The sequence below is a fragment of the Pagrus pagrus genome, assembly GCF_965226575.1.
Source record: "Pagrus pagrus genome assembly, chromosome: 8".
NCBI classification, from domain to species: Eukaryota; Metazoa; Chordata; class Actinopteri; order Spariformes; family Sparidae; genus Pagrus; species Pagrus pagrus.
This window is the reverse complement of record NC_140192.1, coordinates 7,655,822-7,726,960: the sequence shown is the minus strand read 5'-3', so window position 1 is coordinate 7,726,960 and position 71,139 is coordinate 7,655,822. Positions and strand designations below refer to the sequence as shown.

General features: G+C 40.7%; 4 protein-coding genes across 6 annotated transcripts; 1 reads left to right on the top strand and 3 right to left on the bottom strand.

Moving 5' to 3' along the window:
- The first annotated feature begins 20,327 nt into the window (after window positions 1–20,327).
- Window positions 20,328–29,161, top strand: mier3b (mesoderm induction early response 1, family member 3 b). Its single transcript, XM_084359843.1, is given in 14 exon segments — window positions 20,328–20,375; window positions 21,221–21,245; window positions 21,530–21,675; window positions 22,239–22,361; window positions 22,450–22,573; window positions 23,526–23,599; window positions 23,725–23,797; window positions 23,916–24,064; window positions 24,279–24,360; window positions 25,233–25,327; window positions 25,448–25,575; window positions 25,661–25,815; window positions 25,964–26,376; window positions 26,378–29,161. Coding segments are annotated over 14 exon segments (1,719 nt in total). The 5' UTR covers window positions 20,328–20,366; the 3' UTR covers window positions 26,501–29,161.
- Window positions 29,162–31,140: 1,979 nt separating this feature from the next.
- Window positions 31,141–35,977, bottom strand: elac1 (elaC ribonuclease Z 1). The gene is made up of 5 exons (XM_084359733.1): window positions 35,709–35,977; window positions 33,074–33,280; window positions 32,911–32,969; window positions 32,471–32,681; window positions 31,141–32,366 (listed from the first exon to the last, which is right to left on the bottom strand). The coding sequence occupies exons 1-5, from the start codon at window positions 35,962–35,964 to the stop codon at window positions 31,894–31,896; spliced, it is 1,206 nt and encodes a 401-aa protein (XP_084215859.1). The 5' UTR covers window positions 35,965–35,977; the 3' UTR covers window positions 31,141–31,893.
- Window positions 35,978–36,408: 431 nt separating this feature from the next.
- Window positions 36,409–51,359, bottom strand: me2 (malic enzyme 2, NAD(+)-dependent, mitochondrial). 2 transcript variants are annotated; one of them, XM_084360777.1, is made up of 15 exons: window positions 51,176–51,359; window positions 47,326–47,482; window positions 43,805–43,938; window positions 43,517–43,666; window positions 43,250–43,325; window positions 42,775–42,936; window positions 42,459–42,672; window positions 41,880–41,977; window positions 41,442–41,555; window positions 41,185–41,296; window positions 40,852–40,994; window positions 40,641–40,743; window positions 40,478–40,548; window positions 39,814–39,912; window positions 36,409–39,607 (listed from the first exon to the last, which is right to left on the bottom strand). In XM_084360777.1, the coding sequence occupies exons 2-15, from the start codon at window positions 47,437–47,439 to the stop codon at window positions 39,446–39,448; spliced, it is 1,752 nt and encodes a 583-aa protein (XP_084216903.1). In that variant the 5' UTR covers window positions 47,440–47,482; window positions 51,176–51,359; the 3' UTR covers window positions 36,409–39,445. The 2 variants fall into 2 exon arrangements, with proteins under 2 accessions (XP_084216903.1, XP_084216904.1); XM_084360778.1 differs by having other exon boundaries at window positions 47,326–47,479.
- Window positions 51,360–52,112: 753 nt separating this feature from the next.
- mapk4 (mitogen-activated protein kinase 4) lies at window positions 52,113–70,469 on the bottom strand. 2 transcript variants are annotated; one of them, XM_084360047.1, is made up of 9 exons: window positions 70,154–70,469; window positions 66,019–67,579; window positions 64,863–65,038; window positions 59,961–60,105; window positions 58,120–58,202; window positions 57,766–57,844; window positions 57,259–57,478; window positions 56,857–57,022; window positions 52,113–56,055 (listed from the first exon to the last, which is right to left on the bottom strand). In XM_084360047.1, exons 2-9 carry the CDS (start codon window positions 66,383–66,385, stop codon window positions 55,111–55,113), a joined length of 2,181 nt encoding a protein of 726 aa, XP_084216173.1. In that variant the 5' UTR covers window positions 66,386–67,579; window positions 70,154–70,469; the 3' UTR covers window positions 52,113–55,110. The 2 variants fall into 2 exon arrangements, with proteins under 2 accessions (XP_084216173.1, XP_084216172.1); XM_084360046.1 differs by having other exon boundaries at window positions 66,019–67,576.
- Between the last annotated feature and the right edge of the window lie 670 nt (window positions 70,470–71,139).

The following is a 71,139-nucleotide window of genomic DNA, read 5'->3' as shown; positions in this document are numbered from 1 at the left end:
AAACACTGCACTGAATCACAGTATACCCTCAACCTATAAATTATGATCGCTTAGGCTATGGGTGCTTCTGTGTGTTGAGCAGAAATCCAGTTTATTTATCAGAATAAATTGTGAATCTAGAAGTAAATGCATGGAGATGATCCAGAGCAACACGTCCAATTAAACTGGTCATGTGTAGGTCAACATCAGGATTCGCTCCGGTCGGTTTTGTTTTTCAAAATATATCTTTCATGAGGAAAAACATTTCCCAGTCCATTCAACAGATCCTCATCCTGTTTTGTTTCAGGACTTTTTGACCTCGGTTGTTGTGGAGATTCCTGAATCAGACCTCAGACAGCCTGAGGGAAGTGGGCGTCACAGAAGGACGTGTAATTCAGCAACTGTCCTGACATGCCTCCAGTCGTAAATTTTGTGGTAAGAGTGAGCAGGATTGATTAACAGTTTGTAGAATTATCCTTGTGTGGAACTTGCAAGCTCTCGTGGTGCAGACTTAAAGACGCCAAGGTGCACATTTTAATCCGACTGAGATTTGTACGAAATGATGGACCGGCTACCTCTTCCAATGCAGGCTTACATAGACCTCAGCCTGTCAACCCCGGATAACAATCAGCTAATACGTTTTGCTTTTTTATGTGTGTATTACGGGCCTATGTGTGGAAAAAATAACAACACAGTAAAAACATCACATTTCCCCAAGGGGATTAATAAAGTATGTCCTCCTCTACTTCTTCTTGAGGTTCACAGAGGGGTTGCACAAAGCTGGGATGCTCATGTTGAGGACAGGAACTTTAAGATTTGTTCTCAGTCAGAATATGTATTGCAGTGCATAGTCTAAATGCTCCTTGAACCAGAATGTCTCATTTTTACATCTTAAATGCACAAGAGACAGCTTTGGAATATTTTCAGTCGGAAGGAATATTTTTCTTGTGAATCGCTTATGAATCAGAGGAGGGAGCACGCTTCCTGTTGGAAATGGCAGTTCGACTTTCAGCAGCCTGAAGAATGTGACAGCCCTGATGCCAACAGTGTGACACAATCATCACTCTATTCAAAGGTGACTCTCTCTCCTGCCGTTCGATGAAAAGCAATTCTGGTTAACCTGTAACGCCTGGGGCTTATTCAGAAAGCAGACCAGTGTTCTCCGGTAGGAATCTTACCCGCCACACTGGTGACTTTACTCTATTTCCGTCTGAATCATCGATACATGTATTGCATTTACTGCTGTGCTGGTGTCATGCTGTATGTTCACGGTGAATCGCAAGTATGTCCTTGATGTTCTCAGATGTCTCCTCTCGCCCACCGATGTCCTCTGCTGTCACAATTTAGCTAAATGTGGTAATGACATAAAAGGGTTTTTACAAATTCTGGCTCGCTAGACATACGCATTCTCACGTACGTTGCTTGTGCAAGCCGAGGCACATTCTCAGGGACATTCCCACACAAGTGTGAAAAATCAGCATGAACCTCGCTAAGGATATGGAGTAGTGTTTAAAATATGCCATAAATGTAGTCATGTAGCATGAGAAATGGTATCACTGTGCGTGTATGTGTTGGTTTTCTTTGCAGAGAGCAGCACAAGCTTGAAGGTAGGACCTCAGCGCAGTGTTTTTCCATTAAAATTCAAATGCTTTCACCGGCGAGCCTTTGGTAGTCTGAGCAGAAGCTCCTTGCATTATTTTTTAATGACCGAGCTGGCAGTGGGCCACAGCCTTCAGGTGATTTACAACAATTAGGGAAGCTGCTGCTGCTTGACACGAGTGACCCCCAACTTTGCCCACGCCTTTTTCAAATCCTGATGTCCTGATTTCCTGCCGCAGAGGTGAGCGTTCCCCCTGCAGGAGGAAGTTCCCTGGCTTTCCTCACCTATTCGCCCTGTGGGAGAGGCTTCCTGTGAAGGGGGAGGCTCCGCCACCGTGTGTTTTCACGGGATCCCAACGATGATTCACCGAGTTCGCTTGCTTGCTCTCGAGCTAGTTATTCTCTCCTCTCTCTGCCAGAGCCGACCAATATTTCACACTCATCCTCCTCTTCGCCCCTTAGTCAGAGAGCCGGCGCTTTTTTTTTTTTTTTTTTTTTAGTGAGTCACAAACGAATCCACAGATATAGATGTCCTGTGTGGGTGGATGGTGCCCCCCGTGCTCAGCTGCTGTTATTGCAACTATGAAGCTCATCCAGCCTCCTTGAAAAGAGACCGTGAAAAAAGACAGCTTCCTCACATTGTCCTCATTTTAACTGGAATATGTTGGCTGTGAATCGTCTGCAATATGAAATTCTGATGTTTTCCACGAGTCAATAAACAAGAGATTGTTTCACAGTTGGAATCATCACACACCAATGCACAGATTCAATCTCTTAGACAACATGTACCGGTCCCTGGATCATTTCAGCTTAGTGATAACGGCACAAAACTCAGGCTATGTTGCAAAAGATAAGCTAACAGGAGAATATGATGCAGCTCGTAGCAATATTGAGTCCGCACTTTGTCTCAGAGGGGATTCGCTTTTAATAATTCTGAGGTACTCTTTCCACTTGCTCGCACACAAAGCACACACAGTATTTATTTATTTATTTATTTATTTATTTATTTCAGCATGTTATTAGACAGTCATCATCACACATCATCTTAGTTAAAATCAGGTAGTACACATGGCCGAAAGGGAAAGCGGGAGAAGCAGATGCTTATCTAGTCCCACCCCCGTTACCCACAGAATACATTATTTCCACAAATTATATTTCAAATATCCATGTGCACAAAGAATGCATAGGTGCAGGACTTAATGTACCAAACAGTGCACTATTACTTCACACCCAGTCCAGGCTTCACTGAACTTGACTGGGCCAAGGGTTTAAAGTGAGGAAAGGGTGGAACCTTCAGGGTGGAGGAGGAGGTGTGATGGCATCCTTCCTTAAAGGAAGCATATGGATGGTTGGAGAGAGGAAACCGGCTCCTCCAGAGGCTAAAGCAAAGGAAGTCTAATTAATTGCAGGAATGTGAGAGATTCGGTTTCATTCTTTGGGTATTAGTATCATAAATACACACAGCATTTGTGTGTGTTTTCAGGAATATGAAATACCTCGAGGCAGAAGTTTCACTTCAGATATGAAAAAGAAAAGTGAAGAATACTTGAAAAGTAATTTTATTATATTAGTCACTGGCGTTGCTCATCATATAATAACGCCAGGGAGGGCTGGTTAATTTGCAAAATGTACTAAACGGTTATTTTCTTTGCTTAAGAAGAGAACATCTTTGCTGCAGTTCGAATATTTAATCTGGAGAGGGTTTTCTGAATCGTGACGGTTTCTGTTTAATTAGGATGGCTGTATTGTGTCAGAAACTGGAAAGACTAATGCAGGCAAAGGCATACAGGAAGTGAGTGAGTTATATTTTGTGATCAATCCCACGCCAGCGTTCAGTTACTGTTCTACATATAGTTACATGTAGGCTAAATGTTCTTTAAATAAGCATTACATCATACCAACATCCAAGTGACCAACCTGTAAAAATGCATTTTCTACAGCTTCTTAGTCGATGAGTAATCAAAAATGTGCTTCAGGGACAGAATAATGCCAGTTTAATTAGAATCAAAACTCCTACGGAGATTTCCAACAGGGATCATTAAAATTATGTAAAATAAAATCGAATGTTCAATGTCTCATGCTTCTCCTTGCGTTTCCATGGGTTCCCTCCAAATCCTTCACTCTCCTCCCACACTCAGATAACATGGACTGCAGTTTTAAATTGCCCACAGGTAAATGAGAGGGTGTATGTTCGGCCTGACGGACCTGCAGTAAGTCCAGGGTGTTTTCCTGCCTCCTACAAAGCGCGTTCGAGATAAACTTCAGTCGCCTACGACCTTGGGCCAAAGTGAGAACCAATTACAGTGAAATCATCAATAAAACATTCAATCGTGGGAAATCAGTTCCACTGGGTGCCAGCAAACTGTGAGCATTTGCTGGAGAATTTGAGTGATAATATGCAGCAGATTAGATTGGCAACGGGGTGGCGTATCAAGCATTCAGACTGCTCAAGTGTCCGGAAACCCTTTCAATTCCAGATGTTCTGGCTTTTGCCTAGACCTTCTCTAATGTAGAAAAACATCCATTAGTCCTTTCTGGTGACTCATTATATAAATGCTTGTTGTTCTTCCTTTTAAGAGAAGAACGTCTTGTTTTTTAATAAGAGTAACTCTCACAATCAAAGGCCTTTGCACGCCAAGTCAATTTCTTTCATCTGAAATTGGCACAATTTTGCTTTTGTTGGCTTTATAATGTGTGGTTCAGCAGGTGAAACTCTCTGAAACCCGCTATTTTCTTGTTCTTTGTTGAAGAAGTGAGAGGCAACAAAATCATCGTCACTGCTTGACAACTCCATTTAGTCTCGTATCGTGAATTTTCTGTAAGGAATAGAATAATAAATCTGAAAAAATGCAAGTGTAGGCCCTGATGCAAGCAGGTCCTGTACTGTTTACCAGTATGCCATCACTTGGTGTAATTATGGGTCATTAATTGACAGCAAAACCATTTTAATACAATCTTCTTTGCGTGTTACAAGGGTTGAATCAGTAATGGATGGTAAGGGACCACATTTAGCAGGCTGGTGGTGCTGATGTTTTATGATAGGACTGTTTAAAGCAATGGTCACCACCGATTGTGGTTAAACAACTTTGTAGGGGGGAACTACAAACAGAACAGAGGAGAGAGACGTGCACAGGAGGTGGAGAGAGATGATTTACAGATGATGGTGGTGTTTTCACGTAATCCATCAGGTCAAAACTTTTCTATTTCTCAACATTCATTGGCATCAAATAAAGTACATGATGTATGTACTGTACTGTGCTGTGATGTCTCCACAACCCTGTGAGTGCATGCAGACTGCGTGGCTATTGAGCTGACTTCAAATCTGCTAAAAGGTCCAGGGATTATCAGGATCACTGCACAGGAACAATAACCGGCGCAGATAAGTTGTCGCGCCAACTGTATTATCTGTGATGCAATTGTTGATGCCCATACAATATCAATACTCATTATCAGGAACCTTTCAACACGCAGACATGAGGGCATCAGTCCCTCAGTGGGAATGGGGTCATTAGGTATTTTCTCACGGTTGCATGATCGCCTCCGTAGAAAGATCTGCCCTCCATGCTATGAACGAGAATCGCAGGTTCATCTAATGTTCCCACACGGTGAGTATGGTAACAGACAACGCTATAATCCTGCAAACCCTGAAAATACATCTGATTACTCAGTTCAAGAATGTATTTTGATGTCACATGTATTCTGTTATACACTCGAACCCCCAAATTACCTGAATGTTGCAACGTCCTTCCAGTAATGCTGTTGGACACGTGAATCTCGTGTTCAGGCAGGGTGTTTTATCTTGAAAAAGGAAAGCAGACGTGCAACTGGCTTCATCCCATCATCCCTGGGGTCATCTTCACATCAGAGAGGGCCATCCTGAGCTCAGGCCGAGGGGAAGCAGAAAGGAAGAGGATGTGTGTATAGTCTTGTGTGTGTGTTTGTGTTTGTGCCTGCAAAAGCTCTTTAGTTCACAGTGCTGGGAACAGCTGCAAGCAGGACTTCCTGTCTTTCCACAGGAAACAAAATGGCGGAGTATGGGAGGCCTGGAACAATGCTGTGAAAGTCAGCACCACCCAGGTTAGGGAGTGGAGCGCTTGTGAATCAGAGGGCAGAGAGGTGAGCCGAGCACGTCCCATCGCTGCTGGAGGAACCGCGTGTTGGAACACCTTCCCTCCTATGGCCTTTGTGTAGGATTCACAGCAGGTTTCCATGGCAGGTATACTGTACACCAATGACAACATGCTTGAACATGATTTAAATGATGAATACTTTTCATTTTAGCTTAAAAATGGATTGATTGATTATTTTTTATTGGGTTATTTAGACATTATTCAGCCTTATCTGCCTTTGCTGATGCAACAGATGCTCCTCCTGAGCTGCAATAAATATATAGTGATAGTTTAGTTAGATAACCCGCATATATCCTAGTATACCGTCTAAAGCGTAGTGTACGTGTCTGCATATTCAAGCGCAACAATGGAAAAAAAGCAATAAATCTAATTACAACAACAGAAAACAATGACCTACAATGGTGATCATTCCTCCCACGGCAACTTTTATGTCACAGAGAATTCAGGCTCGCTGCCAACAAGACTTGTGTCCTGAGCATTCACACGTTTCAAAAATGTATCAGAATAGCAACAAGGATGGAAGTTTACGGTTACGTCTTTGTTTTCAGGATGTTACACAGCGCTCTATATTTAGTTTCTCAGAGATATAATAATCTGCTCTGTGCCTGTTTTGTGTCCTTTGACGATGGATAAGGAGCTGTTTTTCCTATCTGCCACTCTTCTGTGCCTGGCGACTCAAATAACAGACATTAATAGTAACTGGAGAAGAGTTATCGCATCTGAGTGCCTAATTTTAAGTGTATTATACATTTTTATTTCCAGGGGGTGCATTAGTGATGGAGCAGAGGAGGAGACGGAGGCCGAGAGGAATTTTTGCACAATGGAAATAAGTAGGCCAAGTTACTGCACAGCTTAAAAACTGAGCACTTACATAATGCCCACTAAATGCTACTCCACCAGAGATTTCCGTACACTTTTTTTTTTCCCTTTTCCATCCCAACCACCTACGGACTCCTGATAAAGCAGTAGTGTGATAAAGGCAGGATTAGAAAACACAGTGGGAGGGCTCATTGTGTCTAACTTCAAACTCATTCTTCAAAATTATCAATGAGTTGCCACTTACAAAAGCAGACTTTTTAATGCTGGATATATTTTTATGATAGGCTCTTTGTTTTCCCTGCAGTCAATAGCAGGGCTATCTAAAGGTTCAAATCGGGCCACCAGATGTTTCTATAGAAAAAAAAATAGAAAGAATTTTTGTCGGAAACATTCGAAAATCAACCAAAATAATCAACAAAATGTAAAGTATCATGTTGAAGAGATATCAACTGAAGTTAGCATGCTAAGCAGCTAGGCTTGGCCTGTCCTGGTCCATAGCTCCCCTGTCAGTGGTGTATGCACCCACACTTCCCCGGTGCACAAAGCTCACAGCCGGACCACTAGCTTCTGCGCTAACTGAGCTAACTAGCTAATGGTAGCTAGTGTCAGCAGCATTTAGCGCTAACACTGGTGAAAGGCTGCCCCCTATTTGTTCTAATTATACATTGCACTTTTAAAATAATTATGATATAAAATGCAGTTTCACTTTTGAGAAAAAAATGCTCTTTATAAATGTAGGATTCCTAATTAATTTTTCATTTTCACAATCCAACAATGGCAGAGTGACACTTTGAAGTTGGTTGGGATCCTTGTACCATTTTCTGTCTTTTTGTTCCTCCAAGGGACGTTCACAGCTATTGTCCTGGGAGTGCTTGCAAAGAACTTTCCTTTTACATTTCTCTGTCTTCCTTTTTGCAGTATTACCAAACCACAATTTCAAATTCTTTCAAGATTGACAGGGAAGCTGAGAGATTCTGCCACATAACAATTTGATATGTTCACAGCAGAATCGTCCCGCGATCAGACATCTTTGTGAGCGATATAATGAAACAGCTGCGCCGTCTCAGCCGAGGGAATACAATTTTCCAGGTGAGGAAATAGTCATAGAGACTTTTTTTGTCCCCTTATCGCAGTTCACAGACGGTTTTACTTCCAGACACACACCTGTGAATACATCTGAACTTTCTCTTTACATAACTGGCCTCCTATTCAAACCCAGAAGAGATAATGATGAAAGGCAGCCTCCCTCGGTATAGATAAGTGTGATTTGACTGTTCAATGTAGTGGAATGAGTCATGAGAGCAAAGGAGAAATTATTTCTGGGTCCTTTAAAGTCAAAGACAATTCATTCAACCTCCAGGACCATGAGACATTATTAGTTTTAGTGAACTATAATGACGATCATCTAAGTTTATTTTTAAGTAAAAGGTCCTCTCACAGTTCGGCTTTTATGCTTTAATCTTAATCTTAAACTTACATAAAGACACAGAGCCAGATGGCCAGAACATCAAAAGTAACACTCAGCCAGAACTAATTGTCGGGCTAAAATTAGATCCTAATGTTCTCTTCCATGTCGCCATCCTAAATCAGTTTTATGCTGTTTTTAAGCAGAATTATAGAACATCGCATTCGTTTTATATCATTATCTAATTCTTCAGGGTGCTGATATTCTGACTTTGAAATGTAATGTTAAGCGTGCACATGTAAGTACAGCTTTTATATGTTAAGATTTTTTACTTCATGCACAGTTATGGCAGCAAGCTTATTCGTTTATTCATTCGCCTATTGTTACGTGACAGTTTATCACAAACAGAAATTAGGGTCAGACTGTGTAATGAGAGCAGATGATGCGTGAACACACTGTTAATTGAATAGAACAGCAAATTGATGAAAACATTTGATTACTCCGGATTCCAATATTTGTGTTTGCTGTAAGTAGCACGTACATCTTTTCTGTACTTAACAAGATCACCCTCTTTGGAAAGTGTAATTATGCTCCTCCGTTATCTGCTCTTCACTTGCATCAGCTGTATCATTTCAGCTTCATGATACATTCCCTGGAAGAGTAATGGTTCTTTGACCGCAACAACCTCTCTCTTCGAAGGGAAGCGCTGCAGTTAGCATGAAATGACGCACTTAAAGAATTAAAATGTGCAAATTGTGTGTTCCGGTTCCTGTTGTTACTTGTTTCTGACCATGTGTCATGATTCAGTCTGCATGAAACAGAGTTCTGGAACAAAGCTGTAAACACAACAATGACAAATTATTACCTTGAAGAGTTGTTTTTTTTGGAAAATGTGGAAACTTATTTAGAAATCAAGCCGACATGGAGCAACATTAACACTCATCTTGAGTGTTTGTGTGCAAATGGAAGTCCAATATTCACTTTTTGCTCTTCACCAACTACTGAGGGAAAATATCTGGCTCTTAGCTTCCCACACACCTCACAGTTTTCACCATTTGTGTCTGCCAATTGGTCCTGGGCTGGAAGAGGAAAGTAGGTTTACCAGAGCTTTTTTTTGCTGAAAACAGCAAGATAATAATACCAGTGAGTAACTTGCCCAACACTAATATTTGATAGACAGCAGAGAGCCTCCTTATTTTTATGTGAATAATGACACCAAGCTAGCTCTATGCTACAGACAGAAGTTCTGCTGTCACAGAACTTCTGTCTGTAGCTAAAGCTAGCTAGCCTTCTGGTGGACCACCACGGGACCTTATGTCAGAAAAAACGGGTATGCTAGTGAATGGAAAGAGACACATAATTGTTTGATCCCATTTGATTTGTGCCTTGTATTACACATATATTGTCAATTGAAAAGATACTTTTTCAAGTTGAGAAAGTTGCAGTTTGTCATGAAACTAATTAAACAGGCCTACACAACAGCTGTATAAGTGTTGGCCCCTTATATTGGCAAGTTCACAGAACTGACTAACTCCTTTCACATAACTGCAGCTGTCTATAATGTCAGACTTGTTGTGATTTTCACCTTTTTTCAGACTTTTTCTGTGCTGAGGTCACGGCCATGTTGGTGTTGGTGACGTATATTGAATAAGAAGTTCCCTGAGCGTTTTGACACAACACTAAATGGTATTTTACTCTTTTTAACTGTGACTTTCTTGACTTGCAAGATTATCTTTTAAAATGACAAACATCATGCGTCAACGTGATCAAAGTTTATTTGTCTCTCCCCAATAGTACTGTACAAATTTTTTCCGAAATAACTTCCCGTGGGGCACATCAAAAGGGGCGGGACTTTGCCTCTCTATAGGCCTAAGTCAGGCCGGCAAATATTTTGGCATGTAGATAAATCTTAGGATCTTATGAATTATGGGGAGTTGTACCTGTCCTCGCTAATAAATTACATTGTTGAGAGCGAGTTAATTTTGTGTTCACCTTTTAAAGACCTTTGCTGTCAGTAGGGTTTTATGGTTATTTACATGCAAAGGAGCAAAAATAATAACAAGAACTGAAGTCTCCTCCATTTACGCTGTGTAAAGAATGGTCCCTTAGTGATAATTAAAATAAAAGTACTCATTAGAGTTGTGAGACTGAGCCTAAACAGTAAAGCTGTAAAAAAAAAAAAAAAAAAAAAAAAGCTTGTTAAAGCTGTGAAGACTGCAGAGCAGGTTTTTACATTACATAATCATTTTCTCCTTTGTTAATATAGAGTGTTACAAAAAAGTGCACTGTTGTTTGAATAAAGTTATTTTCATATCCACAAGTTTGGCTTTTGCATTTTGATGTCTCCAAATGTCAGCAAAGATGAACTGAAAGAGGTCAGCGAAGACAAAGGTCTTATTCATACAATGGTCTACCATGACAGTAAATCATTTAAATCACTTAACTTGTTAGACAGCTGACAGTGTCCTCAAACAAGAGACGATTGTCTCATTTTTGATGGCTTTACTATTGAATGATCTCATTATAAAAAAACCATAGTCTCTTTTTCTTTATCATATTGGGAGCCAGTGCGTAGGTGGCTCAGAGTGACAGCACCCCTTTGTAATTTGGCAACCGTAAGAACGTCTCTGCAGGAATGGGAGTTGGATGTGTGACATCTGAATTCATGTGTACTCAAAGAAGTGAGAATCTCCCAAGTTTTCAGCCTCTACATCTTCTGTTCTCTCCCCCGGTTACCATGGAGACAGCATCACCCACATGTCTCGTCATGAGGAGCCTCTTATCCATAACAACACAGCTGTTTCCTCTATCCTTCACATTTGGTATGTTGCTCATCGCTTTTGCATATTCTGCTCAATACTTGAATCAAAGAGGCTTCAGAGAAGAACATCCTGTCTAAGCTGATAAAGACCTTCATCGCTGCTGCCAAGATAAGTGGCTCTGACAACTGGCACAGGTGTCAAGTACTTTCTGAGTGATATGACTACATGCTCACAGGCACTTCCTGGTAATGTGTTAAGCTTAGGAAGTGATGCATCTTCTCGAAAGAAGCATGATACATAGGGAGAGCGACATCATATAGGCCTATCGTTAGTGCAATGAGCTGGATTTTTCTTTTTTTTTTTTTCTTTTTTTTTTACAATTTAGAGGATAAATAGGATCTTTAAGCACATACCAGCAGTACAACACTAGTTTGTGAGAGACAGGTTGATGCAAAGATTATTTTTTTGGGGCTGGAACTTCTTCACAAACACAGTTCAAGCGTTTACTCTGTCATCAGCACAAATATGGGCATTTCCACTGCTGCTGCTGCCAACGAATCACTCACAGAGGTAATCTCAGATAAAACATGTGAGCATGCGGCATGACGCAAGTTACTGATATATACAAACACCTACACAAGTAGATACTGCGTCTGACTACAGAAAGAGAGGAAATTGCAGTGCCCACTCACTGTTACTCCGCCTTGAAGTGAGCTCTCGCTGCACAGTGTTCCAGCATTTAGAGAAATGAGCACAGTACAGGCTGAACTGCCAAGTTTTTACTACAGGATTCATACAACATTTCCGTCACCGGCTGTGCTCTGATAAACAGTGTAGTGGGATGGATTTAAAGACATTTATCAAGCGTTTAGTTTGTTTTTTAGATCAGACGAGTACATGCTATGATTGTTTCTTTCCATCTGTTTGTCTGTGTCACTTTAAGTCAGACAGTGAGAGGGTTGACTCTGCTGTGCTGTGATATAGAGCTCAGCATGGGGCCGGGGATACAAGGAGCACAGTTAATACCCAGACTGTTGGTAATTGCATGCTCTCGAACTCACAGACCCCAGCATCACCTGCGGAGACATGACAGATCCCCAACACACCGGAGAAGTCCGTGTACCAGCTCATAATGGCTGCATTACAGTAATGATGTACTTTATGGACTGATTTAAACAAATAAGCTCTTAACCATGTTACAGTTTGTCAGTTTATTAATGTTTATCTACTACTTTGTGCGCACTTGTTGAACTCGCCCATCTTTGAACCTAGCCATCATTTTGATCTTACACCTGTAAAGTTTAGTGACTGCATCTTGCACAGTTGCAACACTATCCCTCTGACAAAAATCTGTCCACAGACAGGCAAAAATACTCAAAACCGCTTTTCCAGTATTTCTTGCCACAAACTGTCTCCAGGACCACATTTTGCAAATGATGACACACTCACAGACTAACAAGGCGAATACATTACCAGCTGTCACGGTTGGTCATAAAAGGAATATAGCTGCAAGGTGCCATTAACAAGATCCATAATCATATTCACACTATTCCTGAACTCTTAAGGTTTTTTTTGTGAGTTCAGTACAGACGCACGCTGGACCTGCAGTCTGAATGTGTAAAATGGAGGCAACACAGATCCCTTTAGAATATGCACTATAAGCTCCCTATACGATCCTTTAATGTGCATATGCTCTCACGCAGCTCAGACAATGGAAATATGGACCCACTTATCTTGAAAACTGAAAATATCTGGTGGTAATGTCTTCCATCATCATGTCCTTCAAAGTACATCCCGCCCACATAAAATCATAAAAAGAAAATGCACATAAAAGAACGAATGAAAAAGAGCAGCATTTCAAAAGCGTGCACTTGAAGGTATGTGTAATAATCTGCATTAAAATGTCTTAAGTGACCTGGTTATACATCTTGTTGAGTTGTGTACTTATATTATCCCACATGTTTCAAACAATGTTCAAGACCATCAGAGCAATCTGGTATTTTAATCTTTTTGCATTTTTAGTCTAATAAATTCATGAATAAAAAATAACTCTGTTAAATGCCGTGATCATATATAAACACAAGCAAAATAGCCGCCATGAACATACTGTACTTCAGTCCAAAGAGGCCACCCAGCCCAGCAATTACTGCTCCAGTGTGTGTGTGTGTGTGTGGTTGTGTGTGTGTGTGCTAACATTACTAGGTTGGTCTCTGACTGAGTCTTTTGCTGCCACAGTGGCTAATTGTCGTGGTGGGTGGACGCTGAACGACATTCATGTTTGTCAGCTCAGTGGCGGTGTACAGTGAGTGCAGCACATTGTTGTCATTGCTAAACATATCCAGCTACCTCATGTCTTATTCACATGTGAGGAAACACCTAGCATTGTCATAACGAACATAAGCAGTGAACATTGACTATTAGTGCTCACTGCTTTCATGTTAGTGGACATTTTTCCTGCATTTTATCTTTTCTACAAATGAAAGCAAAAAATGCTTCTAACATGACTGACCAACTTTTAAACTGTGAAGAAAACATCTCCCATGATCCCACGCTTTTTCACAAAGTCATCAAACTGCATCTTTTGTTATAATTTTGTTTGAGGGACCAGTGGTGACAGAAATTACTGTGCGTTTCCTGTAACAACCCCGCTGGTGTGCAAGGATGGCAGTAGCTAAGGGAAACAGTCATTCAATTTGAAAATAACTTTTTGAATCATTCAGTGAGCCTGTGGAAGAATTCATAACACTTTTTTCTTCTGTGTCTTCTGTGTGTTCAAACATGCTGCTGCCTCCCAACTATGCACCGATGCCCACCATGTGGAACCAGATTAGTTCCCCAAACAATTAAATTCCTCGCAGATGTTCATGCAGTGTAAAACAACAGCACAGAGGCATAAGGGTCCAATCTAAGTCAATCGAGTTACAGTGTTTAGCAAGGTTACAGGCAGAATTAAAGGAAGGATGCATTTTACTGCGTCTGAGAACACCACGGTCCCTGAATCCCTCTAAAGGCTTCCTGAAGTCCTTCGCAGAATCAGCGCCACACAGGGAACAGATATTTTGGACAGAGCCAGCACACAGTTGTAGTGATTGGCTATTTAAAGTACTTCAAAATCCTTTTCAGGGAGAATTACACTTCCTCTGCAGCTGTTACAGTAATAGCCTACTGCAAAACACAAAAACAAGCAAGAAAAAGCCTCTTTGCTCTTTGTTTTCGTTTAAAAGGTAAAATGGCATGAACTTGGTACTGGTACAAAGATGAAGTAATATTTTCAAAGTGTAAAAGTGTGGGGGAGATCAGTACAAACCTTCATCGGGGTTGGCAATGTTTTCATTTTTGTAAAAGTAAACAGCGAGGACTTATCTCAAAATGCAGGCAATTAAAGATGCACAGTAAGTTTCCATCGCATGTGTTTTCTTCAAACTATGAAGAAGGAAGGGTCTCAGGAGAGATTTTACTTTTAAACAATTCATGCTGGGAAGTCTGCTAATCTGCTGATCATGTTTCTTTAATAAGTTGATTTAAGTCACCATTTCAAGTCAGAGGGCTTCAAGTTAGACCAACTCATGTTTATAAGTAAATAAATAACTAGAAATTGTATGTTTAATTAACTTGAAATGAAGAAAATGTGAATATCTAGGTCACGTTAATGAAAAAAGATCCATACAGTAGATTCAATTAAATTCCTGTATGATTTCTTTACAGTGTGCCTGCTGTTACAACAGAAAAACCTGTACTGGGAGTGGGTGTATTCAAAGTTAGACAATTAACCTTTAAAGGTTTAACTAAGCAATTCTATTTTTCTTTTCTTTTTTTACACAAAACCATCTTACATTTATGCATACTTTAGAGACAAATGTGGGATGTTAGAGGGTTGAGGTTGCAGCCTGAGCTATTGAAAGCTGGAGGAGCTGTGGCAGCAGTGCAATGGCTGCTGAAGATCATTCTGCAATAAACATCCTGAAATCTGAGCGAGACAGATACATGTTGTTATATTACAGTACAGCAGCACTGACTCACTTGAGTGCCTCGGAAAAAAAAACTCCAAACACTCAAGGACACAAAAGAGGACTGGACTCCACGGTCAATACCAGCACATTTGTGAAAGGATCACAGTGTGTCAATGTTATGAAACTCAGCATAATACACCGCTGACCATGGTCTGATTCTAGGATATTTATCAGTAAATACGTTAGTGTTGGATGTGATTGACGTGTTACGTATTTAATTAATGACCTTCCTCTCAGACTGTTGCTTTAATGTGCCCTTGGTTAAAGTATGTGCTGTAACAGGCATTACCAGAGACCTGCTAACAATTTGATGATTGCACAGCCTGTCATGCATCCTTCATTCTTCCTTTTCACCATTGCAGCTTGTCTTATTTTCTTCTCTTCTACAATGTAAATATAAAACTGGATGTATTTGTTCTCACAGGAAAGGATGGGTGATGGAGCAGAATTTACTTTACAGCTGCCAGTTGTTTACATGTGTCAGAGGCCGCTGCATGAGTGTAATACAAATGTAGATACGTGCAAACAATTTTAAAGGATTTCATGGAAACTGCAGAAAGTGCAACAGCTCGTTTACATTACTCATCAGTATACGTCAAACTGACTAAGCCCTTCAGAAGGGTTTGTTGACACCACATGACTTGCTCCACAGCTGCCGACTGTTTGGTAAAACAGGCAGTAACTGTAACTTGTACACACACCAAAATCTGTCACTGCACATGTTGTGATTTACATAAGTCACTGTAGAATATAAACACAGCCAGCAGTGTGTGTGTGTTGTTGGTACGGTCACTGCTGCAGCCTGACTGAGGGTGGTGTTTGGAGCACAGAGGAAATGGAAAATGTAACGCTGAGTCATGAAGAACCCACAGCTGTCACACATTGCCACCTGGTGGCTTGTATACTTTAGAAAGGCGATGTCATGACAGTGTGTATGTAAAGTGTACGGTGAATTATTCCACGGTACAGTACAGAGTAGGAATCCAAACTAATATGATGCCTGTGGTTTAATCTTTATCGTTATTTAATTCCTTAACAGCTTGTTGACTAAAAACAGTTGCTTCATCAAAACATACATTAAATGTAAATATATACATAAATACAGTGTTGTTAAAGGTACCCAAAAAATCATACTTGAGTAAGAATAAAGATATCATGTTCAAATATTACTTTTGTCACACATACGAATAGCATTTGAGTAAAAGTCTTAAAGTATCTGACATGACATGTACTTAAGTATAAAAAGTACAAGTAAAAATACATTTAACATGCATTTACATGTATGGTTAAACTGTATACTTAGTGTTGACTTGGCAATGGCATTATCAACCCGGTCAATTATTGGTTCTGAAATTCAACATTTCTCTGATTATCAGAATCAGAACCAGTGTTGTTTTTGTTTTTTTTGTTTTTTTTATTCTGATTGCTGATAAAATAAATTCATTTTAAAATGTGCTGCTTTGGCTCTCATGGAGCATGCAATCTGCAGAGTAACTAGCAACAGTAAAGTTATCAAATAAATGTAGTAGATTGAAAAGTGCAATATTTCCCTCTAAAGTAGCATAAAATTGAAAGTTGCACTTAAGTCAATGTAATTAGTTACATTCGATCACTGTAAATATACAATATAAACAGTTTTCATGAAACACCTGTCCTACAAATGTGCATTGGATAAATAAAATGATAATGTGATTGTTTATAATTATAAACCTGTTAATTGAGCATTTGTGCCATCCACCAAGCTTTAATCATTATACGATACACAGCACCATTTCACATCACCTTCCAGTCTCTGTGTGTGCATAAAGACAGGCATACCTTGATATGGAAAAGTGTATTTTAAGTGTATTCCTGACGGTGTGACTCAAGTTTCCATCATCTTGGATGTGCAGGGATGCACAGTTAATTAATGGTTTATTCATGTTCTGACACCATCCACAACAATCATCAGTTGCAGTTGATTTGGTTCATAACCCTCCAGTGACGTATCAAACAAATTAAAATCAATAAATATGCAGCGTATGTGTCATCTGGCCTAAGGTATAATTGATAATTATGAGAACAATATTATTATTACAAAGGGGTTCCTGCCCCTCGGTCGCTCTAACTGCACATCAGCTGAGTGGGCTGATGCCGGCCAATCACAAAACCAGTGTAGGTGTGGGCCAGTGTTAATAAGCTACATCCTTTTCACACTGCAACAATGGATTGTGACCCTTTGTCACACGTCTCTCCATAAAGTACGTCACAGGATAACTTGTTGACCGTTTCACTCATGAGGTGAGGAACCCACGTCTTCCTGACTACATTGTTCTCGAAAAGCAGGCTTCAAATGGGCTTTCAAATGGTTGTAATAATCATAAATTATCCACAGAGAAAAGAAGGATGAGAGACAGTAAGGGCTCTTATTTTACTACTTTAATATGTGCACAAGGAAACACAAACAGTAAAAGTGCACCACAAATCCTGCTACATAATAAGAATAGTATAAGATGAATAAGAACCTAGATGTTTCTTGGGTCGGCCTTCATCTTGGATATTAAAGGGGCACTGTGCAATAAGAAAATCAAACTCAGAATTTTTATATTTACAATAATAATGAGGTAATAACTCTGAACTATTTATTTTTCACATGAATAAACAAGCTGTTATCGGAGGATAATAAGGTCCCCAGAACACTGTTTGAAGCTAGAAAGGTGGCAGGGTCCGCCAAATATAAACAGGATGAAATTGTGTTGTCCTTTAAGGTCAGTTTGTTTATTCAATCATGAAAGCAAAGAGAGTTTGTTTATTTAGTTTGTTTAGGCATTAAACAATAATCAACAAAGATCTTTCTCCTTTGATTAGAATTTCTTCCCTAAACTACATAATGCACCTTTAAGAGTTGAACTTTGTTATGGTCCAACTTTACTCAGGTCACAGATGTGGCCTGCAGAAGGATGTGCTTCTGAACTGTCTCAACACGATGACTCATTTGTTTGTAGACTCCTCCAATCGAAGCCCACGCCGCACCTCCTACGCATTACGGGGGATTCTGTTTACATGCGACGAGAAAAAAAAAATCCCAATAACAAATTAAATGTGACCGGGATATAAACAACAGCTTGTGACTCTTCGCTGTAGTTAAACTGAAGAGTTTGACACTCACAACTTGCAACCCGTGAGTCAGTGTGGCTGATAGTTATACATTCTGTCTTTATGTTTATGCAAGAGCGATTACAGATTCACCACTTGCAATGTTTATGCATGCGTGTTAATATATGCATTGGTGTGGGTGAACTTGGATGTGTATTAAAAGTGTGGGCATGAGGTTTTTAGTTAACAGTGACAGTGTGACAGTGTGCACAAACACAATCTAGCCAACGGACTACTCTCCTTTCTCTCATTCGATGTCTTCTAGCTGCAGGTCTCATCTCATTGTTTTCACATGTTCGCTGAGAGCCCAAACTGGATAAACAGCAAATGTAGCTGCACATGTATACTCCCCCTTTAAAGACAAGCCAGAATGATGCTCTTTACACAGAAACAGCCTTCACCTGCATGTCACACGTACGACTCTATCGCCTTGAGTGGACTCAAATCCCTGTTTTAATGACTTGCAACTTGACTCGACAGAAAATAAATGAGCTGAGATTCAACTTTGACTCGGAAATTAAAGACTTGTGACTTGATTTGAGACATGATGATTCATATAGCTTGTCTCTGTTCATGTTTTCAGTTTCTGTTTGATTATATTCATTTCACTGAATCTCGATAAACAGATTCAACAGGTTGGATATATTGGTCAATAATATAATTACTTGACAGGTACTAATACCTTGTCTGAGTTTCTTGGGTATAGGGAAACAGTGACTTGACTTTGGACTTGACTTGACACAACCTGTGCTTGGGACTTACCTGAGACATGGACTAATTGACTTGAGTCCGATGTCTGGCAAAAACAACAACTTTCTGTTATGCTGCGGGAAGGATGCCCTCCTCCCGTCCTGCTTCTGGATGAGCCAGGAAGCAGTTTATCATTTGCATCTTGTGCACAAACAACTGCAGATCCCCTGCCAGCAGCAGCTGGTGCAGGGGTCACCTTGAACTAGTAGAAATCTTTAAGTGTCCTTAGCTTCTTCTGTCCACAAAATAACTATTCCAAGAGCCCGATGTACAAAATTTACAAGATACAGTTGCAAAATTGTCTATTGCTGGTAATTTAGAGTGAAGTCCAACATGCCACCTCTACTTCTCCGTCCATACTGTTTTTGCATTTTACTGTATGATTTAATATGATGAAGTTTCATAGACATTCAAAACAGGAAGAGGAGGGAAGAGGAGGGAAATATAAAGTTGTGTGAGTGGAGCAGCGATACTTTTAAAGGGTACTTTTGCCCTCTGCTGGTCTGTACAACACATTTCAATTATATTTCTAAAAAAGCTTACTGCTCATAATTGTTTAAGTTGGTCTATTTAGTCCAAGCAATTATTTGGTATGTCAAACCCTTGCTTTAAAGGGATAGTTAGATGTTTTGGGTTTTTTGTTTTGCTCTTAATTAAGTGTTATGAATAGGCCTAGTTACCTGTAATATGATGAAATGGATGAAAATTAGCTTGGGCAACAGGCAGAGATAATTCAGTGAGTCAACAACTTTTCATGCAGAAAAAAAAAAATCTTAAGAAGCTTTCAACAGAATGAAACTTATTTGTGTTTCAGAACTAGTCATCAAACCAACAGTTCAGTGTTTGTAACCAGAACTGGTTTGAACTTTAGACCAACCACTGTCCAAAGAAAAGTGGTGACATTTTAGTAAAAACGGAATAATCGTGTCACAGCAATATGAAGTAATAATAATGATAATAATAAGAAAACTTTAAAAAACATGGGCACGTTTGCCATTTGAGATCTAAATTTGTGATTTGTGCCAGGTATGAATAATTCAATATGAAGTAGTCAGCAGGAAAATGTAAAACATTAATGAAACATCACAAAACAATGAAAAACAAACAGGGTCTATGGGTGACATGTTGAGCCTACCATGTAAAGATGATTTGACACTTTAATGAGACTTTATTAGTAGACGCTCACAGTTATCAGCTTATAGTGTTGGGCTATGTATGTATGTATTATGTATGTTTTAATATCTCATTATACCATGTTAAAGCAACAGCCAGTATAAATAACCAACACATTTCTTTGGGCTCATTTATCCAATGAAATTATGTCAATAAAAGTCTCATTCTTTTAATTTAAAGGCATCGCGACCACAATAAAAGTACTTAGGGGAATATATAGTGACACAAATGTTAAACAGAGCTTCATAAGTGACACAACTGTGTAAAAGGGTATTGAGGAGACCAGGAAATCAGCTGGGATGTTCGGAGACCGCTCCAGGAATGTTCTGGTAAAATGTCATTGTGTGAGCTACTAACGCGCTTAAACGCTGTGTTATTAATAAATATCGGATATGGGTGTTTGATTTGATTTCTTTACATATTTGTGTTTATCATATTTCCATACGGCAGCTTACATTCACCGTGTATAAATTATTCCCGTTAGTCTGGCCAGTGGTTGGTTTGAACGGCGTCACGACTACAACGGTCACCTGGATCTCTGATTGGCTGAGAGCGCTGATCCGGGTACTGCGCTAGATCGAGCCCATTAGCTAAAGGTACCAATATGGCGGAGGTAAGAGGGAAAACAGGGGAGAAGCAATCGATCTTAAATCGATATTTTTAAATTTTGTGTGCTTTATTTTTCATTTCTAAGCTATCGATTGAGGCGACGATGGTTTTTGCCTTCTATATAGCGTGTTTCGTGTCATAATTGTCATTGTTATTCCTCTAAAATATGCTTGAATGTCTGGACTGATCCTTCACTACAAGGCCGCTGCGCCTTCGCTCTCTCAGCTGCTTTGGTGTAGCGGCTGTGTAAATTGATACGTAAATTTAACGTTAGCTTGTTGGTTAAAGGAAATAACAGATTGTATCGCGTGTGTTATGAATGGAAATTAATTTTTTCTCTTCGGGATAAATTGGCGACAGCTATACCGTATGTACCATCTAACTCTATCGAGTGCAGTGCCGCGCAAACGAAATTAGTGTTTACATTTTTCGGTGCATAACGTTAACATCAGGCTCTGGGGTTAGCTTGCTGGCTAGCTAACTGTTACAGAAGCCGACACTGCGTAAATCGTCCTGTCGCCCTCCGTTTATTCTTCTGTTTTACTTCGATCATCTTTTACTGAAGGTATCATTTTATTCCCGTGGTTTTAAAGCTACAGTTTTGCTCACAACAGTCCCCAGTGTGTAGCGTCCAACTGCGGCTAACGTTGAATTAGCCACCTATTCCAGGTAACGTTAAGGATAGCGGCAAATGCAGTTTTCCTGTTTACGGTGGTCATAACACGAACTGTAAATGCATTTTCTTTAACTCGGCTTGATAGTATATGTATAGATGAAGCGCTGGTGTAATACTTGAATCCATGTTTCAACTGTTGTTTTTATTTATGCTCTGTTTTTATTCTTTTGCAGGCTTCCCTAGGGAGTTCAAGTCCAGGTAAGAAAACATCTGGCTGAAATTTAGCATTTCTCTCTCCGTTTTATCCTGTACTTAAAGTTTTTTGCACAACAGAAATGTGAAGATAACATGATATATTATATTATATACTTTATCAGAGAAAAAGGGCTTTGAAATGGCCAAAATGTAGTGCTTTTCTAATTGTAAAATAATAACTATGTACATGCATCTTTTTTTAAATGTAAATCTTTATTTTGCAGAGTTTAAGTTTGTTTGTGCGATTAAACGTAAATATTGATGATTCTTTTCTTCCTCTCATTCAGTTGGCTCTTTGTCGTCAGAGGATCATGACTTTGACCCAACAGCAGAGATGTTAGTTCACGAGTATGATGACGAGAGGACCCTGGAGGAGGAAGAGTCTTTGGAGGGAGGGAGGAATTTTCGCTCTGAGCTTGCAGATCTGGAAAAGGTAAACTAGTTAAAGCGCAGAATGCCCCGAAAAACAGTGTAAAATGCCAAAAAAAATAACCGACCTAAAAAATTGTGATCTTAAATGATCAAATCCGCATTTGTGCATATGCAAGATTTGTATTGTTTTTGTGAAAAGCCAGGGTGACCATCTTCTAAATGCAGTGGGGCTGCAAATACTGACACATTGCTGTCACCTGGGGAAAAAAGTTACTAGTGTGACCTATATAATGATATGGGGAAGCCATCTCTTTTTATAGCGGTGGATGCTAAAGTGAAGTACATCTACATGCTGTACACTACATCCATAAATTATCTCTTGGTGACAATGAATTAGTGTATCATTAGTCACTGATTGGCTTTAAACTCTTTTTGACTTTAGAATTGGCTCTTTTCTTAAAAAACAAAAAACAACCATATACATAAACATGTACAATAAGTTCAAAAGTATAAGGGCTTTCAGTCTGAAAGTTTTATTGTAATTTGGATGACGCAGAAAATATAACAATGGTTGTATTAAATTTATTGTTTGCTGAGTTTAACCTTCCTCTTTTTTTCTTCCAGGAGGGGAACATGCCTTTGGAGGAACTCTTGGCCATCTATCGCTACGAAGCCTCAGCAGGCTCCAGTATAGACAGCTCGTCTGGAGACCTGACTGATGAGCTGCCTGACATGACTTTGGACAAGGTAAATAATTACACTAATGTGGTGATGTTATTTAGCCAATTCAAAGATTTGGCTCCAGTATACAATTAATCTTATTCTTTCTCCCTAGGAGGAAATAGCTAAAGACCTGTTGTCTGGGGACTATGAGGAGGAAACCCAGTCGTCAGCTGATGATCTGACCCCTTCTGTAACCTCACACGAGGCAACGGATTTCTTCCCAAGAACACTTCGATGTAAGTGTGACGTAAAACATAACTGAACTTAATGTCTTGAGCGATGCATTGGATGAAATCCTATCATGTAATGCAATACAATATGTAATTAATACAAATAAACCACCAGATTCATGACATTAGGTCTGCAACTAACAACTATTTTTATAACTAACTAATCTGCTGTTTATTTTCTTGATTAACAATTAATGGTTTGGTATATCAAATGTCAGAATATAGTAAACTTTCCCAAAGCCAAATTTCTTAAAGCCCATGTTGACGTTTGGTGTCTTGTTTTGTCCAACAAACAGTCCAAAACTTTGAGACGTTCAGTTCACTTCACTATCCAAGACTAATCGCAGCAAATCGTCACAATTCAGAGGTGGACACAAGTGAATGTTTGGCATTTTCGTGTGAAAAATTACTTTTATGAAAGTAGTTGTCGATTATTTTCTGGTCCATTAACTAGCTCTTCAAGACATGTAGGAATAATAAAAACAAGAAATTGTGTTGTTAGACAAATGTTTTTAAAATTCAACTGAACACTTGCAGAAAGAGCAGTGCTTTTCCTTACAGTCGAGCACAGAGTACTACGTGAGGCTAAATGCGCAACTGATTGTTTTCATTATTAATGAGTCTGTTCATTATTATTTGATTATCATTTAGTCTTATAATAGAAAATAACAGAGAAAAATGTTCACAAGTTCCCAGAACCCAGTGTGATGTTTTAAATTAATTGTAATCTTCTATCTGTTTGATTTATAGACTAATTGTTTCAGCACTGTGACATTTGTCAACAATGGCCCAGTTTTGTAGGTGTCATAATGTATCAATTATGTTGCTGGCATTTACATTACCCATTACAGTACCAAGACAGGTTTGGTCGGTAAAGCACTGGGCCTCAGCACCAATGTGGTGGCATTGGCATTCAGTCCGTGTCAAGGTATTTATTTGTTGTTTGTTTTTCCATCAGCCAACGCCATCTCCGACGGTGACAAAGAGTCAGAGTGTGATGAAGATGGCCCAAGCCCAGAGGACTCCAGAAAGGTAAATGACACATTTAACTTTTGGACACCTTAAGAGATTAAGTTTACTTAATTTTTTAAGTTGATTATCCAACAGTGGTTTGTTAAACATTGTTTTTAATGACTTTTGTTTGATTTTCATCATAGGAAATAATGGTGGGAACAGAGTACCAAGCAGAGGTTCCTTCTTGCCTCTGTCACTACAAAGATGGGGAGAAAGGTGACTGTTTTTTGACATGTTTGTTAATGTGATGGCTGACAGTGATTCTAGCGCTCTAATAAAGACCAGATCATATACACCAGGTGACTAATTTTACTTGATGTACTTTCTTATACAGCTTATGAAGATGAAGATGAGTTATTATGGAGCCCAGGTACATTGCCAGAGAACAAGGTTAGAAGTTTCCTGTGTGACGTGTTGTCACGGACAACAGATGAAAAGACAGGATGTGACAAACCAGGGATGCACGTTCGAGACAATGAACAGGTCAGTCACGTCTTAATGTTCAATCCTCTCATGTTGTGACACAATGAACACAATGTATGTGAGCTTATGCAGTCGAGATGATTTTGAATTGACTTTCATTCTCTGTGTCGTATAGCAATTATGCTTTCAATAATTCAGATAATTTTGTTTCTATGTTGCATGGGAATCATGTGCTCAATGATCCTGTCCTGACCGCTTCACTCTTTCCACATAGGCTTTGAATGAGCTCGTCAAGTGTAACTACAACTACCGTGAAGCACTAGAGAGATATTGCAGCCGTGTAAGGTCCTCAAAAGGTAAGCAAAGGAAACACTGCAGGCTCCCAGCCAACCAAAAAAATTATTAAATGTTGCCGTTAAATTCAGGTGGCTCATTCTGTTGAAGGTAACTTTTAGAAAGGAGTATTAAAATTTAGAAAATACATTAAATGTCTTTTATGACACCAGTTTAATGCAGTGTAACATGTACTAATGTTTTTTAATTTTTACCTTTTTACCGCTGATTTATATTCTTATTTAGATTACATAAATATATATCCCTGAATATGATACATAATTTTTCACAGTGATATGAATATCCACAGTCAGTGATAGTCTGAGCGCATCCTCTCATTTTTCATTCTTTGTCATGTTTCACTTTTGATGTGGTGAGAGGTTTCTCTGTCCTGCCTCTGACGTAAACTGTATGTTTCTCGACATTTGACAAATTAACACCTAGCCATTGACGAATCACTGTTTTCGCCCACAAAGCGTTCCTTTTTTTTTGCTTACCTTTTCATATCATGCAAATGTGCACTTTTTTTAGTGTAACGTGGAAGAATGAGCTGTGCTGATGGCCATGGTGAATTCCATGGGGCAATTAAAATCCATTTTGTACAAGAACAGTATACTAACAGGATAGACCTGTGTTGTGGTATAGTGTATGTCTTTGTCATCCATTTTTGAGTGTGGGACCAACCTTTATACACAATCCTAAAAAAAAAACAACGAACTTCAAAAAATAGTGACCTCACAATTGATTTTAATCAGCACATTGCATACAGTCTATAGAAGTATAAAAGTATTACATGCATTCAGTCTTGATTTCTGATGGGTCTACCCTTTTGTTTACACATCGATGCTTTATCGTGCACCAACAATATATTGATGTATTTCTGGCTTTATTTCAGAAAAATCGCCTCCGTGGTCAGAAGAGGAATGCAAGAACTTTGAACACGCACTACAGATGTATGACAAGAATTTTCACCTCATACAGAAACACAAAGTAAGTCTTAAATCATGATTGGACGAGATTTCTTTTTCTATACAAGCATGAAGACCTACACATATGAAGCTGTGAAATGTTCTCATTCTTCGTACTTCCTCTCTTTTGTCCCCCCCTCAGGTGACAACACGAACAGTAGCAGAATGTGTGGCGTTTTACTACATGTGGAAAAAGTCGGAGCGCTTCGACTTTTTTGTGCAGCAGAATCGGTTTGGGAAGAAAAAGTACAGCAGTTATCCCGGTGTAACGTAAGTGTCAGGAGGAGATTATGTTTTATGTTTAATACAGTGAGCTCTGAAAAGAAAATCAAAAACGTTGTTTCTTTGTATCCAGTGACCTGATGGACAGGCTGGTGGATGAAGCAGAAGGACTGGCAGTGGACAGTTCCTCCTCTGTGTGTTCAGGAGCAGGCGGAGGAGGAAGGCTGGAAACCACCACAGACCAACAGCTCAGCCTGCTCAACTCTATCACTGCCAGCGACCTCACAGGTCAGTAACGGGGTGGTAGAAAAATGGCAGAATAAGAAACACACAATATTAAAGACAGTTATTGTAGTAAAGATTTGCAGCATTTGTTAATGTCGCGTCATTTTTAATCAATCATTCAATGTTAATTGTGTTTCCTGTCTCCCTGCAGCTTTGAGTAACAGTGTAGCCACAGTGTGCAGCCCTGCAGAGGTTAGTTGCCTGGACTCCTACAGCTTTCCTCCACTGGACAGTCTCCATCGTGGGTCCCTGAACCACGACGAAACCCTTGGGTTTCCTTCTAACGGCACGGACCCCGACTGCCTCAACATGCTTGACGCCGGCTTCTACCACTCCGACCTGGGCCAGCTAGGAGGAGTGTGCGTCAACAAGGACTGCGAGCGGCCCTCCAAGAGACTCAAGATGGCCCTGCCCGACTCCTTTATCAATGACGTGTCTGTGGGTAACCTTGGCGTGGACTTTGAAGCGCGACGGACAGCGGCGCATCACCACCGAATTACCGGCGCCAAAATGGCGGTGTCCGTCACAGACTTTGGGAGCTTGGCCGGCAGCAACGAGCCCAATGGGTTTCTGGGAGCACATGCACGGCACCACACACAGCACACTGCGGCACTTCAGTCAGAGTGATCCTCGTCGTCTTCTTCCCTTGTTTCTCCCTTTTGAAATCCCTTATCCAGCTTGTACATAAGACTGACCTCACTGGAGAATCTGATTTGTTTAAATTCTATTATATATATATATATATATATATATACACATCTATATATATGTATATGAATATACTTTTTTGTTTTCATTTTTTGTGTAATATGACATCAGTGATGTCTATCATATAGAACTAAAATCTTGATTTCTCTCAAGAGTTTATATAGCCATTTATTTTATTTTTGTTTTGCGGTCTTGAGATGTGTAACGTCCATGTACAGTGGGGCCCAGAGGCTGCAGTAGGAGAGTTGTGTATCTTCCTCCCTCACATCAACACACAACATCTTCAGAGCTACATTAAGTTATCCTGCCATTCTTTCCAGCTGCCAAAAATGGCTTAGTTTTCTGCCTCTAGTGTTAGTATTTAGTTGCTTGTCTTCGTTGCTTGAAGTGGTACTTTTTTTTATTTTATTGTTTTTAATTAGTGTTTGGTTTACAGGTACTTTTTTAGTAAACAGACAGGTGCAAACGGGTTTTATTTGCCCCCATATAAACCCGGCTAGACATTGTATGAAGAGCAACACTAGCACATAATTTAGCTTGGAGACCAGAAAGTGATGTGGCTTCAGTTGCTAAGGCCTTCCAGCTTGGTTTTATTTAATTTTTAATTATTTTTTTTTTACCTTTTCTCCTGTGGAAGCTCGTCTGTAGTTTGTCTGCTTGTTTACTTATCAACTGTTCAAAGTTGCCAAACTGGAACATGTGAATGTTTGCAACAGTTCATTCAAACCCAAATTATAGTCTTTGATTCATAGTTTTTCTATTGGATTTTTTAAACAGGTGACAAAGAACACTAGAGTAACATAATGGGAGTCACCATGTTTTACGAGTGGATTTTTGTAAGTTTTTTTTTTTTATTTTATTTTTTTTTATTAAATCCTGCTTCTATTGAAGAGGGTATCAGTGAGACAAGAGAACCATAACAGCAATATTGCAATGCAAAGATATTGGTCAAATGGTTGATGAACATAGACATCATCTGGCACCGTTAAGTTTGTATTTATTGCATATATGTTTACCTTTTGTGAGATTTTGTTTAATCCTTGGAACTAATGCTTTCATTCATGCTACTATTAGACAAGCTTAGCTGTATATGTCCTTTAGTTCTAGTAAAAAAAGAAAATTAATGTTCGAATATGCTCCTAAATTAAGTAACGCCATTTTCAGACCACTTCGCAAGCTTGGGTTTAACCTGCTAGCAGTATTATCTCTTTATTTAAAGCCACTCTGTGTTTGTATTTAACCTCTGCCTAACCTGTACTGACTAGAGAGAATGCCTTGTATAATCTGGTCGACAATTTCTTGGAGTCTAGTAGCAGAAATGGAGCTTTCTTCTCTTGACTGAAGTCCATTTAATTGTGAATTGTAAAATGTTAAGCAGGTCATCGTCAGTTGATTGGATGCAGTAGTAGTGTTTACTTAATTTATCTATGCATTGTGCTATGAATAATTAGTTTGTTTCAGGGGTACAACATGTTTGTTATGTCCATACATCTTGTAATTCACCATGTGTGTACAGACAGGATTCATGCCTATAGACCATCATTAAGTTTGAGTAATTGAGTTTCTAAGCCCAGCATCAGAAAGATATTCACTTTGCGTTTCATGTAAATAATTAGCAAATAGCCTTTAAAAAGTCTATTAACTGACCTCTTACACTTGTGAATCTGTGTTAATACAAAGGTTTTAATTTGATTCCTTGTCAAAAAGGCAATAATTTGTAGATATGTACAGATATTTTGGGTTTTTGCATTTTACCAGTTGACTTGGTGTTTGAATTTTGTTTTTTTTTTCTCTCTTTGCAAAGTCATGATACCCAGAACCCCCCAGGACCCAGCTGAAACCACGCATGCCAGCTGTGTTCGTTTTCTCAAGTGTACCACTGAAAACGGTTTTACCTAAAGACGTATTGATATGACTCAGTGTTGCAAATTTGCATTCAAAACTTGCAGCCATGTGTAAAAGACGCTCATCTTTCTTTCCTCGAAAAAAAATCTTTTTACATGTCGTCGTCTATATTTGTCTTGATGGTAAAGGGATGGCTGCTGCTCTAAGTATGTGGAGAGCTAGTTTCTCTTTTAATGCAATGTGCATAATGCAGTAGGTCCTCCGAGCTCTTCTAGCTTTAGCAGTGCAGTGATATTTATTTCACCTGTGGTTTGTACAAAGACTCAGAAAAACTGTCAGAATGTAAAGGCCATTAAGTAGTAGAAGTAGGTTTTTCACCACTCTGTGAACTCTCGAAAATGTGATATTTTACTGATATCTCATGGTATGAGACTTGTGTGTGCAAGCGAGCACTAAGCAAATTTATTTTATATTTTGTATTGTGTTTTGAAGTTTAAAAAGGAAAAAAAAAAATTATAGCAGTTGTGGTTTTGAAAAAGAAAACTCGAGTCCTTTGATGAAAACAAAAACACTTTGTGAATAAAAAACCTACAAAACTTAAAAATGTATATCCAGAAATATAGACAATCAAAAACTTCACTATGAGAAATGTTCAAGAAGCTATCTTTATTGTTTATAAGAATTGTACATAAACATTGAGTTGTTTTTTTTTCTTTTGTTAAAACATTATTTTGTATTTTCTGTTGTACTTTAATACCTTGTGTACAGATCCAGAAATAAAGCTCTGGAAAAGGTTCGGAGACGATCGCACGTTCTTTCTCATCACAGATTCTCACACATACATTTACTGATTCATAAGGAAAGATTGTGGTTAAACTGAAAGAAAATTTGAGTAAAACTGAAACCCATGATGTGATTATTCACACCGTTTCACTTAAAGAATTTCTACTAGATAAACTTGATTGAAATTTTGGCCTTTTTTTAAATTAAGAATTGCTAATTATTGCACAGTTATACTAATTCAAAGGCTGTTAATCACCCCTACTTCACTTGTCATCACAGTAAAACAGTTCTTGACTTTGGAAAGAGATCTGTAAATTTCAGATAAATCACAGAATGATAATCAAATTATGCTTACAATGACTAAGACGTTAACAGCCAAGAGTAAAGACTTATAAAAATATGTTTTTTATAATTCACGTTTTTTCATTCTGCTTTTCATGTTGAGCCGAGTGAAAAAAATCTTTTCATGTGTTGAGTGAAAAATGTATTTTTTCAGGGATGAAAAAAAAATTTTTATGTGTTTTTTCTCGTGTCGAGCTGATTGAAAAAAAATCTTTTCCATGGGTGAAAAAAATGTTTTTTCATGTGTCGAGCCGAGTGAAAAAAAAATCTTTCACAGGTGAAATTTTTCACTCAAATTTGTGTTGAGTGAAAAATTTATTTTTTCATGTGTTGAGTGAAAATTTTTTTTCCGTGTCGAGTCGAGTGAAAAAAAACATTTTCAAGTGTGAAAAGTATTTTTTTTCCATGTGTCGAGTCGAGTGAAACATTTCTTTTTCACGGGTGAAACTTTTTTTTTTCACATGTCGAGCCGAGTGAAAAGAAATCTTTTTAAAAAAATGTTTTTTCATGTATCGAGCCGAGTGAAAAAAGTGCAAGTACGCGAGTAACACTGCTGGTTTTATTCCATAAACACCTTTCAGTTGTAAAAATATCAGCTCAACTCAATATTTCCCCATTGAGCACTGTGCCATCATCACATTCCCTGTCCTGGAGCACAGCGGAGAGGGCCGGACTCTTTGGTAACTATCTGATCCAGTGATCATAATTGATGGTAGAAATCCAAGATTAAATCAAAAAGCATTAAAGAATGAATGGCCTGCTGTTCATGTTTCACAAATAATAGTTTGTGTGTGAAATTGCTGCAGTGGACACGACTGTACTGTCAGGCACACAGCACACTGGAGACAGTGCAGTCTCTGCACACACACTTTGCCTTCTCCAGTCAGCTCATCTGGATCATCCTCACAACCTGCGAATATCGATTGTATGATTTATGAAAGCCTGTAAATAAAGTCAGTAACAGCTCTCACAGAATCGTTACAATCCATATCGTCATTGTGAGTCCTAATCATCATGCAGGCCGAGTTCACCGTAACTACACTCAATGAATGGTGTTCACCTATCAAACTTCCATTTTCAAACGATATCCCAGGCTGAGGGATACCACTCATTGTCGCCTAAATTTGGCCGCGAGAAGAAAAAAAACTTAAACATTTCTTGTGAGGATGAGACTGTTTCTCATGTTCACGAGAAAATATCTTGTGTGCACGAAAGTATCTCAAAAATATGTTTTGTTTTTCATGTGTCGAGCCGACTGAAAAATGGTATTTTCATGGGTGGAATTTTTTTTATGTGTTTAGCTGAATGAACATGTTTATTTCCACGGGTGAATTTTTTTTTTTTCATGTGTCGAGCCAAATAAAAAAAAACATTTTCACGGGTGAACAAAAACATTTTTCATGAACTCTCGAAAATGTGATATTTTATTGATATCTCATGGTATGAGACTTGTGTGTGCAAGCGAGCACTAAGCAAATTTATTTTATATTTTGTATTGTGTTTTGAAGTTTAAAAAAGGAAAAAAAAAAAAAAATTATAGCAGTTGTGGTTTTGAAAAAGAAAACTCGAGTCCTTTGATGAAAACTAAAACACCTTTGTGAATAAAAAACCTACAAAACGTAAAAATACAATCAAAAACTTCACTATGAGAAATGTTCAAGAAGCTATCTTTATTGTTTACAAGAATTGTACATAAACATTAAGGTTTTTTTTTTCTTTTATTAAACATTATTTTGTATTTTCTGTTGTACTTTAATACCTTGTGTACAGATCCAGAAATAAATCTCTGGAAAAGGTTCGGAGACGATTGCACGTTCTTTCTCATTACACAGATTCTCACACATACACTTACTGATTCATAAGGAAAAATTGTGGTTAAAGTGAAAGAAAATTTGAGTAAAACTGAAACCTATGACGTGATTATTCACACAGTTTCACTGGGAGAATATCTGATTGAAATGTTGGCCTTTTTTAAAATGAAGAATTGCTAATTATTGCACAGTTTTAATGATTCAAAAGCTGTTAATCACCCCTACTTCACTTGTCATCACAGTAAAACAGTTCTTGACTTTGGAAAGAGATCTGTACATTTCAGATAAATCACAGAATGATAATCAAATTACACTTACAATGACTAAGACGTTAACAGCCAAGAGTAAAGACTTTAAGGGATGCATGATAATATGGGCACGTCATTGGTATCGTCTGATAAAAGGAATAAATGGGGATCAGCAACTGGCCAAAATGAGTTGGAAATATCAGCATATCCGATATTGGCAGAAATCCAATATCGTGCATCCAGAAATGTTTTTTTGATGTAACTGTTCGATTTCGACCACATGAGAGCAAACAGACAGCTGCTCTGCTTTTAATCAAACCTACTACATCAGTAGTTTATTAACTTCATCTCTTGAGAGGAATGTTCAGAGTCAGAAAGTCCTCAGCTAGAGTAACCTCAACACCACTGTCCCGCAGAGCGTCTTCAGCCTGTCTCTTAAGCTCCAAGACGTCGTCTTCGTCCCCTTCTTTCTGCAGGGAGCAGGGTTTGTATCTCTGACTGAAGTGGTACAGCACCAGCCTCCGCGCACAGCAAGCCCGAGCCACTGCCGCCGCCATTTCAGGCGTGCTGTGTCCGTGGTCCACTGCTTTCTCTCGGTGCTCGTCCCCGAGGGTGGCCTCGTGAACCAGAATGTCCGCTCCGTTGCACAACGTCAGCGGCCCGTCCCCGAGAACTGAGCTGCAGTCCCCTAAAATGCAGACTTTTCTCCCAGGAATGCTTTCTTCTAGCACCTCACTAGGCAGAACGACACGCCCGCTCTCCAGAGTTACTGGCTGTCCAGCTTTCAGACGGCCATAAAGCGGCCCTGGTTTCAGGCCTGGGGGACACAAAATTAGATCACTGAATGTGTGTTTGAATTCATACTATTATGGTCCCGCTTCACATTTCTGTAAAAATAAAGAAAAAAGAAAAAGCATTCACCTAGTTCCTTCAGGAGTTCAGTCTTCAGTCTTCCGGGTCGATCGTGTTCCTGAATGCAGAAACCAAACGAGGGGATACGGTGAAACAACCTGAAAGCCTTGACCACAAACTTCTTGTCTTCAAAAAGGAGGTATGAGTCACTGGAGACATCCAGGGAGATCGTCCTGCCTGGCTGCTCCTGTGGGTGCAAAGGACCGCACTCTGCTGTCGCCTGAAGAGACACAAAACAAAACACACAACATTAAAGATGAGGCAACACATTTACCCAAAATGACTGAGTTTAGATATCGATCTTTTAATCTGAAAATCAGTCCTGCAACAGAAACATTTGGGATTGGAAGTATCAATATTTTTAAGGATCGATCCGGACACGGCTGCAACCCAGGGAACCGAGGTGGGATTTCACCAAACAGGAATGACACCAAAAATCAGACACATACCTCGGGGCTGAGCTGTCCCTCCTCTGGACTCTGGTCAGATGTGGGTTCCAGCTCATGCACTACAGCAACATACATAAATATAAAAGTAGATGACATGACAGCACAGGACATTAGAATAAGTACAATAAAACAGACTACAAGTAGTAACTTCCTTTGAACCTGCCTGCGTAAGGGAAGAGCAGCTGCGAGCCTGTGAGGCCAAGCGTCACCCTCAGGAAATGCCGGAGGCCCCGAGGCCCGTAGATGTCCACACAGTTAGGGCTCTGCTGGGAGTCAGGGTTGGTGCTGAGGCTCACAGTGCAAAGGAGACCAGGCAGACCAAACAGGTGATCTCCATGCAGGTGGGAGATGAAAACCTTGGTGATTCGACCTGGGTAAAAAACAAGACATGTTTGAGGTGCCAGGGTGATTTGTCTAAATTAATCATGTTGAGCTGAAAAAAAAATTTCGTGGGTGAAAATGTTTTCTTTCATGTGTCGAGCCGAGTGAAAAAAAATGTTTTTCATGGGTGAAAAATATTTTTTTCATGTATCGAGCTGAGTGAAAAATGTCATTTTTCACAGGTGAAATTTTTTTTTTATTGTGAAAAAAGCCCTGAGGGTCAAGGGTATAATTTTTTTTCTGGTGCTCCTTTTTCTAAGTTCAATTTATTTTTTTTCATGTGTCGAGCAGAGTGAAAAAAGTGGAAGTACACGAGTAACACTCCTGGTTTGAATGTTTATGAAAACGTGCTCACGAAACTTTTCTCGTGAGTGTTTTCATAAACCTTGCATTTGTAATAGCCTCGTATTTGCGCTAAGTGTAATAATTATTCCATAAACACCTTTCAGTTGTAAAAATATCAGCCAACACAAACCTCAGTATCAGGTACGAGATACGAGCAGGAGAAAGTTTCTCGTGCTCACGAGAAATGTTAGAAAAATTGTGTCGAGCTGAGTTAAGTTTTTTTTTTCCATGTGTCCATGTGAAAAAACATTTTTCTGTAGAAAGAAAAAAAATATTTTCATGGATGAATATTTTTTTTGTCTGCAAAATTGTATTTTCACAGGTGAAATTTTCATTTTTTCATGTGTTGACCCGAGTGAAAAAAGAAAATTCTGTAAAAATTTTATTTTCACAGGTGATTTTTTTTTTTTTTTACGTGTCAAGCCGAGTGAAAACAATTTTTTTCACAGGTGAACATTTTTTCCTGTCATCTGTGGAGCCGAGTGAAAACAGTCTTTTTTTCACGGGTGAAAATGTTTTTCTTTCATGTGTCAAGCTGAGTGAAAATCTTTTTTCACGGGCAAAATGTTCTTTTTTTCCATGTGTCGAGCTGAGTGGCATTTTTTTTTCTGTAAAAATTGTACTTTCACAGGTGACAATGTTTTTCTTACGCATGTCGAGCCGAGTAAAAAAATGTATTTTCAACGAGTGAAATTTTTATTTCTCTGTAAAATGTTATTTTCAGGGGTGAAATTTTCTTTTTTTCAGGTGCAGAAATGCAAAAATGCATTTTCACCCATGAAAATACAACTTTCTAGAAGCCGAGTGAATTTTTTTTTGTAGATGTATGACAGGAAAAAAAAAAACTCACTCGGCTCGACACATGAAAAAAAAAAAAAAAAAAAATGTTCATGTGTCGAGCCGAGTTAATTTTTTTCTGTAAAATTTGTATTTTCACAGATGAAAATGTTTTTCTTTCATGTGTACAGCCGAGTAAAAAAACGTATTTTCACGAGTGAAATTTTTTTTTTTCATGTGTTGAGCCGAAAACATGGAGCCCCTGAAGGGACATGGTGGGAAAAAAAACAAAAAAATGGAAACGTTTCTCGTGTGTATGGGAAACTTCCTGGTATGCACAAGAAACTTTCTGGTGAGCACGAGAAACTTTCTTGTGGGAACAAGAAACTTTTCTCGTGAGCACAAGACACTTTTCTCGTAAGCACAAGAAAAGTTTCTTGTGCTTACGAGAAAAGATACTTTCTCATGAACACAAGAAACCTTTTTCGTGAGCACAAGAAACTTTTCCAGTGCAAAAGATACTTTCTAGTGAGCACCAGAAACTTTTCTCGTGAGCAAGAGAAAGTTTCTCGTGCTCTCGAGAAATGCTAAAAAAAAATTTCTTCACATGACCAAATTATGCACGACAATCAGTGGTATCCCTCAGCCTGGGATATCGTTTGAAAATGGAAGTTTGATAGGGGAACGCTATTATTCAGTGAAGTGTAGTTACAGTGAATGGCCTGCATCGTGATTAGGACTCACAATGAGGATATGGAGTGAATCAATTCTGTGAGAGCTGTCACTGACTTTATGATTTATTCTTGGATTTCTACCATTGATCATGATTACTGGATCAGTTAGTTACTAAAGAGTCCGGCCCTCTCAGCTGTGCTTCAGGACAGGGTATGTGATGATGGCACAGAGCTCAATGGGGAAATATTGATTTAAGATTTGTGATTTCACCAATATCATCAAGTCAGCACGAAGAAACATTGTTTTTGTGTAAATCAAACAAACAATAGGGTAATTTATTGACGGTCCCTAAGTCATCCACCAGCGCAGCGCGAGGTTCTGGGAGGCGAGCTAACCGAGCCAGAGACGCCGCTGGGTGTCTCCGGAGTGAATGTCTGTCCGATATCCAACCTAAAACTAACTTCACCTCGTTGGTTTCATGATACAATGGAAAGTTAGAGTGCGGGTGGTTGCTACAACTGAATAAAGTTTATTTAAGGTTGGTGTCCAGTAACTTTAAAGACGTTCACTTAGTTCCCCAGAAGGTGCAGCAGGCTGCGGGAGTAGCTGCAGTGACTGACCGGCTCTGAGCTGGCTCTTCATCAGTTGTGTCTGGGTTCCCTCCCCGCAGTCAAACAGCCAACACTCCCCTTCTGTCCGCAGCACCAGAGCCGAAGCGCCGCGGTGAGGTGACGGGTAGGCCGAGCCGGTCCCGAGGAAAGTCACGTCCATGCTCATCCTCCCGAAGTTATAATAAAACTGATGAAACCTGTCTACAGCATGGATGGTTATATTATAGATCCATGGTCTACAGATCAAGCAGCGTGTCGCCATCATGGACTGTAAACAGTCCCATGGTGATGACGTACCAACAGCGACGGTGAGGCGTTCAGGTCAAGTCGGATTTTTCTCTTGATTTATAATAGGATCAATTAAAATTCATTAAGGATATTTACATGCAATCTGAAAAGTAACTTATAACTAAATTTATCAAATATATGTGAAAAATATGAAGTAAAATGTCCAATTTTGTCTCCAAAATGCAGTGGAGTGGAAGTATAAAGTAGCAGAAAATGGAAAAAAAAAATGAAAAAACTCAAGTAAAATACAAGTACCATAAAGTCATACTTAAGTAAAGGAATTCAGCAGCATCTCATTCCTGTAAATATCCATATATGGATTACACAAACAAAACATGACAGCAAGGAAAACAAGCTGCGTTTGGGTGAATAAAACTGCTCCGTCACAATAAAACATTTAGAAATTTCAGGAGACAATGGAGCCGGTAAAAAACTGGTTTTATTCTGCACTTTCAGCAAGCATGTCGCTCTCTGAGTACAAACACTGAGGAAATATAACTCTTTAGTACAAGTTAACTTCAAAACACAGACATGAGGGACACAACATGATATGAATGCACACTTCAATGAAACATGGAATATATTTTCGTTATGGCCAAACCAATCACTGAATTCTTACACAACATAGTTAAACCTCACACTGGACGATTACAGTCAGTAACAACACCTGGACAGACACATGACCTGACACTTAATGGGGTCAAACTCTTCTTAAAAATATATTAAATGTTCCCAACCTGAAGCTGCACAGTATATGAGAGAAAAAGCTGCACATTGAATACTACACTATTACTTCACTAAATTCATAGGGCTGTTGAGTTGTTTGCCAGCTGTGAGGTCTACATCATGGAACATGAAGTGATGCTGAATAGACATTGAACATTGTGCAGGCACTTTAATGCAGGTGGTCAGAAGGTCCTAATATAGCATCCTGAGATTAAAATGTACACAGTAGCCTGAAACATAGATTTAGACATACAGTATGTGAGGATGATATCAACACATTTCCAGTGCTCTTGTCAACAGTGTTTAAGATAAATACTGAAAATGAAATGGACTGATAAGCAGTTTAAATGTTACTGGTACATTTTTCAGACTTAAACACATTTTAGCTGTTTGTTTTTGTGTCAAGTTTTCTCATGTTCTCACATTTAACACTGAACAGATAATTTTAGATCTTTAGCTTTCTCATTATAATAGGATGCAGCCAGGCTGTCAGCGCACAGAGCAACATGTAAAGATCTTGTAGACATAACAGGTTGACTGTCACTAGTGCAGTCTGTTACACTGAGATAAGAGAAGTACAGTACAATGTGAAGTATTCAGAACATATAACAGGAATATAGTCAATAGGATATCTCACGAGGAAGCTGCCGTCTACTTTAACTGCGACTGTTAACTATACACTGTAGCTGATAGACTCAGCAAGTCGACTTGACTCATGCTCTGACAAATGTTTGTGTCAAACGGTAACAGTTTCTATTGCGACACTAAACATAGCTAATGCTGAGTTATAAACTGCCAGTTACAATTTATCCAAATACGATTACTTTATAGCATTAATTGCTTTTCATTAACAGTGCAACAACTGTTTTTTTTTTTCAAAATGCATTGAGGAGAAAAGTTGAATTGTCAGCATGTCAAGATTTTTTTATGCCAATACCGTGAATTATGAATGAGCCATAGTGCAAATTATCAGTTGCATCATTTAGATCAAGGCTTAAGACTGCTGCTTGCTGCTGCCTATTATTAAATTAAATTTAGGTCTATTTAATCATATCTTGTACTGCACTTTAATTCTTAATAATTGGTTTAATTCTACTTTATCTTATTATCTTCTATCTTACTTGACGCTTATTTAATTATCATTTATGTATTTTAATATTAGCTTGTGTTTTCACTAATGCATTTTTAAAGTGCAATACAAAGAAGTATGCCTTGCCTTAATTTCCATCTCTAAATATAGTATAAGCTGATTTTTGAAAGCTTAACATCCCTCTTCTGTTAATCTGAGATAAAGTGACCGTGTTGTTATTATTAATGATCATGATCAATCAGAACTGTGAAACGCAGCCTAGCACCTGTAAAATCGTTGTCCTGTCGAACGTTCAAAGGAGCAAAACCCACACACCAACCTGCCAACACACACACGCATGTACTTCACACAACTTTATAAATACTCTTTCAGCAGACAGTCTTGGTTTCCACAAAAGGACATGTACAGTTAACAAAATATAATCTAAATAGAAAATAATGTTCCTCCAATCATTTGATGCGGCACACTGTTTCTTTAAATATTCAGGGGACAGTTTATAATGTTACATTTAAGCAAAGAGGTCATTTTATGGATCCTTCTTACCACAACTCATTAAAGGAGTGCTGATGACAGAATATACAGTATAATGGCAAAACATGTAATACACCCCCAAATATTAAATAAATTCAGAGAAATAAACAAAATGGGGACAAAAGCATTCATACAAGAAAAATGCTGGAGTGGACATTGGTTTCTTAATAATTTTTTCTAGATATAGTTGATTTAATTTCCCTTCATATAATCTCATTTTGTGGCCTTTCTTTATATATTCATTCCATTCCTCCCCTGAGTAACACGGTTTCCTCTTTTTCTCTCCAAATTTGATCACAAAGGCCGAGTGCTTTAACCCTCTGCTCTCCTACACCTTCTCTGAGAACCAGGCTGGCCCGAATTAAGCCTTGGTTAAAAAATAGTCTTTAACCACGTCTTAAACCGGGCATTGGTTGGATCACCACCAGAGGCCTATATGATGTGGAAAAAAGACAGTGCCCACACTCCATGTTAAAACCTGTGCATTGAGTTTGGCTATCTGCAGCTTACTACGAGTGTACCAACATCTGCATTAGGAGTGTAGACAACAAAACTCTTTTGCATCATAAAATAGTCATCATGTGTTAAAATAGGTGAAAAAGATGCATTGTATATGGCATTTCCCTAATGATGGTTAACATATTCTCAGGTAATTCATGGCTAAAAAGATAGTGAATGTTGTGGTTTCTGCTTGTTTAAGTATGACAATCTGAGTTTCTAGTGGTATTTTACTGCAATATACCACATTCTGATATTCATTTCATTAAAATTATTTTTAGTTAGGTTACAACAATAAAACACTGCCTTTTTCCGCCACCAGGTGGCCCTCCTGGTCCGGTTCAGGTGTGATGCAGAGGTGATAAAGAACTGGGATGTGAAGTGAAACTAACTTGCTTCCATTCAAATGCCACCTTCCCTCTACCTTCTCACAGATCTAAAAAGACTGGTATAGTGCAAATACAGTAACATTGAGCTTCTAAGGAGCTTCTACTGCCTTTTTTTCACAAGCAGATGTTTACACGATCTCTGAAGATCTGTGATTGAGAGTTAAGTGGGACACAAAGGAAAAGTGACATTGATACATGGAGCACAGTGAGGGTCTGTTCTATTTCTACTTGGTCTTGGGGCTGAAGCTGACACCTGGCCAGTCGTATGTGTCTGGCAGGAAGGAGTCGTAGTTGGTGTTCCACACAGTGGCGCGTACAAAGCTGTCCTTGTCCACAGGCTCAGGGTAGCGGAACGCCATGCCTTTAGCATAGACATACTCCACCACCTATAGCAAGAAAGAAAAAGTGTAGAACTGACTAACAGCCAGACGCATGTACTACACAGAACACAGCAATGGAAGGTAAACCAAACATTACTGGACAGCTGCGACCAACTCTAACTGGGCAGCAATGTTTGCATCAAAGTGGACAGGTTTATCAATAATCAAAACATTCAGCCAAAGTTGGAAATGATCATTTTCAGGAGACTTGCCTTGACAGCCATCTGGACAGAGACCTCTCTGATGTTGGAAAGAGGAGGATAGAGTCTGCCTTCTTCCAGCTCTTTATCTGTCAGCTGCTCCGCAAGGGTCTGGAAGGAGTACAAAAATACTTTTAGGCTCGAGATGAAATTCTCTGATCCAATAAACAGAGACAAAAAAAAAAAACACTACTATGACTTGGCTACCGCATATTTCTCTGCTGACTTTCTGACTAAATATAAATAGAAATGTGCTTCTGAATAAGTCAGAATAAGAAAAATAAGAACTGACCACAAAACTAGCACTTATATTACCAACATGCACTGTGTCTTTCTCATGCAAAACATTTAAATATTTAGTGCTGGCAAGAAATCATCTTGTGATTTTTATCATTAATTGCATTTATCAATGTAATCAAGTCAAATGCAGCATAGCAAGAGAGGGGAGAAGTGCAAAGCAGGATCAGTCTTTTAAAAGCTCCTCATCTGTTAGTTATTAAGCCAGAGTCTAGAAAGAGAAGGAACAGGACACATCAATGGGTTAAAGCGGGTTTACATGACACTATAAAGCATATGTATATATATCAGAGTCAGCAAGAAAGTAGAGGATGGGGTGAGGGCGAGGCAAAGTTCAAGGAAGTGACACACTGAGAAATACTGAGTAATGACTTCAGACCTTGGCAGCCTCTAAGAATACAGTGTCACTGATGTGTCTCACTCCACTCAGGATCACAGCCAAGGCCACACCTGGAATACACATACAGCAGTTTTTTACTTCCGTTATCATGAAATCCAATGATTTTCCCTCACATACATATTAATATTATTTCTTCTTTTACCTGGGAAGATGTAAGCATTGTTCCCTTGTCCAGGAGTGAAGACACGGCCATCACTCAGAGTCACTGGATCGAATGGACTGCCACTGGCAAAAAGACATCTACCCTGAAAGGACAACAGGAAGAGTGGTTTGACTAGACAGGAACTCTTAATGATATACTTCAGAGTTGGCCAAAAAGAAAAAAGGAGAGTAGAGCAGAAAGAACTGTGTACATCAGTGAGTGTGTAGGCGTCCTCTGCTGTGCACTCGGCTTTAGTGGTTGGGTTACTCAGGGCAAAGATGATTGGACGTTCGTTCAGGGCTCCCATGGACTTGAGGACATCGTGAGTGAACAGACGTCCGGCTCCTGCCACACCTGGAAGAAGGGAAGAGAAATGCTGGTCACCCTGTGCTTGTGAGCCCACAGTTACCACGACACTGTGCCATGACAGGATGATTTAAGATTTAAAACAAATAATAAATAGACTCTCCTGCTAACATTTCAAACAAAATCACATTGATTCTTTTATTCAGGTAAAGAAAAACAGGAATTGAAAAGTTTTTACCTATAATTGCTGTGGGTTTGATGGTGTTGACAGCATCTAGGAAGCTCTGCACATTCCCTGGACTGTCATGGATAAATGCCTCCTGGTTGCTGTCTGTTTCCTGTGGTCTGTCCTGGAGTCGCATACAGTACATTTGTTGCAACAATATATCAATTTTAATATAGTAACCCCACCAACAGTGAGCCAGACAGGAAGCTACACAGACATATCATGTACTGTACGCTCTGGTCATTAATGTCTGCCAAACACACACTGACCTTTACTAGTAAGCCATGTTTATCGTACATCCAGATCCTCTCTCTGGCCTCAGCTTGGGTCATCCCCGCCTCCATCATGGCCATGACAATCAGATTGGCAATACCAAGAGCAGCCTAATGAGAAAATAACCTTATCAAGTTAAACATTCCAAGAATTTAAACAGAGTATCTGTAGTTAAACTTGAACTCTTATTTAAGAGCAAATCCACCAGCTCTGGTTGATGTTGAGCATATTTTAAGTTCTTTAGCTATGTTGGTCTACTGTTTATTACTAATATTACCAGATCTGGTCAGCAGGGGGCAATATGGCCATTACAAGAGGGCCTACTTTCCTATTTTGATATATGGGAGTTTCTCAAAAAAAGATGAATAAGCCCCAAAGCAAGGAAAAACCAAGAGAATTCACATGAACTGATTAATGGATAAATATGATCTCACCTCTCCAGCTCCCAAGAAAAGCACCCGGTGATCAGTAATGGGTTTGCCAGTGGCTCTCTGAGCTGCTAACAGGCCAGCAAGGGCTACAGATGCAGTGCCTGAAAACACGCAGAAGAAAAACAACAGTAAACAATAAAGTCTCTGCCTTGAAGAGAACAGATGAATCACTATTTGTTTTAAGGTAGGAGGGTTGGATAGGCCTCGTTTCTTTAAAGTTATGTTGTGCTTGTTGAGTCCTCTGGGATTTATTTTTCAGCAACCAATTCTACCACAGCTGTCAGTGTTTCTTGTAGGGACTTGTCGCAATACTGTGACTTAAAGGTCACAATATGTAATATTTAATGGAACATTTAATTCAAACAAGTTTCTGTTTTCTGTTTTTATGGTGAAATGAAAGAAACCAACAGGCTTTTAAAAAGATCCCCCAACAATGAAACGATTTCGAAGAGAGGCAGTTTTTAAGGATGGGTGTAAACAACTGCACTCTACCTAATTCAGCTGTTGATTTTAATATAATAAGCAAACTGGCTTTCAGACAAAGTAGAGTCCTAGATGCTATGTGGAGGGTTATATGTGAACCTTGGATATCGTCGTTGAAGGTGCAGTACTTCTCCCTGTATCTCCTGATTAAACGGAAGGCATTGTGGTTCCCAAAGTCCTCAAATTGAATCAGCGTGTCCTGGCCCCATTTGTCCACTATAGCCTCCATGAACTCATCAATCAGTTCCTCGTAGGCTTGAGAACGATCCCGCCTCTGGTACAGGCCCATGTACAGCGGATCCTGGAGGAGAGTCTGATGCGAGGGCAAGGACAAACGTGTGATGGATGATTAAGTTTCCTTCTTTCCCCTAAACATACACACATATACAGTATACATACACAGTAGCTTTCCTACCTCATTGTCCGTGCCAACATCTATCACCACAGGCAGACATCTTTCAGGTCGAATGCCGGCACAGGCAGTGTACAAGCAAAGTTTTCCAACAGGGATGCCCATTCCATAAACACCCAGGTCCCCTAATCCTAAAATACGCTCTCCATCTGTTACTACTACTGCCTACAGAAAGAAACAGAGAGAGGAGGTGGAAAAGAAGTACATCAATCAGCAAAATTGTAGATTAGTAACCATTAACCAGCACATAACTCTGAGTACCTGGGTCTTAGCCAGGTGAGTGTAGAAAAGGTGGAAGGAAATGTATCATTTACATGACTTTCCTAGACTTCATGGTTGTGTAGCCGAGTCTAAGTGGCGATCTTCATATTCACAGTTAATTTCTAAAGTTCTCAGTGTGGTTTGGCCCTAGGCGTCTCTTTTAAACTGTACAAAATGCTGAAAATGTGTTTTTTTGGTGAGGCTTGCAGGTACTCACTGCAACAATAGGCTCTGGCCAGTTGTCCAAGATGGAACGGATGTGTCCTTTGTCCCGAATGGAGATGAACAAGCCTCTGATGAGAGAAACAAGATGATATGATGACTTTAACGATCATGGTAACATTCAGCCTATTTCAAAAAGGGAAAAGAAAACATATCTCCACTACAATAACATCCTTAACGTGATTTAAGTCAAGGTGTCAACAAAATTTAACACCCATAAACCATTAGAGAGAGCTCCTTGATAGCTTCACTGTTTGCTTACTTGGGTCTCCTGAAGATGTGTCCATACTGTGTGCAGGCCAGGCCTACGGTGGGAGTGTAGACAATCGGCATCAGTTCCTCTATGTCTTCCATCAACACCCTGTAGAAAAGCCTCTCATTCCTTTCTTGGATGCCCATCAAGTAGACGTACCTGTGCAGAAAACAAGGACAAATTAGGAAAGAGAGAAGAAAACTTCAACATATATGAAATAATATGAAAATTCTTAAAAGCAAAAAAGATATTTCTTAGGCTCAACCTTCCAGCGCTTTACACAATATATGTCCTTACTTCTCTAAGGGATCAACCATCTTCTTGAGATTATTCTGAAAGCGCATGGCCTGAATGTCCTGAGTCTCCACTTTGGGAGGCAACAGGCCGTGTAGCCCCAGAATCTGTCGCTCCTGTAGAGTGAAGGCCATGCCCTTGTTGGGGAAAAAAGAGAGGAGGGAGCAGGGAGACAAGGAGAATGTAGGTTATCTATCTTGTTGCAACTACTTATTGGTAGAGAATACCTTTCAGTTGAGTTACACTGACTACATAACCTAAGAATTCAACAGGTAGCACTGTGATGAAATGGTGTGCTGTGGTTGCGCAAATATGTAAGGCCATGCTGCGACATGCATTTTTTAATAGTTTGAAAGAGAGTGCCTTGGAGATTTCTTGTGATTTTTTATCGACTATTACTGTTTGGAGAGGTGCAAATGAGCAGGATAAAGCATTTTATAGAAAGTACTTCACATTTTTTAAGTACTGAAGTTTAAATATCACCCCTCTGCTACCAAAATGTGCTGCTTTTAAGTTTCACACTTAAAATTAAGAAACATCCCTCATCTAAATAAAATAATAATAATCGCTGAACCAGTTCTCAGAAGCTTCCGCAGGAAATTGTCACAAACTGTGATGTAGTTTTGTCACCAGAGGGCGCACTGCATTACCTATGAGTCCTCAGGTTTCATGGTTGACCTTTTGACTCTTAATAGGAGAAGAAGAGCAGCAGAGTGGAAGAGGGGGAGACCAGAGGAAAACCATTTCTCAGTTGGGGAAAGGAAGGAAAATAGGTAAGAGAGGGGAGAAGCCTCAAAGAAGCCAATGAAGAGGACTCTGGGCAGAAACACCCCATGTATGGAAGAGAGGATGAGGGGGGGAGGGTGCAACATGTTCATGTTCTTGCAGTGTATGTGAGTGTGTCTGTGAGTGTGTATGTGTATGCAGGTTTAGTGAAATATGGGCGTTAACACATGGAAGCCATAACGTCTGGGGCTGGGGAAGGGGCTGATTATTCAGTGACTGATGAATGCTGGGGGCTCCCCTGGCAGAATGCTGAGTCATGCTGATGGAGCATTTCCCTTCACTTTGCTCCAGTACTCAGTTCCTCTAAACATAATGCAACATCCTTTATTTTGAGTGATCTATAAAATGTAAAATGGTGCAAATTCTGAAATGCTGATATTTGTACTGTTTTTGTTTCTTATGTATGTTTATCTGTATATCTTATGACCTGTCTATGTGCTTCTACATGATGAAACAGCATTTTAAGAACATTAAACTTCATCAACATGGTTTTGAACAGTTAAATGCTATTTCTAAACTGAATTTCCAAATTCGCAATTGTACATTGGCCAGGAAATCATTGGTTTAAGTTGTCCTTTTAAGATCATCTTGTTAATGAAACTGCACAACATAGATCATCCATCTAGCTGACAAACTTCACCTATGAGAATTTAATTTAAGTCTACATAGGTAGAGGAATCATATCCCGCATCATCTTACAGTATATACAGTATTTATATTCAAACAGTGTAATGTAATAAACAATGCATTCCTGCAACACTCCAACCTTTTCTGCTGGGGTCATAGGAGTCGTGACGATGCAGTCTGCTGATGAGAGTCACATCTCCTCAGACATTTATAGTTGCCCTATAGTAACCGGCATGCTGCTGTTTTTGTCTTGCTTCATGCATTTTTAAGTGTTTTTTAAGTGAGTTACACACAATGAACTCTGTGACTTTAAATGCTGTAAGAAATGCTGCCAACTAAATATAAAACACCACCAGAGAGCAATATTGCCAACAGAAGAGCATTAAAAACATTCTCTCCAAAGCTTTTTCACATTTGAGTTGGTTTTAATCGGCAAATGGGTTTCTAAACTCGCCCCAAACAGACGAAATGAGCACAATGAGGTATCAGGTGGGGGTGCAGTGTAAATGCTGCTGCTGTGGAGACAGTATTTCTTGGGCCATCAGCCAACTAGTCTGAGACCAGTCTACATGTAGGTTGGAATGTCTATATTTAGCACAACAAGTGCAGGCTAGGCTAAATTTAGCATAACTTGCACAGAGTGATATCATGACACCTCAAGCAGCTACAGCGTCAGGTTACAAATGTCATCTGTAACTTTCAGTTGCTGGGAAAACCTGACAGCAAAGGAACCAAACAATGTGATACACATTTGTTACAGGTATTAAATAAACATCACAGAGCAAGTTGAATTAATCATTTGTCATTTGAAGTCCCCACCTTGCTGCAGTTATGCAGAAGTGACAACCACTACTGGGTGTGGTTACAGGTGCATGGCAAGGTAAGGCGAGTTTATTTGTACAGTACCCATGAGGCTGTGAAAAGGTATATACAGAGCTGGTTTTGGCTGTGATTTAACAAACTTTCTGACTACACCCAATAGTGATAGTGGGTGTGACTTCAACCAATGCTTTTCATCTGTCTCTTTAAGCACAAATATTTTTGGGAAAAAAAACAATGCCAAAACGTTACCATGTGAGCTACTGGAAACAGATTATATCTGTCAGGAACTTTAGTGAAAATCATGTTTGGGCTCATGTCAATAATGAGGTCATCAGTTAGGAAGCTATTTAGACATGGGAATGCACCTCGTCAATTTTATTAACTTGTATTATACATTCATTACTAACAATCCTGCCTCTATTATCTTAAAAATGACAACACAAGAAAAGATGCTTTGAACAGATGAAACGCTAAACCAGGTTAGAAAACCTTTGGTGGCAAGTTTTATAGTTTTCCAGTCGCGCCAGTCACCGACTTAGGGGGAAGACGACGAATATGTCGTGTTGTTGTCTGTACTGTCAAAAAATTCAAACTTAAACGGCGTGTGCTTGCATGATCGGCTCAACATGTTAATGTGTATTCTTGGTAATTGTTCCATGGAAATATGTGAAATTTTCAACTTCTTTCAGAAACATTATACTTCACGACTCAATCAACATTTCTCCCAGCCGGCAGAAATTTAAATATATTTGTGTTTCTTGAGATATAGAAAAACCTTGTCTAATAAAAGACTGTCAGACATGTCAAAAACTTTCAGGTCCATTCCTGTCTGTCAACACAGCTCTTAGCTATTTTTATCCAGGGATAATAGCAATGTTGACAACTGTGTGGAGATGGAGGAGTGTCGGAGGGAAAGGATGAAAAAAGACCTGGATATGGAGCATCAAATTAAGGACTATAAGGAAAACTAACCCATGTTAACAGCCTTTGTCAAAAAGTCATTTTTTAAATAGACAACATTTTATATTGTGCATGCTCCATTGCATTTATTTGTTTTAATTTATTCATCGTGACCAGAGAATATTACAAATTTCTGACAAGCTCTGTGTCAGTGTGGAAAATAATTGTAACACGTATGCCAATTAGCCCACTTCTTAACCTGGAATAATTGGCATGGGTCCAGCACAAATGGGCGACATGCTGAATGACGTGTTAATAAAGCTACCATCTGTTTAACTGCTATGCTCACTGACACACACTCACACACATAACGTCAGTAATCCACTTACTTTGTTGGTGCGAGGGTTGAGCATAAGGGGCTTGCCCTTGTCTTTGGTGTGTGCCCATCTGCAGACAGAGACACAGGGCCTCAGGGACCACGTTGTTCTCAGTCTGGACAACATGGTGGACAGTCACTGGTCTGAAAGGTCCGCTGGTGGAGAGCTGCTGAGGACAGAAAGATAAACTACATTAATAAAATACCTGTTTCTTCCAGAGATTTGACCATTTCTGTCTTCATCTTTATGGTTGGGAGACTTACAATGGACTCAGAGTTATTGCTTTCAGGTTTAATTATTCTTGCTTCTGGCAGTCAAGACAATAAAGAGCACCACTACTACAATCTTTGAGCATGTGACATCTTCAGATCCTTATCACACTTTGATGTTAAGCTATCAAAAGTCAAGACTGTCAGCCTTCTGACACTATCACACAAAGGCCTATGAATGCACTTGGTGTGTATGGACATTTCCACCCTTAAGGATTAGAAATGCTGATGGCAGTGGCCAGTCATTAATCTGGATGTGCACAGAAGTGATTTAGTGCGTGATTTGAGAAACAAAGCTTTGAAAGATTGTCATAATCCTTTTCGCACTGAGCTCCACATGAAGACAGAAAACAAGCTTAAGCATGGTGACATCAGTGGACAGATAGCAAAGATGGGAAGACAGATAACACATATCAGAGAAATCATAGTGACAATCAAGTGACATCTGTAAAACGTACCCGAAGGCATAAAAGATTGCTACTATTCTGGGAGTGCAGGAGATAAAACACGCTCAAAAATAACTACCTGAAACTGTGTGTGATGGCAGAATGATGCCACATCAACAACCACGACAGTGTTTTCACTTCACACAAGTGCCCCTACCCTACTTTCCACTGCTGTTTGTGACCCAGAACAGTATCTTCATTGTAAGAGCTATGTCATGCATGTGACCGGTTATTCACAGTTGTGTTATGCTGTGTTGTGGCAGTGCAGGAAAAAGCCAAGAGTAAGAGCAGCTTGTGATAACTGTCATAGCAAAAAGTCAGCAAATAAATGCTGCCTTCTTGCAAAACTAACAACTTTAAATTGCCACATATGATATAGATATAATGCTATCTTGTCATTTAAATGTAAAAGTCAATAAGAGCAGATTGATCAAGCATTAGTGTGTTGCAAAAAAAGCAAAGCAGACCACAAAGGAGATGAAGCCGAAATAATTTCACAACCAATCTGTTAAATACACTAAAATGTGCTTGTTTAAACCGTCTCTCATGTTTTTATTCATGTCATTATCCAGCTCTGGCCTTTCTTAATGTCAAGACCTGACCAAGAGGAAATGAAACTGGACCTGTAAGCAAGTTATGTGTGGGACAGCAACGTGAGCATTATTGCACGCAGTGTCTATTTTAGTTCCTAGTAGTTTAGTGAGTGAGGCTGGCAGATGTCTTCAAGAAGTATTGCTTTGAAACACAAGACACAGTCAACTGCAGTCAGCTTTTACAAAACAAAGATGAGCAACGTCTAAACTCCATTATCATGTATCGGATGATTACACGAGAAAGAAGGCTTGACACCGAACATATTTGAATGAGTTCATGGTCTGAAATAACACACAACAGCTGAGCTCAGGTGGCAAAATAACAAACAGAAGTCATCTGTGCCGTCAACGTTTTCCTGCCATTCTTCATTCCTGACCTCACTGTTCCTGCTCGCCCACCCATGATATTATAGTAATAACCATCTGCACCAACATCAGAAAAAAACATAGTTAAATCCACTAGATCCAGATTTTAATTTGAATCCACTTCAAATTGTGCTCACTCATAGATACCATCCACTTAAATACACCTGATTTGTTCATCAAGATCCAAGCATTACTCCCTGAGAAATCAACAAAAAATTTGAGATCCATCTAGAAATCCCTTCAGTAGTTTTTGTGTAATCCTGCTTGTTCTCTTAACAAACAGTTGCTGTGATCTTCCATTAGCCTGTACTGATTCAAAACAGATTCAAAGGGAGCGCTGTAGTCTGATCATGCGCCCGTCTCTTTGACCAAAATATCTGATGAAAGAAATCACAAGCATAGCCAGCTGGCACGGTCTTTGCTTCCATCTACATATCCAGGAATCAGTGCCTAGAAAGCAGCATTAAAGGCAGGGGGGCCTAAGTGGTGCTGCTTGTATAAGCAGCACAACAGACATTTTCATCTCTGTTGATATGACACTCGGGGGGAAAACATTCTCTTTGAATTCAAGCCTTTGTGTTTTACAAGAATATTTTCTGGTTATCTACATCTACTTTAGCCTCCCACCTGTGTCTAGAATATTTAAAGCCTGAACACCGAGTGACTGAATCCCTTTTATTATCTCATCTCCTTCCAGACTTCATCTGTGTGCCAGATCTAGGAAATCGAACTTGTTGCTTGCAAGATAATTCTTGCACAGTAACTTTACTGAACCAGCTTTGTCTCACTACCTGGACACACTCCATAACCACAAACAGGTTTGGATTGTTTGTCACTGTTTGTATTTCATCAACCCTAATCAAAGTTACAGTGAACTGATTATTCTAAGCTAGAGATGAGGTCATCAACACAAAGTATCTTGTCTATTTTGGCTTGAGTCTGACCAATCTAAATGCTCACATGAACTGGACCTGACTGGATAAACTTTAGGTTTAATTGCTTTAATTAATTAAGAAAAAAAAAAGAAAAAAGATTAGGCTAACAAGATAAGCAGTATAAGATAGCCAGACTATTGCATTTTGCATTACTGTGTCTGGAAGTACACATAATATAATTTGTGCGCAAACAATGACCGTATTGACTGAAGTAAGCATAATGTAATACAAAAGATTTCTCTCCGGAAATTACAACAGGAAAGCCACAGTGCTCTCGTTGGTACACTCCCCTCTTAGTTTAACAAGCAATCAATCACACCCACACACGCTTTCATGTGTTTTATGGTTAGTTTTACTAGGATCAGAGTACACTGGTGTAATGCAAAGGCTATTTAAACAATATAACAGAAGAAGTAGTATCAATATGTTACCTTAGACTGACAAAGAGACATTGAACATAGTTATCAATAACCAGCTAAGTGTGGCTTTTCTGACAGGTGTTATTCTTCTCCTTCTCTCTGACAAACAAAGACTTGCCCATTTGTTTCTTCCTTAGTGACACTGAATGGCCATTGAATATCAAAGCCAAAAGATATATACATTTGAGCTGATTTTTTAGTGAGGAAGCTGAAGATTTGTTTTTTATTAGGATGAGTTACTACTGTGCTATGCTTTACTGTAAATGTGGTAAATCTCATGTTCCTATGGTGTTTAAAGCTTAATGATAAAGACTAAAAGGAGATATTGTTGACCACCCACTCTTTCTACCTCCATCTTGTTTGAAATGTAGGTGAAAGGAAGGAATGTCACTGCTCAGTGTGAACATATAACCCCCAAAAAATCAGATGGACGTGTCAAACACACTTGTAGCAGCCACTCTGCTACAGTGGTAAGCTAATTAGTTAGCCTAGCGACGTAAAACACAGCCACATCCACAAACACAAACACTGAGAGCTAACAACTGCTAACTTCTAGCTAACATTTGGCTAGCTTCCAACTGACACATACCAAAGCATTGCCGTTTGTTTAAGAGCCTGTTTCGGCGAATGTGTGAACCGAGACACCCACGGTTCTCGCTAATGTTTGTAAAACGGTGACAGCACTCCCACGTGAAAGTTGTTAGCCTGATGAGTCGCATGCTGTCATTCATTCATTCATTCAGACCCCCTGCGTGCTAAGTCTTGGCTCAGTAACGGGAAGTTCTTAGATGACACCGGAATTTCCATTTCCTAGACAATAACAGCTCTGCTTACCTGCTCCTGGATATTATATTACTGCGGTGGCTTCCGTTGGACAGTTTGCTGGTTTTAAAGCATTTTTCTCCTGGAGTTGGCCGTGAAACTGCTGTTATTTTCACCTCTCGGTTCGTCCTTTACCCGCAGCCACTGATGCAGCACAGCGGCGGTGAGGAGAGGAGACTGTCGCGCACGCAGTGAGCTCGGCCGCTCGTCCAATCACGTGTCGGGGTTTCCTTCTTGGTTACCGTAATGACTGAGACATGCGCAAGATTATTGGAGGGAAGCCCACCAGCCGTAGTTACTATAAAAGAAAGTAATCTCATTGTGAGTATAAGTCTTTTTAACACCTAAACACGTTTTTTTTCTTTCTGCACGTTGTTCTGTTGACTATGTAATATTTGCCAATGTTAAATCCTGCTATAGAGAGTAAGAATAATGAATTCAGTTTTATTATTTGTGGTTATACTTAAGAATTGCACATCTTGTGGGCTTTCTTTCATAGATATTGTTAATTTGTTTTTGCAATATAAGCAAGATAATAACAACATGCACCGCAAGGGAGTGCACCAAGATAGCATTAGTAGCTAAATAGTAGAGGGCATTAGAGGTCAGGATTGGTCACCTAATTTAAAACGTTACAATGCATTGCTTCCCACAAGTTGGCTGCACAGGGGTGGATTACCAACCCAGTTGGCAACACTGACCATGGATCCCAGATCTTCAGGTACCCCAAAAGCTGCATATGCATTGCATTAATTGCAAATGACAAGAGCCAGGCAGATCCACATTATCACCAGTCTAGTCCACTGGTAAATGGATTGCAGTCTTAGCAACCGCTAAAAGCACTTTTTAACACAAGCCAGCGTTCACCCTTTCACACATACATTCATATACTGACGTTAATCAAGCAACATTTGTATTGTGCCAAGACAACAAAAAACACAAGGTCAAATAATAGTTTAAGTATTGTTTTTATTAATTTTTCAGCAAAAACAGAAACTGCAAAAAGAGATACTATCAATCGATATTGAGCAGTTAAAAACCTCAAAGCTGTCCTCAAATGAAAAGCTGAGGCTTCCTTGAAGCGTGAGTACAAAAGGAATCAGAGCTCACAGAAATAGAAAGTTTTCAACAAGGAGACACATAATCAAAACAACAAACTTGAAGCTATTCGAATAGTTGTGAAAGCCATGCAGAAGGGAGAGGATATGTTACATTCAGCAAGCTGGAAGCATTGTGGTGTACTGAGGCACATTTTTCTACATTGCTTCACACACTTAAAATAACTAACGTCGGCTCAGTAACCATACGTGTTACAGTATGTTTGTGTTATTTGTCGGTGATGTTATTGCTGGCTTAGATTATACCTGCAGAGGAAACAGTAATATAATGAAAATGTGAACCTGTAGAGGTTGAAACTCCTTTTATTAGTAAGTAGTAATTAGTTTGACTGCAGCACAGCTTCTATCTATTTCTGAATAGATGAATGTCTCTGGATTAGGAAATGGACAGTTTGGACATTACTTAAACACGTCTCTCAGTCGCTCCAGCTGTGGTGAATATCTTTGAGCTACATTATTGATGAAAATAAACATTGATAGTGGATCTAGTTGCAATTGTTGCTGAGGAAAACCTGTATTTCTGACTGTGCTAGTAACTCTAAATGTGCTATATGTCTATTGTCAAAGAATTCATCTGGCTTTGCTTTGTCCTAAGTTGTACTGTTAGCATTGTCACATATGACTCGATCCTTAGTTAGGAAGTCATACTATGTTGTGCCATTGATGGTCTGCTTACAGGTGCAAATATTACGGAAGTCAACATTTTAGACCAACGTTACATGAGCATAAACAGTTAACAGCTGTAAAGAAAACGTTGTCACTTTACCTTTTAAAGGAGACATATTATGCTTCGATGTTTTATATAGGTTCTTGTGCATGTAAAAGGTCTTGAAAGTTAAAAAGTCCAAAGTCTGCACCAAAGGGAGCTCTTTATTCCCACAGAAAACACTGCTCCTGAAGTGCCTACAACACCACCTCAGTAGCCACGGCTTTAATTCTGTGACTTCTTGACATCACTACGTCCCCACGTCTCACATTTGCATAATTTACGCCTGTATTCGTGGTAGAAGTGAAGCTAACCGGGTGCTGAAAACATGACAGAGCCGTCGGAGACACGGTGAGCGGTGCTTTTCCATGAGAAAATTGATATGTTTTTGGAGCATTAAAGCATATAAATACATTCTAGTAGTAACCCAAAATAAAATTATGAACCTGAAAATGATCATAATATGTCTCCTTTAATGTAGTCGGATGTGACAGACTTGTTGCTAAGTCAGAATGGGTATCAGATGCTGGACTGAGAGATCACTAAACAGATAAAATATGTCTTATTCTGGGGTGTTGTAGCTGTGCTGGCAGTGTCGTTTATACATCTCACTAATAGCGTTACCCTCGTGTAAGTACAGCCAATTGACTGCGTCCAGTCTATGGTACAACTACAGCAAAGGATTACATGTCAAATAGTGAAATGAGGGATGGTGATAGCTATTTCCTCTTGGTAACAGAATATGGGGCTCATGGATTTAACTATATTTATTTTTGGCACTAGTTCAGCAGCATCATTTTAATGCCATTTATGCTGTCTATTCGCTCAACAAGTGAAGTGAATGTCAGATGCAGTTGATTGGGAAAGTATGAGGCACAAGCCGACAGCCTTCGTCTGTTAATAACTTATCCGACTGCGTCTTTAATCACCTGATTTGGTTAACTTGAAGGGGAATACGTAACATTCTGAGCGTCGACTGTCTGACACGCTGGATAGAAAAGTATTTCAAAATATATGTTTTGGTTATTTTCTGTTCCATACAGTATATTAATATATTTAGCGGGCAGCATTGAGGAGTTTGAGTACAAATCATTTTCTATAAAGGTTGCAAAGGATCTGCATTCTCCAAAATATAGGCTACTGCTGTTCGCATTACAGCCAACAATTGAAGACCGATATCTGGCCGTCTAGTACTTTTCAGTGAGTGTACAGCAGATGATGACCTTGTTCGGTGCACGATTGAGCTAGAGCAAAGATTGCTGAATAATCATAAATTATTAACCATAAAGCGTTCCACGTAAAAAAAAAAAAAAAACTACAACTCACTCAAAAGTAACGTAAAATTGTGCTCTAGCGTTCAACAAAGAATACAAGAATATCTTAGACACGAGAATAGCGTCAACAACAGTCTTGAAAAAATGTACCGTAGAATTAAATATGACAACAGTTTTATACAAGTTTACAAGGTATGTAGCGGTGACCGAGCTCATTAGGTCACCGCGTGTTAAAACAGCAACAAATCAAATACTAAAAATGGTTCACCACAGAGCATCATTTCACAGATTATTTTTCAGTTAATACATTCAGAGAAACTCGGAAAATTCCCTGTGTCGCTTTCATTATTCGGTGAACATCACCATTGGAAGACTGTCTGACGTGTCCAAAAACTTACTGACTGACTGACACAGCAAGCCATCTCGTATAGAAACACAAACTTAAAACAAACTAAACGATCCCTCGCCAGTAGGTTAGTGTTATCCAGCACACAACAGCCTGGGAAAAAGTCGGTAACGGGCTGAATGTTTGTGTCACAGCAGATCACAAACGCCACAATCGCTAATTAGCTGACCATTTCTGAATATTCTCACGTAGAACAAATCCTTGAAGAATGGTTATTAATATTTACCCCGATGCTTTGTGACCTCTTATTGCCTGAGAGCACCTCTTGACAAAGCTGCAGGATTGCTTGTTTAAGTGAGGAGTTTAGTAACAAAAAGACAGCCGCTGCTAACACTAAGCTCTAATGTTTTAAGCAGCGTATTCAATCCTCACTCTGCGAAGCACTATGAGCATTTGGAAGTGCTGAGGCTATACTGTGGTGGACCGGAAGTTGAAATTCAACATCACGAGTTGGGAGTCTGTGGTGGCGGAGTCCTGTGCTCTGGGAGCCTGGGCACCTTTCTGTTAATGTTCGGCTGCTTGCTTTCTTCCCTCCATCCTCCCTCTTTCCCTTTCTTCACGTCAGCTTTCTCCCTATTCTGCCTGCACAGTTTCAGAGCTCGGGATATGAACACGTCCAGGTCGAACAGCCGGTCTTTTTGCTTGATGGGAAGTGACTCTAAAGAGCCATCGTTGGCTGGCTGAGGAACGGAGGAAGTAGAGGAAAGGGGTTGAGCTTCTTGGAGAGGAAAAAGCGGTGAGGTGGGGGGAGACACAGTGACCGGTGACTGGGGAGGAAGTGGAGAGGTGGGAGATGAGGGGAGGAGTGAGGGAAGGGAATTTGAGGAAGACGTGACAGGCGGAAGTGGGCTTCGCCTGTCTTCGTCAAATTCAGCTGATGGTTGTCGCATAACTTCCGTGTAGTGGAAGATTGGAGTTGGAAGGTCAGTCGGGGAGAGAGGAAGAGGTGGAGAGGAGGTGTAGCAGGAAGGCTCCAAAGATGGACTGGGACTGGGCGAGTGCAGACGAGACTGGGTGCTCTCCACCCAGCGGGAGATCTCCTGGAATAAATCCCCCGTCTCCTCCTCCTCCGCTTCTGCTTCCTCCTCCTTCGTATCTCCCAGGTCCTCCACGCTGCCACCGATAGGCTCGGGAGGCACGTGGAGGCTGTTAGTGTTACGCTTCCAGTGAGACAGATCCAGGATCAGCTTCGGCTCTGAGTAGTGTTGAGGCTTACCCTCCCTCCAGGCAATTTTATCCAGATATGAAGGGGAGCCGACTTTGTAGTCACAGGAGCGGCCACAGTCCAGTTCCCCATAGCCCAAACCACAGGCCCGCTCCAGAGAGGAGTGAGAGTTTTCCAGGAAGCGTTCAGCTGAGCTGCTGTGGGAATACTTGCGTGGGTCGACCTGTATGAGATAGATGGGGAGTAGCAGTTGGGGAGGAAGAAGGTGATAAATGGGGAAGATAATAAAGAAGGGAGTTAATTTTAGTTGTATTATGTGTTGAACTGCAATAAAATAGAAAAAGTAATAGTAAATAATAATAAAAAAATAACGTGATATCAATATCGGCAGGCTATTTTACAGGTCAGAAATAAACTTTATTGTCCAAAATGACATCAGTGCACTGAAACAGTAAACTTTACTGCGGATTTCATTCATTTTAAGTATCCCAAGCATCTTATTCTGCATCGTGTTCTCTAGAGGGAAAATATTGGCAATACCTGCCAATATGTCTGTGACAGGTCAATACCAGATGACAATATTGACCTCTATATATCAGTCAGGCACTGGTGGCAACATAACCAGGTTAGCTAAAACAGGATCTTTCCCAAACAATAACCAAGTTAATCAAGGTTTTTGTTTTTGTTTGCACATCATAAGCATGGTATTGTCATGTGTCTCTCTTTAGTCACACTGTGTCTCTTTGTAGTTGTTTTGTGTCTCTTTGTAGTTGTTTATGTCATTGTTTGTGGTATTTTTTTGTCCCTCATAGTAATGTTAACCTTGTGACTGGAAACAACAGGGGGCTTATGAGAAATCTGCTTAAATTCCAAAAACACCATGACTGTGAAACTGAGGCTACATGACATCTCAGCTAATCAGCTTTACCAACTTCTTCACAACTCTCTTTCATTATAATAAGATAATGGTCATACTCAAGTGCAAATCAGTAAATACAAAGTAAAATGACAAAGCGTCTCCCACCTGAGCCTCCTCTAACAATGAGGTGGAAGTGGCCCGGGGGTCTCTCTGCACCTCCTCATCCTCCGTGGTGTCTCCCATGTCAGATGTGGTGTGGCCGGGGGGCATGCAGCGACACCTCCCGCCTGACTGCTGCCAGGACACATCTGTTGATGAGCTGTTCTCATACCTGCAGGAATGAAGCATTTGTATTAGTCGTAAAGTAAGTATTTCACTTTTTTCCTTTTAGACACAAACGCCACTTGATAATTTGATGAGAAATCAACAAAATAGACCAGAATGCAGCAAAGAAACTATAGTAGCAATCAAAAAATTGACATAATATACATTTTCATTATCAAATGAAGAGGAAAATTCCCTCAACCTCCCGGCCATAAACCACTATAAAAAGGTAAATCTACACACCTCTCCCAGTGGATGCTGGAGGCCCGACTGTTGCTGTTGCTGAGGCTCTGCTCGGTGATGAGGCTGTCCTCCAGCTCGTCCTCGATGCGGAACGGATGCGTCGAGGTGGGCTCATCCTCCGGGCATGAGTACTGCTGGAGAAAGGGATGGGACAGCGCTGCTTCAGCCGTCAGACGATCCATGGGGTTAAAGGTCAAGATGCGCTCGAGGAAGTCCACAGCTGAAGAAGAAGAAGAAGAAGGAGGAGAAGAGGGGATGGAGATGGAAGAGGAGGATAAATAAAATGCTGTGGCCATGACGTGTGTTCTCCATAAAATATATCTTCATTCGTCTCACTCTCTCAGGGCTAAATTATATGTGTTAGACCTCCAAACCTCTTTATGCTACTCTATCATCTCTTCATCCGTCTGTATGGGTTTTTTTCCCCATTACTCTTATTTTGTGCCCATTCTGTTACACACTGCTTGACCTTCCTCTTCCTCTCGCTACTCAATTCCCTCGGCTCACCCTGAGCATCCACTTCAGGCAGCAATTCAGAGAAGGGTTTCTTGACTCTCCATCCATGACTGACATACGAAGGCATCACCTGGGAAAGAATGACAGTGGGGTTAAAGTATGTACATAATTCTGCTGTGGTTATTTCTCTTTGTACATGTTTTTAGAGCAGTCAAGGTGCTGAATCGAGTTGAGAGCAAAACACAGGCAGGGGCCTTATTGGAAATAGTTATGTGCACATTTAACCTTGGCTGCAAACTGAATTATTCTGCTCTAAAGCTGCAAAGAGAACATGACGACACCCCGTTCCATATATAAACAATAGGCTTGCAGACATATGAAGAGCAGCAGCCACCGAGGAGTCACCTGTAGCAGGTCCTGCCTGTCCTCCTCTCTCAGCACTGGCACGGTGTCGAGAATCAGCTGCATCTGCTCCAGCTCATGAGCTCCTGGGAGAGGGAACCGGCCAATCAGAGACAAGCAGAGCAGAGACTGAGGATCAGTTACATAAGCAGAAAAAAAGGTGACCAATTAGAGTCAAACAGGGATGACTAGGAGGTGTGAGCTGTCAGGGGAAAGGGATGGAAAGATAAGGAGGGGCAATAAAAGTCATGCGGATGGAAACTCTGCAGACAGCCATTACAAAAACTTTGGTAACACTAAATCTTACAGACCTGGAAAGGTCATGGTAAGTAGGTGGGAATATAACAAGTAAAATATTTGATGTTTCTTTGAAACCACAATAATTTCCTTAAAATGTACTTTCCAAAAAGCAGTTAATAATAGCTGGTCATTTCTTAAATACATTTCCAGGAAACTTAATGTCCAACTTGTTTATGTTTAACATCTGCTGATGTTGCCAGCTCAACTCACAGAACAAGAATGTAAATGGTTAAAAAACTTAAAGGTGGAAATTTCAGGCATGTTGTTTTTCTGGTCACACCCAAATTGTGACACGGCAGTAGGTACTGTATTCTGTGCAGCAGGAAATGTTGTTTAGATAAGATAAGATAAGATAAGATCATCCTTTATTTATCCCCAGGGGGGAAATTCAAGTGCCATCGAACTCAACTCTGAGAAAAGTCCCAAAGTGCATTTTACTCTTGACAACTGGTTGAAAACAAATACTTTAAAGTCACTTATTAGAACCAGAGGTGATGCTTGAACTTCTCGGCTCAGACCAGTGCAGCAGCATTTTCCCCTTTAAATGTTTTCATCACGCTAATGGACACCAGCAGGTGGTGCTATACCAACACATTCACCACCATAAGCAAGCAGTGGCAGTGTATTTGAATGAAAGTGCATTGTTTCCCCCTGTGGTAAACAAAAAATATACTGTCCCATGTACACTCTGGTGGCTAGGTGAAAAGCAAGGCAAGCATCTCTAAAATCGATGGATGTGTGAAAGTCTAGCGGAGGATGGGAGCACCAGGGAACGGATGACGCCAGTGAGTTTTATGGAACCATCTCTCCTGTGGTGTAGAGGGCTGGTGGAGGTCAAATCGGCCTGTCAGGAGGAACTACATCAGCTGCAGACAGCCACAATTTCTTTATCATCATTGTTATTCTGGTCAGGCAAAGAAGTAGCCTGCAGAAGGAGAATAAAGTATCTTTGGTGGAGGACACTGAGGAGAGAGAAACTCTCCTTAGCTCTCGCCTGATGTCACCTTGTGATGAAGTCTTACTGCACCTTTTTTTTTTTTTCTGCATTTCTGATACAGAAATGAACTTTACATAAGTAAATGAAGGACACAAAATATGCGTTTGAATACAAGTGATTTACCTGATTGTGCTGCTGTATTCACTTGTCATTGCTAAGATGGTATGGCGTCACTGTCTCATACTCTGCATACCCATACTGCAGATATGAAACTTTGTCTTTCTGCATGTTTAAAAAGAGTTTGGGCTGTGCAGAGACATTTTTTAAAATGTTTATCTTATCCTTTACATGCACTGTCCTTCACGGGAGCCACAAATCAGACTACATACAGTAGTAGTAAATACCACAAAAGGAAGAACCAGTTCCTGGACATTTTTCCCCAAAAAGATCTTGCAGGTCAGTTTGAATAAGATGTTTCTGCTAAATATTAATGATATAATCATATCTAATCATGTCGTCAATTTAATGAACAGCAATCATAACGTTGCTGCAGGACGTCAAGGTCATGATGACAGTGTTTTGGCGGAGCCTGTGTGAGAAACAGTACCTGCGAACAGCATGCGTCCGGTGAGCATCTCAGCCAGTATGCAGCCAGCGGCCCACATGTCTATGGCCTTGGTGTAGTTGTTGGGGGACAGGAGCAGACGGGGGGAACAGTACCACTTAGTTACCAGACCCTCTGACAGATAGCCCTGGAGAAGCAGAGAGAGGGAAGAATAAGAGAAAGTTAGAAGACATTAGAATGATATGCTGTAGTTATATTAGTGAGGAGGATGCAACAGGCTTATTGTTAGTCTGCATGCATGTGTACGAGGTGTTCAAGTTGCTCATATTCATCACAATCCAGCTGGCAGTTCTTCTGGTAGCTATTTCTGTTGCGTGTGCGCGCACGCATTGTAAAAGTCAGTAATGTCAGCTACAAAAAAAGGAAACTCTGATATTTCGATTTACACCCACAAAGATTTCATCATTTTATGTCGTGTGCACGAGGATGGAAGCCGGCTCCTGCAGCAGAAAACATCCCCCTGAAACTCTACCTGCAGTTACCTGCTTTGATGCTCTGCGCCGTAACAACACCGTCCTCTCATTAGCGCTGCTCCGACAAGGCTCCCTTCTGCCTTTTACTTTTGTAAATGTTCACCTTGCGAGTAACACGGATGACGCCTTGCATGGAGATGAGCTGCAGGCAAGGCGAACTCACATACAAACCAGATTAACTTACTGTATAATGAGATGTTTTTGCCTCTTGCTACCGCCTTATTACATATACTATATATGTAACTGGCACACTATTTTTGTTCACTTTTGTGGATTTTAGTGATTTTCACGGTTGGAAAAGAGGCCCCCCAAAATCTCTGCTCTTTCCATTTTCCATCTCACTGTTCACCGCTCTCCCTCTGTACTCTATTTAGGATTTACGCCATAGAGACAGCATGGGATTTATCCTGGCCAAGATGAGTTTGCACACTCAAAATGGATGTCAGAAATTGCTCTGTGATCTTCTTCCACACCAGTTAAAATTATTTTGGGCCGCGTGTAACATCGCACCACAGGAAGCAGGGGGGGAAAAAAAAGTGCCTCTGATAATTACATTTTTCCTGACGGCTGAGAGGCAAGTTCCTTCTTCTTATTTGAAGATGGTAAATATACAGTGAACCGAGTCTCGTTCAGAAGGTTTAGGGCATGACTCAGAGCCTTTATTCATTGTGAGCCCACGCCAATGTTCCCACTTAGACATCCCTTCCAGCAATGTGCCGCTACCTAGAATCCAGCCTGGCCGAAATGCTTCTTTAAATGTCAATTTTTGCTCTATGAGTCTTTTTGGACCAGCTTTTCTTACATCACATGACTCCTTGAATACAAGATGAGTTGCCCTGTCGAGAAGCTGTGAATACAAACTAACTTCAGCGCGTTGTTCCTCCTCTCTCTCCACTCTTTCCTCCTCCTCTCGTTTCCCCTCATTACTCTCCATCATGTGTACCAGCATCTCCTTTTCCACTTCCTCTCTCTCCCTCTCTCCTAATGCCTACTCGGCCTACACTGCACCTTATTTACCGCCCTCCCTCCTCGCTGCCTGCGCGTGCCAGCGGATGACGGAGCAGAAAACTGATGCTGAGCGCTCGCTGATGGTCTGACAAACACACACTCACCTTGTCTTCCTCTCTCCCCTCCGCACTCATCGTTCTCTACATCTGAGCTCTCCTGGCAAGCTTCTGACAGACTGGCTGCGTTTCATGTCAACAGCACAACATTCTCGGGACGGAATATTATTTCGTGATACAAGTTAATTATAAAACGGCTTTGAAAGTTGCTTTGAAGAGAGAAAGACGCATCTTTAGGCCTCGGTTTCAACACTGTAACGCATTTATTCCCCAACTACAAAGCGTTTCTTCTCCCCTTCTTCGCCTTCCTCCTCAGCTGTCAGCACCTCCCGCTCTCCTCGCCACCCGCTCCCTTCATCTCAGCTCACCTCAGTGTTTCTCTACGTCACCTCCAGCAGCTACGTCTCCCCTCCCTCTCCCATTTTCTTCGCGCTTCACCCCATCTGTCTCCTCATGCCACCCCGCTTGCTTCACCTCCTTTCTCACCTGTTTCTTCCCCCCTTCTCGTCTTGGCTCCGACAATCTTAACCTTCCTACTGTCTCCCTCGCTTTCTTCCCTTTTCTTTTTCTTTTCAAACTCTCTCTCCTTATTCACCTTTCCTCTCTGTCCTTCATCCAGGTCATGAATAATTTCTGGGCAGATCCAGCCCAGCAGGTGACGCTCGCACACACACACACACACACACACACACACACACACACACACACACACACACACACACACACAAACACATACCCACAGAAAGTTCCTTCTGGTGAAGACCGTAAACAACATCGCAAATAATGTTTTCTCAGCCCGTTTCCCCGTCTCTCTCCTCTCAACCTTTTCTGTCATCTCTCGTTGCCTGAGTAAATGTTTGTCTTGCGTAGTCGCCGGCGCACATCAGGACAGCTCATCAAACAGCCACTGCAGAGTCAGTTTGCTTTCAAAACCACTGGGATAACACTCGGACCCTCTAAGATACTGTAGGAGCACTGAGGAAAGGGTGGGAGGGATATTTTGGTGTGTGGTGGCACGTCAAACATTACATAAAACTGGACTGAGTTTGCCTGTGATGCAGGGACCTTATTTGAAAGCCATATAAAAGAGAGCCATGAAAACATACAGACACCAGTCTTGTTTATGGCTCAATATGTAAGTTGATGCCATTTATGAATTTTCATCACAGCTGAGGTCAATCCTGCCCACGTCCATTACCACAAAATGTTTTGAAAAAAGCAAGGCTATTGGCTCTGCATTATTAAACACAAGAGAGGAAGCTAGCACGTTCACTGCAGGCATCTGCTTCGGTGTCAACGCTGCATCACAAACAGGCCGGCGTCATCTTACATGCACACGCACATAACTCCTGACGCTGTAACACAATCTTATGCTAATGAGCGAATGACAAAGTGTTCTGCCGGCTAACAGACGCATCAGCTGGGACAGACTCCACTGTGACTAACTCTGTCCAACAAAATCCGAGAACAATTCAAAGCGTGTCTGCGGTTCTGTCAGCACACAGTTTTTTAAACTGGAGTGTAATTTGCAGCCGGCACTCATGTTGGTTATTAATGCGCCCCTGTTATCAAAGCTTTTGAATGTCAGCGAAGGAAAGAGGCTTATACTGCGGCACCAGAAGAGGGGGAAATAATGTCTATCTATCTGTCTATCTGTCTATCTGTCTGTCTATCTGAAGCCTGAACATTTTGTTCTCTGACAGACTCTCGGAGCACTTTCTGTAGGTACACAGTGTGAGAGCAGAGACATCCAAACACACTCAGACAGAGTGGGGATCAGAATGAGACAGAAGTGAACCTTGTATCTGCTGTCCTGCACGAACCCTACTCCCTCCATCTCCCTCACGTTTCATTTTTTCCCCTTGTTTCTCCTCTTTGCCCTTTTGCTCTTTTTCTCCCTTTTGTACATTTAACCTCTCTTTCCCTTTTCCACCCTTCCATGACCCAATCTTCCTCACCCTTGCTCCTGATCTGTTCCCTGCCTCCCTCCCTCCCTCCACCTCCCCTCCTCCTCTCCAAACTCACCCCCTGTGTCTGCGCCCAGCTGATCCCCAGTCCCGTGTTCTGAGCTGACAAAGATCGTCTTTCACAAGAGCTCCTCTCCACATGCACGGGCCCAAAAACACGCAATCGTACAAACACACACGCACACAGCCTGCCCTGCTAGTGTTACAGTATTGCTCTGGGATCTTAGCGCAGCACAATGGAGCAGTAAATTGTCACATTAATCTCTCAGAAGCCTTCATCTACATCGGACAGGTTAATCACAGGGTTTGATAAGCACTGAACCTGATACCGGGTGTGAGAAGAAGACGTTACTGTAATGGCAGGGTTTCAGCCTGATGCGGGAGACACAGGTCGGCGACATCAGACACGGAGATGTGTAATCGGAGATGTCAGTCATAGAGAAAAGTCGTCTCGGCTGCACTGCAGTAGCAATACTGAGAATACTTCTAAGAGGTGTACACACTTCTTAGAGTTTGAGGTTTAGAAATTCAGGAGAGGACACCAGAGGACATCAGACAGACAGATCAATTATTCTGAGTTTCAGTCGTGAGGTGCACCGAGCATGTGTGCAAACCTCCTGATTTTCCTATGCAACAGTATGTGATCCTGTGTCATGTATCCATTACCACACACGGACAAGCGTTTGTGCACCACGGTCTGATGATAACCACACAGGGCCACGGCTTAAGGAGCTGCTATCTCTCCCTTGGAAAAACAGCTCTACCTCAATAGGAGGGAGCAGAGATAACGTTTAATAATACAATACACTTCCTCCATTCATCCATCGGCGGCAGAGCGGCTCGCGCTGCATCTGAGCGAGGAGGAGAGTGAAAAAAACCCTCTGAACTTTATCAGCTTTTCTGACACGGATATTACCAGTATGATCCCCTCTCGTAGGACACGTATCAAACAAGCGCCGTTCTCTAATTAAATCAATGTCAGCCGATACTATGTGGGAAGAGTTCAGAACTTTTATTCTGGCTCGTCCTCAGAAGATTAGGGATTCCTAAAATTAATTTGAAGCTTGTTTGGAGCATGAGCCCAAAGAGAAAAATGATCAGAGGCAGGCGTTGGCCTCTCGTCAAAAGAACACTTGGCACATTCGCTACATTTACATGCCCGAAAAAATATCACTAAGAGTAATTAGGCTAATGCTGGAAATGTTTGTACAAGTGCTACCGAAGAGAAGACATCAAGCTACTAGTATATACGATAACCAAGCCAACATCGTGATTTCTAAACATGAGAAGGGACTTTTTTTTCGTGTGTGCTTAAATGTTACAGTCGAGAATGAAGAGACTCTGCACTGCATGTACGTAAGCATACAGACGTCTCTTTACCTTATGAGAGTAGTGAGGGTCGACTATCCTGGCCAGCCCGAAGTCCCCGATCTTGAGCAGCAGTTGGTCCGTGTTGATGAATATGTTGGCGGGCTTCAGATCTCTGTGCAGGACGTTCGCAGAGTGGATGAACTTCAGTCCCCTCAGCAGCTGGTAGAACAGCAGCGTGGCGTGACCTGTTCAAGGGCAAAAGGCATCAGGACGCACCACACTGCGTCTGTTCCCACCACAACAAGGCTTATTCCTGAATCAGGCAATACATTTTATGGGGAAATTAGGAAATTGTGCCCTTTTTTTGGCATTTTACTCCGACTGCCTTGGTTATTTCTTGGTTAGAGCTGCGACAGTTAGTTGGATAATCGATAGTAGAGCCAGACCAATATGCATGTTTTCGGTCTGATGCCAATATCAATATTAAGGAGTAAATTATTCCAATATATATCAGAGGATATATCACACATTTTTAGATTGGCCGATCTCGACAACATATATGCCGGTACCGATATAATTTTTTTATCGTTACCACAGATATTGTGATTAGTGAGTGATCAGATTTGCGTCACAATTTTCATTTTCACTTACATCTGGAGAACAAGACGTGAAGGCCAAGGCATCTCTGCAGCACTGCAGCACTTTATAATGCTGCTTTATCACACATTTTACATTTATTAGAAAAATAAATCTCAGCTTCTTTTTGGGTATTGCACTCGGCCATATTGTGACTTCAATAATATTTCGATTAAGTGTGCAGCCGTACACACGTGTCCTAATTAATAAATCAATATGAATGAATGAAGGGAACACTTGTTCAACGAGCACATTTTGGGCAAAAAAACATACATTTTTGGCACATACACCAAAAAAATACTCACTAAACATTTCTGTGAAGAGAAAACAAACAAGCTAAGACATAAATATATGTAATGTTATTTTTCAGATGTGTGGATGATAAAGCAACGTCTCAGTAAAAGAAAGTGTTTCAAAAGCTTTGTCACTAGATCCAATAATCACAGTGCAAACAAAGCCAGCTGCACAGCAACAACATGAACATGAAGCACCATATTGTGGTAAAAATGGGACTTTAACTGTCGACAGCAAAGAAAATAATATTTTGTGTTTCTCTATACTTTCATATTTTCCTTTTAGCTTCCCGTACCTGTGTGCAGCGGCCCCTGCTCCAGCAGCCGAGCCAGGTCCGTCTCCATGCATTCCTGGACGATGTACAAAGCGCTCAGCTGGGCCGGGTCTCTGGGCAGAGGTCGCCCATACGGCGCCAAAACCTCATGAACCCTCACCACGTTTTCATGGAGCAGCCGCCGGGTGATTTTCACCTCCCGCAGGCCGTGTTTCACCGTCACGGCATCGCGCATCACCAGCTTCTTAATCGCCACACGCTGTCCAGTGCGCTGGTCCAGAGCTGAGAGGACCAGGCCTGTGACTCCTACGCCGAGAGGTCGAAGGTCAACGAAGTGGCCGCCCAGGTCAAAGCCGTGGAGGAAGAGGGGGGCGTCTTGTCTGGCCATGGTGGCTCAGTCTGAGGGGGTGATGATGGATAGATTCCAAGTACCTCAAGATTGTTTAAAAGTGCTTTATTGTTGTCTTTTGCGCTTAATGTTACATCTTGCTGGTGAGTCCAGAGCCTTAACTAGAGACCTGAATCTTCTCTTGGTAGCTGGTGCATGTTAGATGTCAGAAGAGTCAGTACAGTAACTAGTCTGGTGAGAGGCGGTGGCAGTTTTGGGGAGCCCACGAAGGTTATAGGAGGATTATTTTATCCAGAATTTCAAGCTGTGCTCAGTTTGCTTAGTTTTGCAAGCTGGTTAGAAAAAAGTTTTGTCCTCCATGGCCACAGAAGTGTCTTTGTGCATCATCTCCACCTCCTCCTCCAGTCCTGTGTGGGCAGATTCTTATCAAATCACTCTTTTACCGAACCTGCTGTTCTCCCGAACGCAACCTCAGACAGGGAGCGACAAACGGGACGCGAGGAAAGAAAATCAAAATCAAAGGGAAGGCATCTGCCATGTTGCGGCTACGGGTTTAGACACATGTTGCTGAAGCGTCTCTTTCCTCCCCGACACTTGACGTCTTTCTCTGCCCCGTAACAATGCTGTAGTCGGCTGCGGGGATGCACTTCTAATCTCTCGCTGTGTTTTTCCTCATGCACAGATAGTCAGAATATCACTGAGTCTTATTAATACAACCCAGGGCAGGGGTATCCATAGAAACAGCCCTCTGTGAGGCTGATCCTGCTCTCACATGTGTAGATGCATCATGGGACAGCAGCAGGCAGACGGCCGGCTCTGCACTCCTCTCTCTCTCTCTCTGTCTCTGTGCGCTCTGCTGTGTTTTTCATAAGTCTGTAATCCTCATCGACCAGTCAAAGCCTTCGATAGCGAGACGGGAGGAAAGAAGGAGGGGTTATGTGAGTTACATTCAATGAGATGGCTCCTCCTCTTCTTCCATGATACCAGAGAGAGTCTCAGTCAGTCAGGCGAGTTCATTCATTTTGAGACCCACAGTTGGTTTCAAATCCTGGAAACTGTGTGTGTGCATGGGCATACGTGTGTGTGCGTGCGTTTAATCCCTCAGTAATCTGCTTCCTGTTGCCTTCTCATGAATGTAGGGATTTCAGCATCAGGCCCGTGGAAAGATGCTGCTATTAGCTGCGTCGCTCATCACATCTGCTGCTGCTGCTGCTGCTGCTGCTGTTGCTGCTGCTGGGGAGGAAAAGAGGAAATGGGGTGAAGAGACACACTGAAGGAGAAAGTTACACAGCAACAGAGCCGCCGCGTTAACAGGGTCTGTGTCGCAAGAGAGTTACCGTTACATAACACCGAATGGCAGTGTAACCTAATCTACAGCAGTAACTTAATGTGCTTAGAGGGGATAATCAATTCAGCAAGGCTTTAATATCTGCTATATGACACTGTTGACATTTCAGAGCGGAGACAATCTGACAGGATGGGAGGGATTATCATGGCAGCATCCTTTTGAGTGATAGCCGACTCCTCTGTAGAGTTGCAACAATTAATCAATCCAGTATTAAATCAGTCGGCAACTTTTTAGATGATCGTTTGATCAAAAAGTCAAAATGTTCTCATTCAAGCATCTTAAATGTGAATATTTTCTGGTTTCCTTACTCCTCCGTGACAGTAAACTGAATGTCTTTGACATTTCAGGATGTCATTTTGTCATTTTTCACCATTTTCTGACCAAGCAACTAATTGATTAATCGAGAATTAATCAACGATCGAGAAAAATCACTGGTTGCAGCCATAATTTTTTGATTGAATCCCACATTATAACTTTATCTTGTCTGACTACAAGTAAGTTAAAGGATAGGTCCAACCAAATATAAAAAATCTAGTTATTATTCACTTATTCCCATGCTGATGGAAAGTCAGGTGAAGTTTCGTAGTCCACAAACTTTTGCTTGAGCTTCGCAGCAAAACAGCGCTGCAGCATTCTCCAAAACAACCGAAGTAGATGGGGACTTGTTTTAAAACGTAATAAAAACAACAAAAAACCCCCAGAAAATGGCTCCATGCAGCTCTTCTGGTGTAATTCAAGTGGTTACATGCTGCTATTCGGACATGCCGCTATTTAGACAGTGACCTCTAATTGTCGGAACAGCGGCATTAAAGTTATTTTTCAAGCGTCCCACTATTTCGACATTGTTTTTTGTCATTGTCGGAGACATGTCGGAATAGCGGCATGTCTAAATAGAGACATGTCGGAATAGCGGGATGTCGGAATAGCGGGCGAACCCCAATTCAAGTCTTTGAAATCCCTGAGATCCCAGGTTGGTTTTAAAGACGTTAAGCTAAAAGTGTTAAAAGCGCGCAAACTGGCTGAAGTGGGTGCACCAGCTCAACCACGCATACAGGGTGTAAATAACGTTATTTTAAATCAATTTGGGATCTCGGGGCTTCTGGAGTCTTGGATTACACAGAGCAAGCTGTACGGAGACACATCAGACATTTTGTTACTGTTTTACTTATTGAAACAAGTCCTCGTGTACTTCAGTTGTTTAGGAGAATGCCGTAACGCCATTTTTGCTGTGAACTACAAACCTTCACCGAACTTTCCGTTGACCTGAGGGTCACGAGATAATGACTGAATATTCATTTTTGTGTAAACTTAACCCTTTAAGCAAATTACAGGAGAATCAGCCTACCTGGCATTTTAGTTCTATTTCCACCTCTTGAAAAAGGTCGTAACAAAAGCATTGATCCCCAGGGCAGGAAGAACTCAAACAATCCATCAATCCATAAAACAAATCTCTTTGGTGTCAAAGGCCTGTGGGGGAAGGCTCGTGTATTGAGCTCTCCCCCTCTCCTATTTTCTTTCAAGAAACAAGCGGAGGTGCAGCACTCCAAACACACACTCTGTGTCCACGCTAGCCTCAGTCAGGGCTGACTGTAAGGTGAGAAGAGAGGGACTAACAGAGAGAGGGGGAGCGCTGACAGTGGTGTGCTGGGTGGGAGGTGCAGCTGGGCTAACTTAATGTATTATGCATAACCACTGGAGATGGCGCTTGGTGCTCTCTCTCTCTATCTCTCTCTGTGCGTTTATACTCCATATTTCTTCAGGGTTATGCAACGAGAATATCCAATATGAATGAGAATCATTTGCAGTTTGGTGAGGCGGTGCAGTAAAAATAGTGAATATTTGAAATAGTGAAGCCCATTGTTATCATAAATCACATCATATGAAAAAAAAAAACAGCCTTTAATTTAGGTTAAGTCAGAACAAAATGAATAAAATGAAAGTATAGCTACTCTCCACTGGAGCCAGTGGGATGTTGACAAATGTGCAGGTGACACTATGTGAACAAACACATCCTGTTGTTCTCTGGCTGTGTGCAGCTGCCTCTGTTTCCTTTCTCTCTCTGTCTCTTTTTTTTTTTATTACTCTATTTACTTCCAAACAGGCGTTCAGGCAGTTTCTAGTTGCAGTGTGGGAAACGCTGCATCCTCCCTGCACACTGGCTTCATGCTGCTGCCTTTGTGTGCGTCTCCAGACTCCCAGTGACGCCCCTCTGACAGAACAAAAACACTGAGGCTGATCTAATAATGAGAATAAAAAGAAAATTAGAGCCCATGTCCAAAAAGAAGAAGAAGAAAAAGTAGTCCCAGCCTGTGCTCCTTCTTCTTCTTCCTCTTCTTCTCCTTCTTCTCCCACCTCATCCAGCTCCTCGTTATCTGATCTATCTCAGTATCGCAATAACAAGAGGGAGAAAGAAAGAAATACACGCACAGATAACAACAGCAAGCGATCCGTATACTCACGCAGCCGCAGCCCGCCGTCCGCAGACAAAGATCCGCTGGAACTGGAACAAAAATGAAAAGATGTGAGAGATCCTTGGGAGCAAAGAAAGTGAAACACGACCGCATCTCTCCTCTCTCCCTCTTTGTGTGTGTGTGTGTGAGTATGAGTGGCTCAGATGATACGGGGAGGGAGAGGCAAGCCGGTACGGGTCGGCACCGGGGGCGATCCGCCGAGATGAGATAAGCCCAGAGGCGGCTGCTACAGAGCCGGTTACTGTGGGCGACTGTCCGCTCTCTGTCCGCGCGGCACGGGAGTGATGAGAGGGAGAGGAGAGGAGAGGAGGGATCACCCCCAGTCTGATACACCATCTACTAGACCTTCACACACACTCACACACACTGCACCATGGGTGATTAAGTACCTCTCTCTCTCTCTCTCTCTCCTGACCTCACTTATCTGCACTCTTGGTCTCCAAAAACCCAAATCCAGCCTCCAGCTTATTCCAGCTTGATTATTTTATCAGAGTCATCTACAGTCCTGACATGTGCAGGACCTGTGTTTTGAGATCCCCCCCAGAGAGGAAACTAGAGAGGAGCCAGTACTCACGGTGAATGATGAGCCTTATTTTACTGCAGCAAGGATGCCACCACATATCAAGGATCCCCGGTGAGAAATAATAATTTGCAATTATCTACAAGAGATCTGAGTAAAAGCAACCCAATCGCCAGAGTAAATGTTAGCCAAGCTTATAGCCTACGTTCCTGCAAAGATGAGTCAGAACTTGGCGTTTTTTTGAGGTTCGATTCTCAATTTTTTTCCATGTCAGCATGCTGTGCTTAAAAAACATTTGGTTATGCTTAGGAAAACATCATAGTTTGGCTCAAAATACCTGTTTTGGTCGCCACAAACTCGGCTGGAAATGCCCGGACATCCCGTGTAAAATAAAGCACTTGGTAGCCACGAACACAGCTGGAAATCTCCTGAGGTCAACTAAAAATATCTGGTT

What these genes read in the sequence shown, in the direction of transcription:
- elac1 (XM_084359733.1), bottom strand. Translation starts at nt 35,964, where the DNA reads ATGATGGCGACACGCTGCTTGATCTGTAGACCATGGATCTATAATATA. An exon ending in AGGGACAGCTCAGCCCCGAG is followed by an intron (nt 32,682 to 32,910) that starts GTATGTGTCTGA and finishes GTGTCTCTTCAG; the next exon opens with GCGACAGCAGAGTGCGGTCC. An exon ending in TGAACTCCTGAAGGAACTAG is followed by an intron (nt 32,367 to 32,470) that starts GTGAATGCTTTT and finishes TGTGTCCCCCAG; the next exon opens with GCCTGAAACCAGGGCCGCTT.
- me2 (XM_084360777.1), bottom strand. Translation starts at nt 47,439, where the DNA reads ATGTTGTCCAGACTGAGAACAACGTGGTCCCTGAGGCCCTGTGTCTCT. An exon ending in ATGTTGGCACGGACAATGAG is followed by an intron (nt 42,673 to 42,774) that starts GTAGGAAAGCTA and finishes CCCTCGCATCAG; the next exon opens with ACTCTCCTCCAGGATCCGCT. An exon ending in CTTCAACGACGATATCCAAG is followed by an intron (nt 41,978 to 42,458) that starts GTTCACATATAA and finishes GCGTGTTTTCAG; the next exon opens with GCACTGCATCTGTAGCCCTT.
- mapk4 (XM_084360047.1), bottom strand. Translation starts at nt 66,385, where the DNA reads ATGGCCAGACAAGACGCCCCCCTCTTCCTCCACGGCTTTGACCTGGGC. An exon ending in CGGACGCATGCTGTTCGCAG is followed by an intron (nt 58,203 to 59,960) that starts GTACTGTTTCTC and finishes TCCCTCTCCCAG; the next exon opens with GAGCTCATGAGCTGGAGCAG. An exon ending in TCCAGCATCCACTGGGAGAG is followed by an intron (nt 57,023 to 57,258) that starts GTGTGTAGATTT and finishes TCATTCCTGCAG; the next exon opens with GTATGAGAACAGCTCATCAA.